Source organism: Platalea leucorodia (assembly GCF_965183815.1).
Source record: "Platalea leucorodia genome assembly, chromosome: 10".
NCBI lineage: Eukaryota > Metazoa > Chordata > Aves > Pelecaniformes > Threskiornithidae > Platalea > Platalea leucorodia.
The window spans coordinates 8,524,488-8,595,922 of record NC_138832.1 but is presented as its reverse complement, the minus strand read 5'-3'; the positions used below and the strand labels follow the sequence as shown (position 1 = coordinate 8,595,922).

Below are 71,435 nucleotides of genomic sequence, written 5' to 3'. Positions count from 1 at the left end.
AATGTTACTGATATGGTAGCCTTGTTTGTGTATTATATTTGTAGCTACACCTGTAAGGCCATTATAAAGGCCACATCACTTGAAATACCAGAAGTGCTGAGTCTCAAGATCAAACAGCTGTTGAATGACACTTATGAAGAGGGACCGTTATCCTTATACGTGAAACCTGAAAATGTGGCTGTCAAGCCAATAGGTAATACTTCATTAAAACCTCATTGGAAATCACATGCTTTGTAATTCTGGCTACAAGTGTTTTATCAAATTTAAATTTTGTGGAGAGGTTAGGCTAGAAAACATCCTTACAAGTAGCTGACTGACCTCATCTGATGCACAGGCTGTAGAACATTGTGCAATGACAGCAAGATCAAAAACTTGGGTTCCAGACAAACAGAGGTAAGCTAAAACTTGAATCCTGGTGCCAAGGCAGGTCTGAGCACCTTTGCAATGAAGGGAAGGTCAGGCTGATGCAGCTCCAAACCCAGGAGCTCCGGAGCCAAACGCTGAAACCAAACCCACTGCAGACATTGTCTTAATGACGGTGCATATTGGATCACATCTCAAATTGCAAATAATCTCTTTGTTGGTTTGGTCACAATTGCTATTGCTCCTTAAAAGACAGGAGTAAGCCAGAGATAAGAGCTAACAGACTGTACCTGGAATTCAGAAACACATTTTATACCAAAGACCTACAAAAGATCAGCTGCAGATAATAAAACTACAAGCCTGGAGGAAAGACATTGATGGGATAACGAGGGGCAGTGTGAAAGCACCTTCAGATAGATTAGAGAAGCCTGCAGGATGTACTGTCATTAAATAGGGTTTGTGATCCTGGGAAAGTAACACTTTACCTGAGAACTGACCTTGTCAAACAAAAGAGAAGAAGGTCATAGAAGAACAGGTGAAATATTCAAGCAAAATGTTTTCTTGCAGCCAATAAACTTGTAAAATACTTCTATCCAGTCTGCAAATTACAGCTTAGTCCCATCAGGAAAGGAGGTCTAGAGAACAGCTGGCTATCGGGGGCCAGGGGGGTCGTCTTTTTGACTATTACATTTTTTTAAGGAGCTTTTACGTATTTCTTCCTCAGCACTAATGGATTGTCCAGAAAGCTTTTCACACACAACCTACAAGGGGAATTATTCCTGGCCACTAACAAGCCCAGCTACCAAAGCAGAGGTCAGCTGCAGGAAAAACCCTCTGCAGTCTGCTCGAAGGAGTTGGTGAGCGCTGAGATCTTCTCATTTTGGTTCTTGCATGGGAAACAGGAGGGAGCGCAGGCTTTGCCTGATGGGAAACCAGAGGGTAGTCTGTCATGGCCCACAGCAGTGCCGTGCCGAGGAAGATGAAGAGTATACAGGGCCAGTCCAGCAAGGGCTGCGGGGAAGGGGAGCGTTGCATCATTTCCATCACCTGCAGCAAGTGCAAGCCAGCACGGTAGGAAGCTGACTTTCTGCTTGTGAAGGGAGGGGAAACAGATGCATCGTAGCATTTTGTGCCATCCATTCATGGCTCTCTGCCCTCCAATACCTCCAGATGCATTTCAGATTGCTCCGGCATTTGGACTCTGCTCCCACTCTGCTAAATGAGTGCTAAGTCAGAACTGACTTGCAAGTCAGTTTTCAAAATTGGGCCAATTAATTACGTTCTTAGCTACTTGAATGGGAAATATGAGGAACATCAATTATAGATTTTTTTCTTGTAACAACGTACACTCTTTTCATTTTTCAGTGCAATTAATATTGAACTTGAGCAAGCTTTCTGGAAGAAACCAAATATGACTGAATGTAAATTACTGGAAGAACTTCCAAATAGTATTTTAGACCTCCACAATATCACGATAACAGAAGGTAAGGCACCGGATACTTCAATGACACAGTGAATCAAAGTAAAAATAGTTATATACTCAGATAACGCTTATGTTGTTATCTGAAGAACTGAAGCGATAAGGTTGTTTTATGTGCATCCTACTCACCTGGTCATCTTAAAGTGTTTTTAATGTAGATGAATTTTGCAGGTGCTTCAAAATTCTCTAGCTAGGACTTTGAAGACTTGTCTCAAACCCTACAGTTAGACTTAGAACTAAGTAAATAACCAATGAACAATGTGACAGGTTTTGCCTGTCTATGCTCTTTCTGTTACAACATCAAAGTAGCTCATCGTATCTCATACAAAGAAGCACAAATCAGTGTAGGGAACTGAAAAGTTTGTGCTGTAATTCACGTAAGCTATGAGCTGACCTTTACCACCTGATTATATCTTTTTTAAGCTATGCCAAACAGTGCAAGTTGTTTGAATAGTGAACAAAGGCAATACCATAGCTTATCCACCTACTCAGCAGTGGCATCAAATAAGAGACCATTGAAAGATCTCTGCAGTCGCATACAGTCTGTCTGACTCCCAGGGTGTAAAACTCTGCTTCTATAAAAAAAAATACAGAAGGATGATGAGATGATGAATGGCAAATACAACTTTTCAAACTATACCATTCAGAATTTGCTTTTGCTGCTATACCGGTTCAGCAGCATTTGGGGAGAGGGGCGGATCTTGTGTAATTTTGAACTCACGAATGCTTGTAAATGTGACCAAAGTTAAAACTAAATATTATTTACAGATAATCTTTATAATCCAAAAGCAGGTGATAATGTTCTTATGAAAAGTACATTGTTTTCTTCCTTTAAAATACAACCTGAGATATCCAGATTTTGCTTTGAAGTTTTTGCCAGTTTCATTGACGTGCTGAGGGCTTATTGACTTATTCTTAGGACATAATTTTGTAATAGATCAGAAGCATTATGGCCATATAGAAAGAGAGGAGAAGCAGACCAACTTCTTGCTTTAACATAGGGATATGTAGCTGTATAGCTAGGCATATAGCTAGGCCACATAAATCATCTGTACTTTCTCTTTTTTCAGAGAATGCACAAGATGTTGTACAGCACATTTTATACCTCTTGCCAGATGCAACACTGCATATGGAAGAATTGGAAATCATTGCAAGTAAAATTTCTGATATCGTAAGGCTTGCAGATATGAGCATGACACTTGCAGAGACTATATTGTCTATACTAAACTATATTTTGCTGCAAGAAATAGAAGATCAGAACATCAGAAAAATGACCAATGAGTAAGTAAGATAATTTGCCCAGGAGTGGCTTCCTAAGCTCAAATGGCACTACGGAGTAATTCATTCGGTCTACTAAAATATCACCACAAGAGTTAGCAATTTCTGTACTTGGATCTTAAACGTGTTTGTGGTTCTTAGCAGTAGAGATTGGTTATTGTGTTGTCAAAGGTGCTTTTACCAGAACCAGTTCTGCAGAAGTCACCACCACAGAGCTGTTCTCTATGGGCATCTCAGCCCGGAGGCAGATCGGGGAGACCGCCTGCCTGCCATCTCGTCTCAGAGGGGAGCTTTGCAGCTCAGCAGTGAGGTCTGTTGGCAGGTCAGCCTGGAGACACTCAGCAGTGAGGTCTGTTGGCAGGTCAGCCTGGAGACACTCAGCAGTGAGGTCTGTTGGCAGGTCAGCCTGGAGACACTCAGCAGTGAGGTCTGTTGGCAGGTCAGCCTGGAGACACGGGTCTGTTCCACCAGCGCACCAGACTGGAGCGCTGTACCTGTGCTGATGAAGATTTTTCAAGCACAGGTATTCAATGTTAGACTTCAAAATCTACGTTTTGGATCCTACGTTCATTATGTGATTCTCACACATGCTAAAATCGAGGCTGCTAGATAACTTTAAAAACATCTCTCTCCTTCGAGGTCTTAAAGGTAACTCAGCTACCTGTTTTGAAATGTCTGGCTTCTGTGGCTGAGCAGAGCGCTGTTCAGAAAACTACTGCCAGCCTTTACAAAGGCAAATGCAAGTACATAGTTACCCATTTCTGATTTGGGCAAGACAGCTTGCCCATTTCTCACTGCACAGCCTCAGGCTCCAAATAGGAAAGATTATTCTACTTCGCACTGGCCGATCCAGCACTAACCAACAGTGTAAGAGATGCAGTATTCATCACATTAAAAAGTCTTTCAGCATCTCTCATTTTAAAGACTATGTTTATCTGCAATTTTCTGTTTCACTTAATGTAAAACAATATTTTAATAAGAAATACAAGAAATATTAAACTAAGAAATAATAAAAGCAAGAAAAGTGAACTTTCCACTTAAGTTCCAGGTGGGGCATAGACTACGCAATGGCCCAGTTGTTTGCACTGGACAACTACGTGTTGCCTTTTCAAACTCGGGAGTCTGCAAGGAGGAGTAGCCAAAAATAGCTTGGAAAATCTGCCAGAGAGAAAGCATTGAGTAGCATCATGATCCTTTTGGCTGTGTGCTCTCTCTTCAAAGTCTACCGCACTGCAGTGTGTGGAGTGGGGGCTGTGACAGCTGCCAGCACTCAACACCTCTGCTTTCTCAAATAGGCTGTGGGGTTTTTTAAGTGAAATATCTATTACTTTCAATTCTCCTCCTGTGCAATGTAAGGTTTTGGGGACAGGGATGATATTCTAATAGGCCCTGGATTCCTGATCCTTAATGGAGATAGAGTTGGTATGTACAAGTTGTAATAACAATGTCTTTACAATTTTTGTGGACAGGAGAATCTTAGGTATTTTAATTTTTGCATAAATCAGACCTCAAAAGAGCATGACCACTGTGATACCTGCCAAGTGCTGGCATGATATCCTCACAAGAGCTATTATGCTCCTTCTTTCAGGCCTCAGTAGAAACTCTGGGTCCCAGATATTTTGAGGCAGTTGAACTCCAGACTTTGCAGCTCTAGGGCAGCTGTGGCTGAAAGGATCCCACGGGGGTCCTTGTGCGTCTGGGACCGACGATGCATGAAGACAACCCCAGACCAAAGAAGGACAGGAAGGTTCTCCTTTAGTCTGTCAGCGCCAGCTGTCATACACATTTTCAATAGAGTATTATCCTTTCTTGCATACTGCTGAATAGCCTTAAGGGAGGCCAAACAAGACGTGGAGCTGTCTCTGACTCTTAATACCCATGAGCATTAAACAACCCTAATTTCCTGCTTCCTTTGGATTCCACCCTCTTCTTTCTACATAGGAAAAAAACCCAACACTGACAGCAGGGCCCAGAAAGCCTGTGAAATCTCTTCCTCAGAGATGTTCAGAGCTTTACTGGACAAGATCCTGAGCAAGCTGACCTACCTTTAAAGTATGCACTGCCTGGGGGAAGTGGGGAGTTGAATGACAGAGCTCCACAGCTCCCTTGCAGAATAAATTATTCTGGCTCCAACATTTTACCTGAGGGTACAGTTAGATGATTGCAAATAATCAAATTAGCAGGTTTTATAAGTTACTGTCTTCCAGATGAAAGGGAGTATTTGACTGGGTGTGAATTTTGACTCAGGTCTTCCCTGAACCACCTCATGTTGCCCCTGTGGGAGGGTATCTTCTACCTGCCAGGGCTTTGGCTTACTCAAACATTCTTGCCATCACCTGACCCTGTGCCATCTACCCCAAAATGGACCCATTCTGCTCTAGCGATTGCTCCTTGTGATCATAAATCAGAGCAGTTTTTAGCTGATTGTTTCCTGACTGCATATTATGAAGCCAGGAGAACGTTTCAAGAGATGTATCTTTTTTGTGTGTGGTTTTTTTGGTTTTTTTGTTTTTTTTTTTCCCCTCTTGCTGTTGCTCTTGGTAAAGTATCCTGAAGACAACTGAGGAGATCGGCTATAAGGTGACTTACACAGAAAGACATACGTCGGTCATAACCACTTCCTTGGCTTTGTTGGTGATGCGTCCAGATCCCAGCGTATTTGAAGGACTGGCCTTTGGCGTTACCTCCTACGACAGAGGGGTGGGCCTCAAGGTGAGAGCAAAGTATCACCTCAGGGACCACTGATTAAACCAGACAATCCTGCTGCTATTTTGTACCGTTGTGTAGTTGACCTGAGGAAGGCAGCTCTGAGCATGTCATCTCTCTCCTGCAGATCAATGTTCAGGAAAACCCTTTCAAAAAGGCCTTGGCCTCGGTGTTTTTGCCAAAATCACTGAAGAAATTCCTAGGGATCGAGCACGCTGACCCAGACAAGCATTCGAAGATCCAGTTTAAGTTTTTTGGCACTATTTCACTCTTTGCGGTAACTACAACTCCTAACAAATGCTAACACGGCAGTCATCGGTTCAGCTGTTCTTAGCGTGTACAAAAGAAAAATCCCAATAGCGTCATCTGTTCTGGGCACATTCAGCATCAGACTGATGGAGCATGAAGAAATGTGCAGGGAAAATGCACCCAGGCAGCAAAGCCTTCGCTGTAGCAATGATGCTCCGAGAAGTGTCTGTAGATCTCAGACTTTCTGTTCATTTTCTGTAGATGATGTTATTCCAATTCTGCTCTTCTGTAGGAAAATAACATACTCTAATCTTCCTCTGATAGTAAGCTCTTGCTTAAGGATTGTGCATAGTACATGACAAATGCCATGAAAATAACTTCAAGATTTATATTTCCATTAAAATAATAGCAGCACTGGTATGCAGCATTTAGGACTATTCTAGTATTTGCTGTGTTTTCCTAACTCGGGGGGGGGGTGGGTGAGTGTAATTAAAAAGGGAGACATTTCTTTTGGTATGATGGAGCATACAGCGTGCTAAGCAATGCTTTTTGCACAGAAGAAGCATTCACAATTGTGTCTACTGTCTAATGAGCTTAATGATGTACAACTGGATGTTTTGATGCACTGAAATGATTATACAGCTTTCTCAATCCAGCTGATGCATCTGAAACTCTGTTCTGCTTCAGCTGACGTGGAGACTGTCCCTGAATTTGCAGCTAACTACATTTTCTAATGAAGTAGCAAGTAGCTAAATTACATCAGGCCTGGTGTTTAGCTGATCACCATTTCTGAGAAATACAATTTAAAAAAATGGAAGCAGGGAAGAGCTTAGATTTTTTTTTTTTTTTTAATGTGTATATTTTTCCACTGCAGGATGACAGTTTAACGAAGGAGAGGTTGAATACTTACGTCGTGAGTGCCAGCATTGAAAACGCATCAATTCAGAACCTTAACGAGCCTGTGACTATTACTCTTCAGCACATAGACCAAAATACGGTAGGATGCATTCTTTTCATCAGAGACGTGGTGAAGTACAGCCTGTTTCACTTAGCCTTACAATAAACTGGCAATAGGACAAATAAGCTTAAAACATTTTGCTACCTGACCTCTCCATGATACATCAACCAAAACATTGACAGACCACACAGATCTCAGTGTTTAATTCCTGCAGGTTAGTAAAGCTGCTGTCTCCACTCTAAATCCATGCTTAGCAGCAAGGGACGTTTTCATTGTTTCCTTGTTTTGATCTGGACAATTTTTTTCAAGGAATAGTTTATTTGCTAAAAAATGGCAGGTTTAGGATTTGACTGAAATGATTTGTAGCTCCTCCGAATTCAGCAAATTGTTTTAGTCACAGAAAGAGGTAAATTTCAAAAAAAATCAAAACATTGCATAGATGTTTTCAAAATTAATTTGCTTTGTTATGTTTCAAAATGATGTTTCAACACTAAAATCGATCTTAAATTATTTCGAAATGGGCATGGGTCAAACTTATTGACTGAGTTCCACCTTAGCATTTTTGAGTTGCCAATGTTTATGACCCAGCCTCCACATGAATATATTGCAAGCCCAGGGCAGAACAAAATTATTCAATAAGATGAATTTGATTACAGTGCAAGTTAATGAGAGCTTGAAAATGCTGCTTTTATGGCAATATGCTCTTTCCACTCCGTTCTAGCAAATAATATCCACCCAGAAATTTTATCTAGATATCCCCTTTCTTCCGTCATTTTCACTGCACCAGGCCATCTGGCACCTCTCAGATTTTTTTTCCTCGACCTTTTAAAAGTATCCTAATTAAATATTTAATGAGATATCATCCAAACCTACATCTTTGGCTGTCTGCCTAATTATATTTGACAGTCTACAGATCACACAACAGCTTATCTGTTAGGGTGGCTTCCTGTAAACTCTGTGCTTTATTAAACTTTATTAGTAATAAAAGAAAATGAATCTGTGCCTTGGGAAAGTTTGCTGCAGCATTATGAGTAATAAACTAGAACATCCCCAAGAGAAAACATTGCATTGAATACCCATTTAAATCTGTTCAGCTGTTTGCAATATGCAGGCAAGCTTTATTTTCTCCTAGGTGTCTTCCCTGCCTGGTTTCAGAGAGAGAGAGAGGAAAGACTGAAATTCTAAAATATACGTTTTCTTGTGTGGACAGGGTTTTTTTTATTATTGTTGTATAAAATCTCAGGTTGTTATTCTAGGTCTTAGTCATAACTTCTGAATTTCACCAGTAATGCGGTATGACATCTCAGATACCACGTGAAGCCAATGAGATCAGACATAGGAATAGAGCTAAGCTGGACAATTTGTCAGATTTTCTGCTGTCCTTAAAAGACTACGTGATACAGAAAGACCAGTAAAACTGGGAAAATCACTGACTCCCAGGACTTCCCTTGGTGAAGGGGAAGGTGAAAATTGGGACCCTCTGCTGGTTTTCAGTGCCATGGATGAGATGGCCGATATCCCAGCTGGTTCCCAATGACCGAGTGTCCACCTGCCCCTGAATTGCTGGCATCTCCAGTGACCTACAGACCCTATGCAGCACCACCATGCAAATCATCGCAGAGATCGGTGGGCTTTCTGGCTGAGCAGTAGAGAGGAAATCAAATCAAACTGCCTTAGTTATAAACGCTGATTACAGGCAAGATGCACCGTCTGCAAGTGCAGGCGGTGTACAGACGTACTGAATAAATGTCACAGCCTCCTTTTTCTCTGCTTTCAGGGTAATGCAGCAGTGCACTGCGTCTTTTGGGACTTTCAGAAGAACAGTAAGTGTTATTTACAGAGCTGCCAGGCTTGCTCTGTCACCAGCCTTGCAGAGCCTTTGGCTCCTGACATTGCAGCTTGAAGCTTTGAGGCCGTCCTCTTGAGTCTGTTGCTGGTTTCCACTGACGTTGATACCTCAGTAATCAGTGTTACTACTAGGGGATACGTCTGGCGTTGTACGATGGTGCATCTACATGAATAAGAAGACTTAGTCTAAGAAAAAAGCAGAGATGCAATGAAACCTCAGATGACTTCTCAGTTACTTCAGGGAAGTCAGTGGGGGCTTTGCTGCGGTCAAGTCTTGAATATGGCTCAGATAGTCAACAGACACAGAAAGAGAAGCGTGTATTGGGTTAACTCGGAACACGTGGGAGAGGTTCTTCTCTGCAATTATTGCTGTTAGAATATATATATTTTTTAAATCAGAAGCTTAGCTTCTGAATACGTCATACACGCCACATAAATAGGTTCATAAATTTAATCTTACCAGGGAAGATCTGGCTCTTTCAATGCTACACTCTGCCTAAACAAATCCTCTGCCCTGTAAATATTTCTTGCCTTCTGTGTTTCCACACCCTGCAGCATAATCTAGCCCAGCGCACTTTTCCTTACCTTCTTGCTTTCTCTGTGTGCAGGCATGTAAATGACTTCAAATATTTCTTCTCACCAAAGGCTTTCATCCAAGTTTTGAGGCTCTCAGGCAACTATATAAGATGTGTTCCTGTGTGAAATCTCACTTGTGTGCTGCTAAATGACCCTGCAATCTGTACTAACTTGAGCTCATATTCACACATTCTGTGTGCTGCAGAACTATAAATGACTGAGCATGACTAACTCTGCTTAAAAATCCCTTTTTCTCTATTACACAGATGGACTGGGTGGTTGGAATACATCGGGGTGTGAAATGGAATATACAGATATGAATTACACAATCTGTTTTTGTAACCATCTTACCCATTTTGGAGTCCTACTGGTAAGTACTCTGTGAATCATCTCCAAAAAAGTCCCCTGGCACTAAACAAAGTCATCGCTAGTTTTGGGGAGAGATGGGAGATTCATATCTATACAGTCTGTTAGATATCTGCAGTTTTGCCAAAATCAGTAATAACAAACAAAACAGTTATAATAATTTTTATGGTATAAAGTCCTCTAAATGTCACTTGCTTCAAGGCAAATTCATTTTACAGATGTAGTTTGTATTTCTTTGCAATGTAACTTAATCAACGTTAATGTGTTATTTGCTGCATTGGAAATACTGCGTTAAATTTATTACCTGCCAGTGGCAACTAATGACATTATGTCTTTCTGAAAGTTTTATCTATGCTCCATCAGAAAGGGAAGTTTAATATAAATATGGGATATGTCATTAACTATCGCGTCTTATTTCTCTGCAATAGAGAGAAAGCCTCCTCTAAAAGCTGAATGTCAAAAAATGAGATGACTGCCTGCGAATGGGCTGCAACAAATGCAAAGTGTTAGGCAAGTTCAGAGCAAACTGAGCAGATTAAAGTTGTCTAATCCCAGTAGGATGCATCCTACAGGATGGGGGAAGGCCATGCCTTTGCCTTCCCATGCTTGCCCAGCTTCCCCTAGAGGTCAGCATTACCCTGCTCCAGGAGAGCCCTCCCTGGCAGTCAAAATGTGACTGCTCCAGGAAGGAATTTCGATGCTACAGATTTCAGACAACTTGCTAAAGTTTCCATTCAAGCAAAGAGAATTCAGTCTGATGTTAAGATCACACCTCTTCTGCACTGCCACTTTAGTAATCAGCACAGTGACAAGCACTTAACAGCACCGTCGATGGTACCTCAGAGATGTGGGTTACTAGTCCGAGGCTCGAAGTTTCACCAAATAGAAGAGAAACTGTGGCAGGGAACAACAAAATCCTCTCAATATTACTCCTGGCAGCAGCCGTGGAGAAGCAGGGCCCAGCCTCCCGGCTGATTTTTGCAGAGGGATGGTTTCTGGCCATGGCGGAGCCTCCCACGCTCCAAGACATTTAGCAGGTTTGCACAGATCCCAAGCGTGGCAGCTGCCACTGAAACAAAGTAGAGTTTCTCCTACAAAGTGAGCTCCCAGTGGAATAATTTTGGCAAGATCCCGGAATCCTTGTTGAATTTGAGGTTTCTGAAATACAGCTTTTCTAGCTTCACAACGTATTACTGGATACTTTAAATACTGTGTATTTTTACTAGTTTGGATGTTCTGTAGGACTATACAATAAGAAACACATAAAGATATTAATGGAAACCCTCCAAAAGTAGCAGTAAGCAGAACAGAAATGGATTTCTTTATCAATGTGAACATGTGGAAAGCAATTTTCTTTATCTGTTATGGCAAACAACTGTAATTCTTTATCTTGTAACATAGGACTTGTCCCGGACAGAGATAGATATCACACATGATCGTATATTAACTCTGATAAGCTATGCAGGATGTGGTGCTTCTTCCCTTTTTTTGGGTATAACACTGGTGACATATCTAGCCCTTGAGTAAGTCTGATCCTTTTTCTTGTATCGCTTTTAATATTTTAGCAATAATGAATTTGCCGTAACTATCAGAATGTTTGGTAATATTTGATGCCATGATGCATCGAAGGGAAGACTGAGAGCTGACAGTATAAATATTGCTTTATTTTGACCTGTGACTGTGGCGAAATAAGAGGGATTCAAATACTCATGCTTCAATACAAGCACTAGTCTGAACAGTTCAGCAACTTCTATGTTCCTAAATTTCTGTAATTTCATAAATTTATATATATATATATTTATATATATTTATAATATAGACTGTACATCGGATGATATCAACAGTAAAATAGGGAAACTTTTCTCTTCTCTTGCTCTTGGTCTTTCTTGTGTTTTGTCCTTTTGGATAGGTTTCGTTTTATACAGTATGTGCCAGTAGCTCCTGGTACGATGGGGCCCTAGATTTAGGTAACTGTGGGTGCTTTCATAATCCAATAATGTTGCAATAACAATAATATCTGATGCAGTACTAAAAAGATTATGTTAAGTCTGCCTCTTCTCTACCAAGTGTGAAAAACCTAGCAGTTCTCCCTGTATATAGAAGCTCTGATTTTTCAGGCTGGGAGATCTGCTTCAAAAACACACCAGTAATTTGATATAAAACACTAACGTAGACACAACTTACATGACAGAAAGCCAATTTATCATATGCTGAATACCCATTCGTGCTATTTTGCGTTAGTGAATGTACCCAGCACAACTCATGCAATGACAACCTTGTGGACTTTCTCCTTCTTTTAGAAAGCTGCGGAGAGACAACCCTTCAAAAATCCTTCTCAATCTTTGCGCCGCGCTGCTGATGCTCAACATGGTCTTTCTCATCAACTCCTGGCTGTCCTCGTTCAACCAGCCGGGCCTCTGTATCACCGTGGCTGTGCTCCTTCACTACTTCTTGCTTGCAGCTTTCACATGGATGTGCCTGGAGTCTGTTCACTTTTACTTGGCTCTTGTCAAAGTTTTCAATGTTTATGTCCCAAAGTACATCCTAAAATGCTGTATTGCTGGCTGGGGTAAGTAAGTGGATTTCTTCCCCACTTCTGTGCTTGATAACTTCTCTAGGATAGGGGCATATTTGCAGAAGTGAGTTAGGACACTGAGCTAGTAGAAATGTGGTGCGCACCCTAAGGATGTATTTCTTCCCCCAGGCAGGTTCAGCTGAAGTTTCTTCTGCCCAGGGAGGCATTAGCAGAAAGTGCCCGTTGCTCCCTGCACAGAGTCATATGCAAAGAGAGGTGTAAGTGGGCCTAAGAACTGCTTTCCCCACCCCTCCTGCTCTTCACAGGCATGATTTACCACGGTACCTCACGCCAGCGGGTGTGCCTGAGGATGTACGAGCTGCCCACAGCCTTCACCCCTGCCTTGGTGATGCTCAGAGGGGATTTTGGTCTTCTCCAGGCCTCCTGTCCTCAGCTGCTGTTCTATGCGTGCTTCCCCTGCGGGGGGTGGATTTGGCTTTCATTTATAGCTGTCCTGAGGACTTCACTGATTCACCTTTCCTCCAAGCACTGAGCATCAGGGACTTGTTTGGGAGAAACATAACGAAAAGGACCCAAAATGCTGGCTCAGCTGTTAGAAAAGGTGTTATCAGAGGCACTGACCCAGGCAGAATTTGGTCTGTATTTTTTGAGTTGCCATTAGATGCTGTTTTAAAGGGGTTTTTAGGCTTTTGAATAGTATGCAATGTATCATCATCTCTATCCTTAGATTTAATGTCGCACATAATTGTTCTCAGGGGCAGCCATCCACAAGGGCGTTGTTGGCAGCAGTCACTCTCAACAGAAAAGCCTGAACTGAAAGAAATATGGAAAACGAGTGGAAGGGGAGACTGATAAAACACTGTCTGGAAAATGTCTGTCTCTGTCGGATCTTAACGCAAAATGCTGTGGTCTGCTTATCTTTTGACACTCTGCTTTTTGTAATAATCAGTTGGTTTTATTTTACCAGATTGGATCCCTTCTGGAGATGTTTGAACACTCACAAACATTTTGCAAACACAGATATTTTTATGCCTACTCATCTGTAATTTACATAAATAAGGAGATTAAACACATATAATTACACTCATGTCAGAAGGAGCTTTAGGGGTAGAGTTTGATCCCAAGATGTACGTCTGCTGTAGTTACTCATCAGAGATTATCTGACATCCTTCCATATTCTCCATTTTATCTTTTTTTATCTAAATATCTCTTTTTCTTTTGCCTTCCATATTAGGAATACCAGCTGTTGTAATTACTGTTGTGCTCATTATAAATAAAGACTTCTATGGCAATGGATCACATTCTGAGAGCAATCCATTCAGCAATTTGTAAGTGTCATCTCTTAAGCTTTTCGATGGTCACCAGAGTATCTTAAAGGTAGAAGAAATAACCAGAGGGCAACAACTTCTCTCTTGCTTTTGTCTTTCCTCCCCCATCTTAACTCTCTCCTTTTAGTGGTTCTGGTTCAGTGGATCACTTTGGATGTATGGCTACTACATGGAGTAACTCTCATGTCAGTGGACTGGGCTTGAGGACAGGGAGGGCTTCTGCCGGTCAACTCCATTTTTACTTTCTGGACAATCTCTTTCTTTACATGACATAAACTCAGTCTGATGGGACATTTGTATGTGCTCCTGCATGTTTTAGATTTCTGGTAAAACCAAAAGGCAGAATAATTGCTCTAGTATTTTGCACATTTGCTTCTGTTTTTTTAATGTCAATTCACATCACTGTCTCTTCATCATTTCAAATTCTTTTATTAAATCATCTCAACCTCCTCTCTTTTCCAGTGGGAAAACACTGCATTCTTTCATCCTTTTTTAAAAGGGTTTTATAACAAAGAATGCTTACATTTTCCCCCCTGCTTTCCATTTAGCACAATCTGATGGCTTGTTGGTGAAGATAACCTGGAATACATGAATCCTATCCCATCAGAGAGGCAACACACACCCATGACACCTTGGAGGGAAAACTGCTACCCATCGTTAGCAAAAAGGCAGCAAAACTCGCTAATTGCTGTCTGAGAAAAAGCGAACCAGTGCTCATCTTTGTACTCTACTATTATTTAGACTCCTAATTAAGTCACCTTTAGCTCGGTTTTCCTAAGGCAGTGTCTCTTTGTGTATATACATTATTAAGTTGTGAAACAATTGTCAGGTTTATCTGAATTTGGCAGAAATATTAAAGCCTCAAAGTTATTGAATTTCTATAACATCCATAAAAAAGGCAAGTGGATAGATACTACGAATGTCTTTACTGAGGGAAAGTAATGGGCATTAGGGAATGCCCCTCACTAGGTATTGGAGCACCATACGGGAGACTTATTTTGGACAGCAGGCTTCATTAGTTTCCCTGCTCACAAAACTCCTTATTAAATACACACTTCCCTTTCTTGCAGTTGCTGGATTCAAGAGAACACAGTGTTTTACATCTCCGTTGTGGCCTATGTCGTCTTAATATTTTTGACGAATACAGCCATGTTCATCACCGTTCTTCTTCAAATCCACTCCGTGAAATCAAGGGCACAAAGGAGATCCAGATTCTGGAAACGGGGTTTTCTCCAAGACCTCAAAAGTGCTTTCAGCTTGATGTTCCTTTTGGGCTTAACTTGGGGCTTTGTCTTTTTTGCCTGGGGAGCCGTGAGGATATTTTTCTTGTATCTCTTCAGCATTTTTAACACATTGCAAGGTAATTTCTGAATGGAGTACTGCTATAAATACAACGGTTTAGGACCATGGAATAGAAATAAATTTGTAACATCATGTAATTCAAGCATGGGGGAAGAGGAGTGCTCATGTAGCTTTTGTGTTACACGGTTCAGCTATTTTAACAGGAAAGCTCTGTTGCAGTGGGATGATAGTGTTGTTTAGGTAGAATTGCTGCGATAGATATACTATTAAAGACACGAATTTGTCCCTTTGAAATATGGGTCCAAATAAACGCAGCTTTTCAGGAGCTGGCATGATCCTTTTCATCTGGGCATAAAAAATGGTTGATAGAATCTCCAGTGACTTGCAGATTATTCTTGTACCAAATCTGCAGCAAGCTCTTCCCATTACCCTTTCACATGCACCTTTAAAGGAGTCAGTGCAATTCTGGGCCAACATGATGCTGGCCCAGGGACCACCTCTCTGCCCATACAGAACGTACTGGTAACTGAGTGGCATAGAAAAAGTTTAGAAAAGGGAGAGCAAGTTGGAGAATCCACCTGAAAACCTGTGAATTTCTCTTCTTACTTCTTTAGGGTTCTTTATCTTTGTGTTTCACTGCCTAATGAAGGAAGAAGTAGTGAAGCAGTGCCGAGTACACTTTTGCTGGGGAAGATTTCGTCTGAGTAATTATTCTGGTAAGCATTAAGGGGTTTTGTTTAGCTTGACTCATAAGTCTTTGCCTGCTACTGGTGTCACATTTGTTCTACATTAAGAAATAAGGCTCCCCTCAATAGCCTTTCTGCACTGCATTGGATAATTGTTCTTTAATAGGTCTTTATCCTCTTCCATTAACTACTTATGATATGATGATGGGGTGACAGCATGCAGTAAAAACCGTAGGTTTCCAAGAAAGATTTCAGCTTGGTCTCTAATTCTGTTCTCACGTGCCATTCAGCATTCCTTTCCATGAGCTATGTTTTTGGTGGCCTTTCAGTCTTCGTAAAGCTGAATTCAGAAACTTATGCAGGATATTGGCCATACTAGTAGCTATTTTTTACGCGCAGGAGCTGGGTTTGCTCAGCTGGGGAAGAAGGGAGATGTAATTGCTGTAGCTGTCTATCTGAGGGGTGGTTATAGAGAAGAGACAGGCTCTTCTCAGAGGTGCGCAGCAAGAAGACAAGAGGCAATGGACACAAGTCACAGCTAGGGAAATTCCCATCAAATATGAGTAAAAACATTGTTCCCAATGAGGGTAGTTACACAGTGGCCCAGAGAGGCAGTGGAGAGAGTTTCTCTCCTTGGAGAGTCAAAATTCATCTGGGCAGGTGCTTGAGCACCCAGATCCAACTCTGGGCAGGAGTCTGGAGTGAAAACCCCCAAAGGTCCCTTCCAACCTAAATTATTCTAAGACTCTGCTATCTACCAGCTCAGCAAGAAATAACATGTGCTGTGGCTTATTCTGAGCTATCAGTGATGTTGATTTTTCACAGAAATCTGGAAGAACTGAATAACTGCAGGACCTCTGTGTGTCTATTAAAATTAGTTGACAAAAAGAATGGGTATAACCAAGGAGAAGCTAACTCAGTTTAGTCTTATCAGGAAGCCAGCCTGAAAATCCCGTATGAACGCGTATGTAACATACACAGTAGTCCTGTGCATTGTGTGCTGCCGAGGAATATGTAGCTTTCCGTTTCCAGAGGGGGAATTCAGCTCTAAGTAGGAGATAGAGTATTCCCCCTTGAGCACGTGCCAGCTCGATGCTGTACGATACAATAAGGGTAAGGCTGCCATTCCTCTCCTTTGTGTACCTCCCATCTTCTTCAGTATGGCCTCATCCAAATTAGTATTACAAGATTGGGTCCCTAAAGGAGAAATAGAAGACTGAATTGCTGGTATCCAGCCCCACCTGCACAAGCGTGACAGAGCCAGGGTAAAAATTAACAGTGGGAATTGTGCATTGTGCTGCACAGCTTCAGGGCAGGCACAAGGATGGCACAAGAAGCAAGCACAGACCCTTCTCCTCCCTGATCTCTAGCAGTTTGAGATATGACACACGTGCAGAATTTTATTCCTGTGCCTTCCACTCTCTGATTTCAGACTGGAGTGGGTCAGGTGCAACTGCTGGATCTATACCAAGGCATTTAAACCACAAATCACCGTCCCAGGCTTCGTGGAGTCTAAATTCTAAAGGAACAAGCTCAGCTTTCAATGGTTCAGGTTTTCTCCCCAGGACTTCTCTGGATATAAATTTTAGAATCGGTAAGAACAACAGTGTGCACTGCATAGAATAAAATGCAATAGGTTCCATACGGTGACTGTCAAATCCCAACTAATAGAAACACACAGGAAAACTTTCACTGTTTTTGTCTATGCCAGACCCAATCTGGGAGTTAATGGTTGTGCTACAGATGTCTTTTGCTGTTCTAAGGAAAGTAAAAAACCCCTTAAGATCCTGGTATGGCTCTTCTCCAAAAGGAAGGAGCTCAGCCTCCGCCTTAGGCGCCTAAGAGCTGCTGTGCCCTGGGCCAGCTGGCTGTCACTCTCACGGGACCCACTTCCAGTTAGGGAGCACTATGGCCTATCTCATCTCACGCATTCCCAAAAGAGCAAAGATCTTGGGGATTACAGAGAGCTGAACAGGACCTGCTGACAGCCTGCTTAGTCCACAAGAATCCTAGCAGGAGATTTTGCCTTCCAAGATGGAGAAATTGTTGCAGACCTGTATTCTGAAAAAAGTATGGCTTTATAGGAATTCTGACCTAAGCACCAAATTCCTGGTTGTTTTTGGAAACACACGGATTTCTCTTATTTCTCCAAAGACGTTAAATCAGTGAGTTGTGCATAGACAGGTTTCTTTCTAAATAAACTAAACCAAATTATAATCACGGAAACTTTTCCCTAATTCTTTTCCATAGCTGAAGTTCATTACAACCCGAGTACCTCCAGAAGATGGTGAGACCAAACGTCCTTGCTCAGGAAGAATACCACCCGTGGATACAGGGCTGCACTACCCACAGAAAGCAAGATTTTTTCATTGATACTGAATTTGTTTCCTTCTGATTATCTAATGATGATTCTCTTTTGTGGCACGTAGAAATAAACATTGATCTAAATAATTACTTTTAGTGTACAGTTATCGCTCTGAGCACACTTATAGAGGTAAAACGTCCCATGATTCAACTCTCTAGGCTTTAGTGGAGGAACAGTACTGACCACACAAGGATTTGGTCCCCCTGTGTTTCCAGGGTTAGCCCTCATGTTAAACAGAGACTGGAAACATTCTCTTCCTCATCATTAGCCCTTCTCATAGTCTGTCCTCTTTTTTTTTCTCTTTACACCCTCCTGCCATCCCTCATCTCCCTTCTTCATCTGATACTTATCCTCAGAATCTAATATCCATAATATTGAGTTTCAAGTAATATTTTTGAGCCTGTTAGCTGACTGTCTCAGGCATGGACGTCTGGGCTCCTCAATCAGTATCTTTCCTTACTTTTTCTGAAACAGACTTTATGGACTTTATGTCCAGATGACAACTTATACATTAAGAAATTGGACTCAGCTTTCCAAGATGTTCCTTTCAGTTGTATGTTTTTATTTTCAGATGTGCTGGCACTGCTGACTTGCATTTAGATCTCTAAAGAGACGTAGATGTGTGTTTAAATGTTTGAAAATGTTGCCCAGTACCTTCAAATGGAATGTGGAAACAAGAAAAACTGAAATTCCCACCTCCGATGGGTATCCATGTGTCCAATAAAGGTTTCAGATCACCTGGCCTGCAAAAGAACAGGCCAACAGCAGATAAAATCCTAACATCTTTGGAGGTGGTGATTAAGAAGTTCACCCTTTAGTAATACTTTGCTGTGAATACAGCAGGAGGTAAACTCCATTTCATAACATCGCAAGAGAGACTTAACTTCCCTCTCCTACTGAAGAGGGGCTTTCTTTCAACAAATGTGTTTGAATCGGTAACTCAACCGAATCCTTATTTCAGTTTTGAATGCCTTTTTCTGTATCATTCAAGTAAAGATTTTTGATGATTGCTAATAAGGTAAAATACTAACCTGTACCGATGACAGAGAAGTAAAAAAAAAAAATAATGGAGCGATGTGTTAGAGCTGGGATGTACGATAGCAAATACAAAAGGTTCTTTCATTTTGTGAATAACTCCCACACAGCAATTAGTGGAAAAAGATGAGTATTTCAATGTGCAGTAGCTACAGCCAGCCTACTTGAAATCAGACAGATCACCTTCAGTGCCTTGGCTTTCTGGGAGAAATGTTAGCATTAAAAACACGCAAACAAGTTCCACCTCATACCCTCTTGTTTGTAACTTGAAATTGCTTTCAGTGAGAAAGAAAGAAATTTAATATAAAATACAGTTAGATATGTTGGACCCTTGAACTATCATTCTCTGCTTGTATGCTTTATTTTCATTAGCAAACTTTGTTCCACAATCTGCTGCTGAATACAAGTTTTCCCTGCTTTGCAACGAGAAGCAGGACACGCTCTGCCGTGGTGCTGCGGGCCAAAGCTGTGCCCGGCCCCCCCGCACCCCTCATCTGGCTGCGGCACACCCCGGCAGGGTCCCGCCAGGGTCAGCAGGGAGGCTGCCGAGGTCTTCGGAGAAACTGGAGCTTTTAGTCCTCCCCTGAGTCCCTTTTACATCAGTTTGTCTCTGCTATGATATCGGTAAGTCTGGGTGGACGGATAGTCTGACCCTGTTTCATTCTCTACCACCCTCGGACCCGCACCGTCCTCCTTTGTGTAGTAATTCTTTCTGCACACTTGATAGGACAGAAGGTAATAGGCTTAAATATAGACTAGACATTAGGTAACGATTTCTAATTTTAAGGAATAAGTGGTCTGGAGTGCACATGAAGTGCCGTCATTGCAGGTCTTAAAAAACACTCATAGTGATAAGACAAATATCTGCCAGAATTGGTATAAAAGTAAAGTTGATTTTGCCTCGGGCAAAGGATGGACTGGAAGGCCTGTTGAAAGTCCTCCCAACTCTATTTTCTATTACTCTAATTTAAAATAAAAAGGCAGCAGAAGAGGATCAATATGAGAGCAACGTGGACTGGCCTTGTCTCCTGCATACCGTAATCGTTTTATTTAATTCCTGATAAAAGATGAAATGTACCTTGATTTTCTAAAGCTTTTGCTAAACGGCCTCATAACATTATTAAATGATTAGGAACAACACAGATTTGGATAAAAGCTGGACAAGCAGTGAGAAAAGCACTGGAATACTTAAGACTTCTCAGGCCGCGGAGAAACGGCTGGAAATGCCATTTCTTGGGCAGATCCGCCAGCGTGTTTCCTGCTTCGGGGGAGTTACGTTGGGAAGAAGAGCAAGCTGCACGGCGTGGAGCCATGTCAGTTCTCCATTCTTGCTATTATTTTTTTTTTTCTATTCGAAAAGCAAAAGCTGGAAGTAAATTTTTAAAAACCTGTCAACTTGCTTATGTAAAATGCAAAGCGCTATTTGTTCTGGGAAGGCGGTTAGCTCACTTCCACTCTCCATGATATGCCTAATGGCTTTTCCAGCTAAACAGTGTATCATTTATGTTTCAAGCATGGCATTGTTTAGGTTGTCAGCCGGAATGAAGATGTGTAATTTTCTTTGGGCTGAAATAATGTCTTCCGCACCGGCACCGTTACATTTGCTCTTCTCCAACATATCTACGCTGACATTCTGTCACAGAATTGTGCGTTGATGGTTTTCACAGGGAGAGGACATGCACAAAGACATATCTAATAAAAAATTGCTATGCGCTTGTGATTCACATCCTAATAATTTGAAGCGATGGGAACAGCTTCCGCAGCTCCGGCTTGAACGTGACCTGACGGGCAGCGGTGCGTTGCCGATCCAAACGCATCCTCCTCCCCGCGGCTCCGATCCCATCAGTTGACTCTGCTTGCTCTCTGAGAAAGCAGCAATCTAAAAGCTCCTTTGATTTCTAAGCCATTCTCATTTACTCCTAGATTGCTTATTTTTAGCGATACATACACCAGGAAATGCGTGCTCTATTTTAAACCAGCGAAAGAAGGATTTCTGAAAGTATATTTATCTATGAAGACAATTGTTTGATGTCAGATCTCAGTGGGTTGTTAACAATCGGTTAGACGATGCAAAAGAAACAAAAAACGATAGTAAAAATCACGGCAGCAGCTGTGGAGACTCAGGCAAAACCCTCCCCACTCCCGTCCCGCTATTTAGACTGGCACAAAACTCCACCACCCTTCGTACCAACTAAGGCAGCGGACGCAGACCCGAGGTCTAGGCAGCTCGCTCAGGGGGCCCTGAGACGTTTTAGGCCTCCGCATGGACAAGTGGCTAAAGCTGCCTCCCAGCTCAAAGTATGCACAGCGCTTTGACAACCGTGTGATAGATAAACATGACGTAGGATGACAGTTAAAGGTCAGTACAGCTTGTTTAAGTTTTCTTCTGACAGTTTATGAATGCACAGCAGTGGTTAGCAATACAGGTATATACTACCAGCCAAGATGTAGAATTCTTTCTAAATTTAGCAGGCAGTTATTATTGGGACAACGAAAGAAATGTCATTATGAGAAATGATTTGAGATTAAAAATCAAAATACTGGGAAGATAATTACCTATTGTGTAAGATGATTGTTAAGTCTTAATGCACAATACTCTGTGCTTCTAGGTATCAGAAAGTATTTAGCATGTAATGGCACTCTAATGGTTCTAAATTAAATGTATCATTGAGAGTTTCAAGGATGCCCAAAAGAATTATGCTTGCTTTGTTATTTCATTGCCCGATTGTTCCTGTAATGGAAGAAATTCAGGGATACGTTCCAGGGTTTATTTTTCTCTCTTTTCTCAGAAATGAAACCAGTATTTCACCGGCCATTCCCATGCTGAAAGTGGCTGAGGAAACTCTTGGAAAAGGAGGCTGGAAGGGATAGAAGAATGGAGAAACAAGATAAAAGGTAATTAGAGCCATTGATTAATGAGAGCATTTGAGATCCCGTCACAGGCAGACTGAGTCCCACTAACTGCAGTCTGCATTTAGACATCGTAACAAAATCAGAAGTTGCTTTCTTAGATTTTAACCAAGAAGATATCTGTCTTGTTGCTATATCACTGAATGCTGCTCCTGACAGCTCATCCGAACTGGCTTTCCATCTCACCTTCATGACACTGAGGGCTGGGATGGCGTTATTTTTGCTCCTAGACATGCTGATAAGTCTTGTGGTGTTTGAAAGGGTAACTGGATAGCTCCTCTTCAGTTCCAAAAACCACGGACACAGTTCCAATCAAACATTGCTGCAGGATTTGATGCCCTGAGTGCACAGCTCCCTCTGCCCTTGGTGTAGAATCAGCTCCACACAGGCGACAGGGAGATAAACCCCGTAATGAACCAATGTATTTTTCTCCTAAATGATTAATTTTTGACAATGAATGGTTATGCTCTGCAATGGATGTGACGCAGCCAAGTAAATTGTCACTAAAGTGTCCTAAAAAGATATTTTCCTTTTTAATAGCTCAGTAGTTGTTTTGTTTCCAAGTGCTGAGGACACTGGGCAATAGTACAAAAATCAAAACACGGGATAGAGAAGATGTTTCCATTTAGTGATGAAAATATCAGATTGACAGACACTGAAACCCAGCTCTTGTGCTCATAGGTGAAGAAATCCATCACGGGCAGTGCCTTACGCAACCTCCCTCCCCATTGCCTGAGACTGGTAGCCCCGAAACGGATGCCTGGCGAGATGGGGAGGTGACGTTCTCTCTGCTTAGGGAGGGACTCAGCTGCAGCGCGTGGAAATGACTCATTCCCGTTCTCGCAGTAGGACAAAGCAGAACTGGAAACAGCCCTGGATGCGTTAGTAATTTGCTCTAAACACGGACCGCTGTCTCTGACATCGACGGTCACTCCAGGTGTGCATTCAGGCTTTCCCATTTAATACCTGCCTGCCTGAACGCTGGAAAACGGATTGGGAACGGTCACGCAAGTCGTACAGCCCATCAAATGACTGTCAGATAAAAGCTTCACCTTACTATTGATGTGGGTTACGATACTCTTCGTCCCCTCATCTTGCCAGTATTTGTCATGCTATCGGCAATTTCAATTTAAAGAGAAGACACTGACGCTGCAACACAGATGCAAGTCAGAAATAAGGCAATTACGCACGCGCATCCCTGAGAGACTGCTGTCTCTAGAGCAGCGACTCCTCTTCCCAACACAAAGGTGGCAAAGCCAGTTCAGAAAACACTAGGAAGAAAAAGACATTTCAGATAACATAATTCTAGTTATAACTGGAGAGCCTAGCAGAGACTCCCGGTTAGGCCTTCTTGATGGAGGAGCAAAAAGTCTTCCTTCGCCTTTATGTCAAAAGGAGATGACCTAAAAGAAAGGCTATTGAGATTTGCTGGAAAGGAAAGATTGACATTGATACAGGCAGATGGCTAGGCTTCAAATCAGTTTTCTCCCTCCAGGGAGGAGTAAGAGGAATGTGGTTTTTTTAAGAATTCTCGACTCAACAGCAGAATCCTGCTCCGTGCTGAAGAGCCTGGGCACATGGACAGCAGTATCAGGCTCGTCTGTAGAAGAGATCTTAATCTGAGAAAAGCCTTTTATATGAGAGGATGCCACGACAGAGTCTACCAAAATTCAGGACTAGGATAGACAAGCTGTTCGGTATCTCTCTGCCGTTAACACCCGAAGAACATAAACGTCAGTTTGCTCAGCGGAGAGACAGAGAGATACATCAGCCAGCAATAAACAGATGGCGAAATTGCTGGGAGAGACAATTAAAGCAAGGGTCGAAAATGAGTTTGAGACATAAAAGAAGAATTAAGACAACTAAATAGTTGTATGCAGAAATGATACAAATAATAACCTAAGAAAGTGATTACAATAATCCTAAAAAAACCCAGGCTAGCTCATATAGCTGTAGTTCACTGTGTATCGGTTTTGTGTTCCTACCGCTCTAGCTACAAATGATTTTGACATATTTGTATAAATAAAGATCAACTCTGCATGACCAATGTATACTGAAATAATAAAAATGCGCTACGCAAAATAATTACAATTTTGGAAAATCAATTTCTTTAATGGGAGTTAAGATTTTGGCTGTTTTCTCCAGGTTTTGGCTTGGTGCAGAGCAAATGGTTCTGAAAGAGATTTTTCTGAGTGGGTGACACTACGCAGCACATGGAAATGACTGAAGTCAGCAGTCACACTGCATTAAAACAGAAAATTTGCATTAAAAATACAGCTAAATGATATACTCTTGAGTATTTTACTTGGTTTTTTTTTTCAGCATGGAGTTCAAAAGGAACATTCATTTTCTGTGAAAGTTTTATGTGTTTTCTGGTATTTTAAACAATAGCCAGAATTACCCAAATTGCTTTTCTCTTCACCAGAAGACAGAGCTCTAAAATAACGCCTTAGAGTTGTTTACTGTTTGGAATAATGAAGCCATTCTCTTCCTTTTCAGCTGGATTCGCACAACCGAAAGCTATTGCAATCTGTGTTAAAAACGTGGTGTGTTTTCTCCTGCCCGGTTTCTACCCATGACACCAATGAAGGGCACACAAAACTGATGAACAGAAACACTGAAATTCTACCATCATAAACAAATTGCGTGTTTGATGTTTACTATCTGTCCTTCAGTCTTCTTGAATTTCCTTGGGTCCAGAGAATGTTATTTTGTGTGCTTTTTCAAAATAACATTTTTCTTCTCCTAACGATCAACCAAGACAGCATCTTATGCTCTATAAAGAGAGAACCTGTCCGACGAGCTAAAACCGGCAGTAATACAGGGACTGTAGGAAGAATTGTGAGAAATGAAGGAGCTTCCTTCTGCCAGATTCCCCCAAGGAGGCAGAAAGCTGAGAAAAACACAATCTCTCAGTAGAAAGAGAAAACCGAGTAGAATTTAATGTTGCTGTGAGCTGGGTTAGATGGATATACTGTGGTCTGTCAGAGAGAGAGCACAAAAAATGTGTCTGTGTTTCCAGGTAATGCGGGCTTCTGAAGTGTGAAGCATCAGGCTGAGCATTCAGGTTCAGATACATGAATTCAGGTCCAGTTTGGAATAAAGAGCACATGAAGTACCCGGAGTAAACAGAATTGTAAGCCCTTGCCGCTTTCCGGGGTTGCTTTCCTCTGTGGCACATGTTGGTGTCCTCAAGAGGTTTAAATATGGGTTGGGAGGTCTCTCACCTTTCCCTTCACACCTGACTCATCCCCCAAACCAACTGTTGGGAGCATCTCATAGCTCAGAAGTCTCCAGCCCTCTGGATTCTCTCTGACACAGAGGGATATCAGTTCAGGTCCTCTATCTTGCCACAGAAAATGACTGAGTGGCAGAATAAATGGAGCCTCGGATTTCACATCACAGCCCTCATCTCTTGAATGGCTCTGCAAGCTCTAGGACTGTAAGAGGATGGGATCTATGCTGCTAGCTGAACTTTGGTGCATCAACCAACCTCTAGTGCAATTCAAGGCAAGTAACAACTTTCTTTCAGCTAAATTTATTACAGCTAAACACCTGATGTTTCATTCAGATGCCACCCTTGAGTATTCAACACTTGGTGGAGAGCAATTAGTTCCCAGTGTTTGGTGATAACCTACTTCTCCTATATGGGAAATCTAAACATTTTATGTAACTATCTGACATTAAGCTGTCACAATCTGCTACCATTGCTGAACTCTATATTAAATATAATGCACAGTACTACGCCAGTGTGGGTGGACAACATAATCGGGCATCCTCAAAGGCACCTAAATCTGTGAGCAACCTACATACTGTGCCTGCGTAAAAGGATATATTATGGTTGATCGTGACAAGAACTCCGCTTCTAGAAAAACTTTCAAAAAACCTAACTGGAATTTTTAACCCATGCATCCTTTTTTTGTATCAGTTACTCCTTCTTCCACCTGGCCACAGCATTGGTCTTCCATCTGATCTACCATCTACCATCTGGTCTATCACCACCTGATACCTATGGCATAGCTGTGTTTGCAAGGATTGGGACTGGGAGAGGGAGAATTAAGGCTTTTCATGAGTAGTACTTAGAGGAGGTTTTTTTGAGTAAATGAAACAAACTTGGTTTTGTGTGTCTGTGTGCGTGCAGCTAAAGATAAAGGGACTTGGCTATGAGATTGGTTTTGTGACTTGAGCAGGGTACCTTCTCCACTCGAATGTCACAGCTGAAGAACAATCTGGAGGAAAAAATATTCCGGCTACTGATCTTCATTTTCAAGGCATAAAGCTCAGTCCTTTGGTATCTTTTCCACTTCCACTATTTAGAAATTAGATCTTGGCTTTCTTAATTTCAGGAGATTTTTTCTTAATTTCAGGACTTTCAGGCTTTCTTAATTTCAGGACTCAATAGGTCACATTCCTTGTACCTTAGTTTACTTAAAAGTTAATCAGGAGTTCATCACAGAGCAGAGCACAAGATTTAACTGTTGACTAATCTAAAGATAAGAAAACCCACAATACTAACATGTTTGATTGAGATAGCACCATGAAAAGTTATTTTTCTCCCGGAAGATTTGAATCATCAGTTGTACCATCCAAAGCCAATAAATACAGGGATTATTGCAAGATAACAGGCTTCTGTGCAGCAACTCTCTATAAACCTGTTCAAACTTCAGCATAAGCTGTGGTTTTGATGGCAATGGGACTGTTTCAAGGGACAAACCTAAGCTTTAATATAAGTGTTAGCAGGATTATGGCCATAAAATTCGATCTTATATTGCCTTTTGGAAGGTCACTGCATTTTTGTGCTAGAAAGATTAATCAAAGCATAGACAAGCATAGGCTGTTTCTATGGCTTTTTCAGCAAATACTATCTATATTGTGAGATATTTTATTTGCCATTAAGGTATACTGTAGAGTTTTGTGTTAAATTAGTATATTCTATGTTACCTGTACTATTGATAAAACTATTTCAGGTTTTCATTTTATTTCCTTTTTAGAATATTTTGAAAAATACTAACAAGCATTTGCTAGATAATATACAAACCCAAATGCTACAGTAATTACAATACCATATTTACTTGCCAGATACCTCCAAGAAAAAAAAAATCATTTCAGCTAATATCTTTAAAGAAACCCCTTTTCTCTTTTTTTCTCCTCCCTCTCTGTTCCACTAGCTGAAAAGCCAATAAAAAAATTCTCCACCTCCTACACAGTTCAGAACAAGATCTGTGTGCATTTCTCCTAGGCATGTTTTGAGACCCAGAAGGGGATGAAAGTAGTTAATGTGCAACGGGAATCTTAATTTCCAAGATAAACCTGTACCTTTCTATTGACCTTGCTGATATGCTGCAAGCTACATATTAAACCATTTTTTGATCCATTTAAGTCCAGCCTGGGGAGAAGAAACAGTTAAAGAAATGTCTCAAGTATACTTGCATTCAGCTAATCAGACTTTGTGTGCATCTACAAATGGTACAGAACTGAAATCAATCATTGATAATGAAACCACAAATGAAAAATGGACCGAAGACTCCTTTCCAGGATTAGAAATACTGTGCACAATTTATGTTACATATGCTGTGATCATTTCAGTGGGTCTCCTTGGAAATGCTATACTCATCAAAGTCTTTTTCAAGATTAAATCAATGCAGACGGTTCCAAACATCTTCATCACCAGCCTGGCATTTGGAGACCTACTGCTTTTATTAACTTGTGTGCCTGTAGATGCAACACGTTATATTGTGGATACCTGGCTCTTCGGAAGAATTGGGTGCAAGCTGCTGTCTTTTATCCAGTTAACCTCAGTTGGAGTATCAGTGTTTACCCTGACTGTTCTCAGTGCTGACAGGTGGGTCTGATGCGACTGATTTGCCAGGAGATACTGCAGGTGTGAAGGTAGAGATGAATAGAAGAGCAGAAATGATCATTTTGCACAATATTAAATGGTACATTGTAATAGACGAAAAAAAAACCAACCACTCTCCCATTTAATTTTGAAATGCGTGTTAGAAAAATTGGAGCTGTTCTTTTTAATGGAGTGAAGTGAGAAAGACTCTTTAAGTCTTTTGACCTTTTATTAGCTTGAAGCACAGTACAGGTTTTTTTCTCAATTGCACAGAAAAGGGAAATTGCTTAAGGCAGGGAAAAGGCAGTATATTGGTGCTATCTAGTGGTGCACTAAAGTACTCAGGGAAGATGAAAAAGAAAACTGTGAAAATGACTGAGTGGAAATCCTTTGTCCTATGCACTCAGTGAGGCTCTAAAATCCTAGAAGGTAAAAGATTGGCATGTGGGGTAAAAAGCCAGAAGAAAACATGGAACGGACTGGGGGACAAATGAATGACTCTCATGATTTGATGGTTACTGCAATACTATAGTAATTTTCAGCTTGAGAAGTGCTTAGTGTAACATGACACAATTTGAATATTTTTTCTTACAGTTCTTATATCTTCTCCAGAGATATTTTAGCCCAGAGGTCCTGAAATTGAACTCAGGTTACAATGACAGCACCGTTAGGAGGGGTCAGGGCTCCCACCTGACTGCTGCCAGGAGCTGCTCCACAATCAGTTCTCCATGCGCTTCTTTTCTGAAGGAATAAAACCAAGATGAGATTTCAGCTCAATCAGCATGAGCATGTCAAGGAGCTGAAAAACTCAAAATGAGTTTTAGTATAAAGAGAGAAAAAGATTTTCATCTTGTGTGCCAGCAATTGCGGATTGCATGTAATAGCAAGTAGTTCATGTGTCCAGAATTTAAGCAATGCTACTGTTACTGTACTCAAAATAAAAAAAAAAACAAACAGCCAACACAGGAATGACCACACTGGGTCAGATCAAGGGTCCATGCAGGCCAATACCAGCTTCCAGCAGTGGTAGTATAAGGACAAGAAAAGGCACACAGGAAGAATAAAACCCACTATCCAACACTACACTTATACCCTAAGCCTTCAGATGTCCTTCTGAGCAGATGTGGTTTCTGTCTATTTAATAACCTCAGTGGATTTCTCTTCTAGATCCTTTTTCAGCCTCTTCTTGAACTTGTTTAGCAATGACTTTCACTGCCTGTTGCTTTGCACATGGCTTCGTTTGATGGCCCTGGCTCTTGTGCCAGAAGAGACAGCAATCCCTATCCATCTCTCCAGGCTATTCATGTTATATTCCATCCTTAGTATGGGGTTTTTTTGAGTTAAGGTGTGCAGAGCAGCACGTGGTGTTCAAGAACTGCATGAACCAGATATATAGATAATTGCACAATAGTCCCTTTTGCCCTCCATTGTTTTCCTAATAATTTCTAACATTTTGCTTTTTTTGGTTTGTTTTTTTTTTTTTTTTTTTTTTGTTTGTGGGTTTTTTTAGGGTTTGTGTGTTTTTTTCACTACTGCTGAATATTAAGCTGATGTTTTCACTGAACCATCTATCATAGCTCCAAGGTCTTGGTCCTGTATGACGTCAATGCAGAATCCATCATGGACCAGATGACCCTTAAAGGTCCCTTCCAACCCCAACTATTCTATGATTCTATGATTTAGACACTTGCTTCTGTATTTAATTCTTCATGGTAGCTCTTGCGTAAATACTCCATGCTACATTTTCACAGCGTAACTATATGGTAAACTTAGTGAGAAAGCTCCGAACACCAGTCATGTGCGCAACGCCAGACTATTATGTTCCAGTATGCTAGAAGAACTTGAAGTCAATAAAAATGGTATTTATTTGATAAACAGAAGTCCAGCTTGCAGTTTTCTATTTAAATTTGCCTAGAGGAGAAAAAGACCAGATCCTCAGGTTGTGCAAAATGGTACAACTAAGTTGTCTTATCCTCTGGGTCCTTTTTCACTGCCTTTCTTTTCATGCCAGTCTTGTGCCTCTCTGGAGGGGTCTCTTCCCCAATACCTTGGGAGCAGGGTATATTGTTTTCTGTGCTTCACCCATCTTCGTGGCAGTTGGTCCTTTTTCCATGTCCCGTTTCCACACAGATTTTCACACATCCATAGATTTACCCAGATTTTTCTCAAGTGTCTGTCACGGATCCTGATTTAGAATCCTGCCGACTACACCAATTTGTCGCAGATGAGTGGAATGCCCCTTGCTCAAAAGAGAGAAGCGGCAATATGTTTTATTGAGGTAAAATAATAATTTGACAGAGTTCAGTAAATTCAATGGAATTTAACAAAGTTTGACAGTGGTTTACTAAGGTTCAATAAGTTTGATGGCAAGGTTCACCTTATTAATTACTGCATGGAAAAAACATACAAAGGAAAATTGAGTTAGCAAAACTTAAAGTTTAACAATGGCATATTTCTTTTGCATCATGATGAACAGTCATCAGGGTTCTTTGCCCATTTTCTTGAACTTGCTTCAGCAATCAGTAGAGATCACCATGCTGTAATAGCTTTCTCACCAATGTGAGATTCATTCAAATAGGGGCAGGCAATAAATCTTGATACAACGTAGAGTCAGATTGTAGCAATTGGTGAGCTGTGACAGGAGCTGAATAGTTAAAGTCGCATCCCATAATTTTGGTAAAATTACAAACGGGGATATTTGAGTGATTATACGTCTCTACAGTGCTGTTGTCTATAAATATAGAATCACAAAGGGTTCTCATACAAACAAGCCCATTTCGAACATACATAAGTACAGTTTCAGGGGTTTCATCAGAATGTATTTCAAAATGACAAACATTTTGTTCAATGTCAAGACAAACGTCTTGGGCCTTAATGGTGTTACTCTCACAAATAAATCCCTGGTGTTCCCGTACAACACATGCATCAACATCAACAGTTCGCCATTGATTCCCATTTTGCTGGGCCCATCCTCTATGTTCTAACGGACAGAGGACAGTTCCGTTGTGATTTAATCCCGGTGCAACGATTGGGTATATGGTGTGTACCAAAGCGCTGTGTATTAAAACAAAAGCTGTGGCTTTACTGTCGGTGGGGTCAGAAGTGATATCAACTGGGCACCACCAGGACTGGAATTCCCTTTCAAATTCAGTTGCATTATCCCAGACCACCTTTCAAATTTCAGTGGGTAAAGTGCCCTCTTCACCTTCTCTTACAATCGCTGCCACAGTAGATTGTACCCACAGTTGCCGCACCTGGTGCATTCACAATTAGTTTGTGGTCCTTTTCATTAATTCTTTCCCATTGGGGTAACATATCAGATAGGAGCCATTGGTTAGTTCCCAATGCCGATAGAGGAGACTGCAATGGATGCTCTAATTTGTATAAATTACTTGTTGCCGAGTTTATTTTGTTTGCTAAAACTTCGGTGTCCATGCTGTTTAATACTCCTAATCCGGTTCCTAAGATACCAGTCACATCTCTTGATCGTTTTGAAGAGGTGAGGATTCATCCATGGAACCACGCTAACCGCCCTGCATAGGACGTACTTAGGGATGGCGAGCGAGTAGGTTTAATTGCAGAGATATTGATCTGCATTGATAGTTCCACTTGTTTGAGGGACCATGAGGGGTTAAACAACACTCGCTGTTGGCCTGTGCATTTAATAGCATAAGGTGCAATTTCAGAAATTTCAGAACCTCTGTTGGGACAGAGTTTTCTGTTACAATCAGGGCGCATGTTAAGTGAGGAGTGGTGGGTGTTATTGTGCTAGGCTCAGCAACGTCTATTTTGAAGTGAAATGATAGTCCCATGTCCCTGCGATTCCAGATGCAGATTATGAAAACAGGTTGTACTAAGGTAATATTGTACCAACAGTCCAATCTTCCAGAAGCGCAACGTTTTATATCTTTCGTTATTGCGTTTTATGTAATGTTGTACACAGAAATCTCATGCGCCTTCTCATGGGTAGGCCCATTGATCATCCGACATCCTATTTTCATTTCTTCCCCTGCTGTTCCCCAAAGCAGGGGAACTTTGCCATAAGCTTCATCTTTATACCAGCTCCACTCATTTTCTAAGTATGCTTCAGTTCCGTGTATGACCACGGTGGAAAGCTTTAAATTTCTCCTGTTAGCGTGTGTTCCCATACTCCCCATGTACTCAATATGAGCTTGAGACCATGGCCATTCTAGGGTTCTTTGGCCATAGGTTAGGAGGAGCAGCACTGTCAGGGTTTGGACTAACATGAACACAGCATTTCTGTCTGCCATCCTGCAGGGTGCCGTAAGAGAGAATAAACGCTTGTTTTGGTGGGGAGAGTCCAAACAGGTTACCCCATTAAAAAGAAGGAAAAATCCACTGTGCACTGATTCTGTGTTTTGTACCATTGCTATCGGTAGCTTCCCAGGCCAGCGGGCCATGAGGTTTAGTTAGAATCGTAGATAGAATTCCAATTTGTGGTAAATTTACCATGACAGGTTGTCCTGTCTGTAACGCTATCAGATATTCTGTTTTTCCCGTAGGTGGAGTGCTAAGCTCAGTTTTTGCAAAGAATTCTGGTCTCAGAGGGCTCCCAGTGGGCCCACACCGATTATTCAGTGGATGAAGTACTTTGGAATCTTGAGTATCCCACTGGGCCTCGTGTGGTTTAAGGCTCTTTTTTGATAAGCCATTAGCTCTTTCTACCATCCCATTTGATTGAGGAGAGCAGGGGGTATGAAACACCCATTGAATTTCTTCCTGCTTTGCCCATTCTTGCACTTCCTTGCTGGAAAAATGTGAGCCATTGTCACTTGGGATGACATCGGGGGTTGGTAGGCCTGAAAACCAAGAGGATAATCCTCTAATGGTGCTCTGACCATTAGCCTCCTGACATTCAGTTGCCATAATTAGGCCTGAAATGACCTCTGCTCCTGTGAGGATGTATCGATATCCCGAGGAGGGTTTAAAGGGTCCAACATAATCAATTTGCCATGTTGACCATAGGGTTTTTCCTTTATTAATGTGTAGGGGTGCTGTTTTAGCAGGGGGGGTGTCCATGTACCATTTCAATTTACATTGGGAGCATTCTGTAAGGATGGTTTCACATGTTTTCCTGTTTAGAGGCCAACCTTGGCTTTGGGCTGCAAAATAAAGTGACTGTTTCTAGCAAATTAAATGTCCCTCTAGTCTGAACAGGTTGCCCTTGTTGTATTTTCTCAACTTGTTTAACTGCTCAGACTAAAGACCAAAGTCCCTTTTCCCATTCGGAATATCTCTGTTCTGTCTCTGTAAATGCAGTCGAACTAAACATGAAAGGTCTTTTTGGCCTGCTCAGCCAGTCTCGAATAGATTGCAATAAGTACCATGCTCTGCAAAACCCCATTCTGCTGTAGTAGGATTGCGGGGGTGTACTGGCCCCAGTGACTGATATGATTTTTTAATTCCTGTATTAGGATTTTGACTGCCTCTTCATGTTCTGGGTTCCATTTCCATGGTTTTTCTTTTCATAAAAGTGAGTACAGTGGGCGAGCAATGATAGGGAAGCCAGGTACACGTTTCTTCCAGTACCCGAAGGTACCCATGAGTTGCTGTAATTCCTTCCTAGATTGGGGCATCTGCATTTGTTCTATTTTACTTAGGGTGTCTGGTGGAATTGCTGCACTACCTGCAATCCACCAAAAACCTAAATATTTTACTTCTCTACTTGGTCCCTGACATTTTTCAGGTGGAACTTCAACTTCTGCTTTATACAGCGCCTGCCACACCGCTGCTGCCGCCACTTCTCCCACTTTTTCACAGGAGGTCCCTCCGATGAGAATATCACCTATATATTGGTACAGCTTCACATCTTGAGGGAGCGAGATTGTATCCAGCAAGCGCAGCATGAGCAATCATGGGTGAATGTTTATGCCCCTGTGGGAGTCTGTTAAAGGTGTATTGTATACCTTCCCAAGTAAAACCAAATTTCTTTTTATCTTCCTCCTGTAAGGGGACCGTGGAGAACATAGCTCTGACATCTAGCACTGCCATCCATGGGTGTGCGGCTGCTTGTGGTGTGGCTGTTACAGCTGCAATATTAGGGACCGCAGCCGTCAGTGGGGCTGTGTGGGCATTTAGGCACTGATAGCCAATTGTCAGACACCATCTCCCATCTGGCTTTCGGACTGGCCAGAGTGGTGAATTATACAGGGAGTGGGTTCTGGAAAGAATGTGCCATTTTTTCCATATCTGTTATTATTTCAGAAATTCCAGTTTGTGCCGCAGTGAATATCAGGTATTGAGGTACATTAGTAGTTTTTGAATCAGGGCGTGCAGGGGCTGCGCGGAGCACACGCACCGGAGCCTCCCGATTTCTCTCAGGGTCAGGGTTGACATTTGAATCAAAGGACCACGCACTGCCGTCCGGCAGGCACTAGGTTCGACCGTTCAAAACATCGAAACCCAAAATATTTTCATTGTGATCTTTAACTGCAAAGCAAGTAGACAACATACACTTCTCGCCCAGGAGCCATAAATTAACTTTTGTGGTTTGGCAAATAACACTTGCTCCGTTTACTCCGGTGACTTTAACTCTCTGCTGTCCGGGTCACACACCCAGCTTTTCTGCATCCTGTTGTGTTAGTATTGAAATTTGTGCTCCCGTGTTTATTAGCAATTTTATCCGTTGTTCTTGAGGGCCAACTGGAATTAAAATGTAAGGGCTTCCTTCATTTAGCCATTGGTAGGCTGCCACTCGCCGGATGGACAGGCCCAATTGCTGTCCTGGAGCTATTCATTTTTTGATCTCAAGGTTTGCGATTCATCCCTAAGGGAGAGGAAAGGGTTATCGCTCTTTCTTGGAGCTGGCGATGGCGACGGAGCATTTGGAGTACGCTCTCTCTCCTTTCGCCATCATCGCGTTTCTGGAAATGCTTGAATTAGGCTCAGGATAACGCTAGTAGACTGTCCCTTAATCGCGGCTCTAGGAATGCCTAGTGGCAATGCTTTCCTCCACAGTTCACTTCTCCACTCCCAAGATGCTGCTCATGGGTCTTTAGGCCTGTTTTCCCTTGGTCTGGTTCCTGTTCCCTCTGGGGGTGTCTGTTTTACTCAGCCCCCACGCTGCAGAATCACAGCCATGAATCAACAGCAGCGTCAGCTCCTGCTTTATAAATATGAATGAATACCGGAGCATTAGTTTGAGTCAGATCACTGCACTCAGCTGGGATCTTAAGCACATGGAAGAAAGGAGGGGTGTACAAGCTTGGTTTCATGTATTTATAAAATAGTTAACCTGTTTCATACCTTTACCAGTTTTGCGTACTAATTCCCTCATTTACCTTTCAGGCAGCGCCATAAAAACCGGAGAGATGATTGCCCTTACTGATCCTAATCCAAACAGTAGAAGTCATCTTTACTCAGGAAGGCTTTAATGACAAGTCTTGCCAGCCAATTCATTAAAATACATGCTTAAAATTAACTTCTACATTTCCATCTTAATTGCTAAGGTTTTCATTTCCAAGATGATTCTACCACCCTTTGTTTAGCAAGAACAGAGACGGATTTATCCTCAAGCAGTTTGCATTGCCAGTGCTCGCATTATTTCTGTATTTATTCTGACAATGATGTTGGTTGGTTTTAGGTACAGAGCCATCGTCAAGCCCTTGGAACTGCAGACTTCGGATGCACTCCTGAAGACCTGCTGTAAAGCTGGCTGTGTTTGGATCATCTCCATGATATTTGCTATCCCAGAGGCTGTTTTTTCAGATCTGTATTCTTTCAGCAGTCCCGAGAAAAATGTAACTTTTGAGGCATGTGCCCCCTATCCTGTATCTGAGAAGATCCTGCAGGAAGCTCACTCCCTGGTTTGCTTCTTAGTGTTCTATATTGTACCCCTAGCTGTCATTTCTGTCTACTATTTTCTTATTGCCAGAACTTTATATAAAAGCACATCCAACATGCCAGCAGAAGAACATGGTCATGCCCGTAAGCAGGTAAGCTATGATCAAGCACTGAAGTGTCCAATTTTCCAAAATCCATCATGCTGATAAAGTCTGAATTCACGAGTGCCAAACCTTTACCTGATAATACGAGTAAAAAGCTCCATAACCTCAGCCCATATTAGCAATCCAAATTCAGCTATGCACTTAAGCACATGCTCATGACTCATTAACTTAATTGTGAGTGTGCACGCTTTCCTAAAGAGGGATGGGGTTTGTTTTGCTTTATTATGACCCTATTAAACTCAGGAGTTACAACGCAGAACTGTGAACACTGAGACCTCATCCATGTGAGCTGACACATTAACTATTGCACTTTTAAATCCTAGTCTAGATGAGATTGCCATGTGGTTTATAATGGAAAGGGAATGTGCTCTGCACTGGAAATACTTTGTTAAAAAAATTATGAAATAGATTTATTTTTCTGTTGGTTTCTTGTTTTTTTTTTCCCCATTTTGCTTTTTTGGTCACTAATGCATTTAGACTTTTAGACCCCTTTGAAAATCAGCACCAACTACATAAACGTGTTACTAATTGCTATTAATACCAGATATGCATTATTTTCTTGTAGATTGAATCCCGCAAGAGAGTTGCAAAAACAGTGCTGGTGCTTGTTGCTTTGTTTGCCTTTTGCTGGCTGCCTAACCACATCCTCTACCTATACCGCTCTTTTACATACCATGCTTCTGTAGATGCTTCCACCTTTCATCTGATAGCTACTATTTTCTCCCGTGCCTTGGCCTTCAGCAATTCCTGCGTCAATCCTTTTGCTCTTTATTGGCTGAGTAAAAGTTTCCGGCAACATTTTAAAAAGCAAGTCTCGTGCTGCAAGGCAAAATTTCGTACAAAGCCTCCGAGTGCTACCCACAGCAATACGCCCACCAGAGCCCTGTCAGTCACGGGCAGCACGCATGGCTCAGAAATCAGTGTTACGCTGCTAACAGATTATAGTATCACGAAAGAAGAGGAAAGCGTGTAGTCCGCCTGGGATGAAGAAGGACAGAAACTGAGCCTTTGCGATCAAGTCACTGCTACTGGGATCCTGGAAAGAGGTGGCATGCCTTGCCCTGTCTGTGGAAGAGTTTTCATCAGGAGTTTCTCATTTTTTTAAATATATAATAAAGAAATCAAACTGTGTGGGAGAAGAAGCTGCAACAGCTGAACTTTCCAGCATAAGCTCAAAGGGATTGTTCATGTTCCCAAGCACGAACACGGATCCCTAGCTGGAATTCCTGGACTGGGCAGGGCAGGAGTCAGCAGAGTTGGTGCGACAATTGGCTGCGAGGATGGTTTTGTTCTTGGTGACTTGTTCTTTGACTTGTGACTGAGAGCTCCCTCTGTCAAGTACTTGCATCTAGAGCAAGCAAGCAAACCCCCACATCTTCATAACGTGATCAAACAGGGAGATTTTTGATTTCTTTCTTTTCTTGTCCTGAATGTTAAAAATTGGTAAACACATCAGAAAGCGTGCTAAAATGAAAGAAAGCCAAGGTTTGTGGTATGGTGTAGTAAAAAAAGAAAAAGCATTATAGGCCAGATCCATAGTAGCCTTGCTCAGTCAGTGACTTACTTTGAAACTCCGGGTAAGAGCTGACTGCTGTATAAAGAGACGCCCGCCTCAGTTCCTAACGAAGTCAAGGGAACCAGCAGGTGATCATCTCTCTTAAAAAGCTATCATCATCTTTAACCACACTTGTAAAATTCTTTGTGATCTATGGGTAAAACATCTCAACAGCGCAGAGTTCTTTATTGTTATAGTGATTTAACATCAAGAAATCGGGGCGGATCTGTATTAAGAGTTCTAGTTTGGATTTACAGCACACTTTTGAAGCGAAGTGCTCAAACGTCCCCTCCTGCCTTACTTTGCTCTGTCTCCCAGAGTGGTCTTGAGTGCACAATGCAGATTTCTCTGATGAAACTGTGCGTCCAGTCCACGGAACCAGACTAGAGCGAGTTTGAGGTAAAGCCCCCAAAAGTGTACGGCGTGGGGGGTCAGACTAACCATTTGCCTCCACAGATCCCCTCCTGCTGTAGTGTACGTGGTCATACCGAAGCGGTCTGCACATTTTCAAGCATGCTGGGAGAGCTGGGTTTTTCTATTGTACTCATTTTCTCTTCTTCCAGTTATTCAAGTAGGATCCCTTTTTAACATTAGGACAGACTGTCTTTATGAGATAGGCATTCTAATCTCAAATCCACTGATTTTATGACTCTGCATGCAGAGGCAAGTCGGTGCCAGCCCATCCCGGGCAGCCCGCGCATCCCTACACGCTCAGCAGCGCTGCTGGCAGGGACTGTCTTCCCGTCAGGAAATACAGGAGGCGAGTCTTCCTACCCCACGTTACAAACATGTTGAATGACACTTATTTTTATGAATTTTGTGTACCCTAAACCAAAATTTTGTTCTGTGGGAGTTGGTGATGATAGGAAACACAATAGATTTTCCATTGCTTAAACTAAGAGACTTCCATCTCAAAAAAGAATTTGCGCGTTAAAGTATAGAAGAGAGGTTGCAACATATGAATTAAACGAAATAGAGCTGTCAGTCACAGAAGTTTCAATTTTAACTAACCCTTGAAGATATAACACCCCTCCGGCTGCACAGAGCCCCTAACGACACATGGCTGGAAACCCATCCATCCATGCACCGTTATTTGAGCTCGTTATAAGATGAGAAAATCTATTTGCAGTCTCTGTCTATTGACCGCCCTAATCAGAATAATAAAACCAAACTATAAATCCCAAGGGCATTGGAATACAATCTCTGTCGTCATCTTAAACCAGTTTAATGAGAGTCCATTTTAATCCCATCAGGCCTGGCCTTATTTTACTACACTCTTCATGTTACAAGCTGCAAGGCTATAAGCACTAATTTTCAAATGGATTCTCCCTTTTCTTGTACCAATTGTACACCAGGATAGCACCACTGAAATAAATGGAAATATAACAGCACAGAAATACAATTTATGGCAAAGCAGACTCCAGAGACCTTATTTTACTCTCTCTGTCTTAATATAACACATTCCCTGGTAGTGAGCTATGTACAAACATAACAAACATATTGCACTGGTATTTTCTCCTTCTCTTTTTTCTCGATGGAGCCGCGAGGTGAGACTGAGATAAGTAAATCAGCCTACACACTTATGAGCCTGCTTTTATCTTGCTGGATCTTACTATAGGGAATTCTAAACAAAAGAAAAATCAACGAATATTACAGTTCCTTACATCATTCTTTATTCTAGCTTATGAAAGCCTTCGGAAAACAAATCTGCCACGTGGTTCTGGACTTCGCAATTTGTCTCTGTTGGAGACCAAGTTTCCCACTGCAAAATCCTTGGCTGCACCTCAGAGTAGCCCTTAAACCCCACAGTTTCCTAAGTCACCATTTTCCTTGCTTTGCATGCAGCTACTTTTTGCTTGTGTAACTACTCCTCGAACTGGATGGTCTCTCTATTGCTAATATATCCTGTTACAAAATTGATGTTTTTGCTATATGCTGCACATGTTTTGGGTAAAGACTGGCAATATTTCAAGCCATGATTTAACTATTCTGTGTACTTTATGCTTTTAGAATTCTGTACTTTCAAATCTTCATGTCATGTTGTATTGGAGTGATATATTGGTCAACATTTATTTTTATCTAAACAATCTCATATTATTCATTCCATCTATTCCCCCAATATTATTAACCATAAAATGTCTCCACATTACCATATCTGGATTTAGGGGAAAAGGCTTGTTTCCTTTGCAATCTTTTCTCAGTGTTCCAAAAACCAGTTCTTTCACCCCTAAGTAACACAAGTGTAATTCTATCACAGCATATGGGAATAATGTCTATTCACAGAAATATTGAGTGTTATTTAGTAAAGAACTGGCGTGAATAATTAGGGGCTTACTATTTATATCCACAATGAAGGAATAGGAAAAAAGGCACAAAATACTAAAAGGCAAGACTCCATCAAATGGCTTGTTCATATGGAGTCTTATTGAGTAAGTAAATACGATTTCTAGGATGTACCTTTTTTACAGTTTGTTTTGTGAATGAGCTGTACACATTAACAGCTTTAATACATATAAATGTAACAATGTTCGTGTTAGCATCAGGTTTAGTATCAGTACTGTAATTTGTGCTGTCACTACGAGATGCTGGTTTAGTTTAAAAAAAAAACTAAAAAAAAATGAACAAAACCATGTCAAAGCATGGATACGGTGTAACAGACTGCATCTCCAGCAAATGGCACAGAGCATTAAAGTCAGTTATGAAATTATAGCCATTTTAAAGCTCACCCTCCTCTTTTCATAGAAAGTATTGTTGTATTTTATATAGTTAAATACGGGCTGCCCACTGACACTCGTGTGTTTCTGCTAAGAATATTACAATTACAGAATAAGCTAAAGTTACACAGAGCTACAGCACTTACACATTTCAGTCAGTGGTACTTATAATTAAAAAAAAATACAGGCTCTAATCAGCACTTAGTTACGGGCTGTGCCACAGATGGTCCCCTCAGTGCAAGGTGGACTGCTTTGTGGAATTTCCTTTGTCAGCACAGGAAAGGGTACTGAATTTGTAGCACATCTGGATCGGGTCCTGTCATTTTTTGTGCAGTGAAGACTCCTCTTCACTCTCACTGGTCTGTGTAACAGCTACAGGCTCCAGCCCCACGGAAAGCCCAAAGAGGAGTAACCTCTCTCTACTTGAATCACTAGTTCCTGCCTCCTTGATTTAACATAACAAAGCATCTTAAGAAGAGAGTGATAACTCTTTCCCTAATTAAGTATTAGCTAGGGAATTGCTGGTTTCCCTCTAATAGACAGCAAAACATCACTTCACGAAAACAAAGATTTTGTTACTTTTAGTAGGTGGTATCTCTAGAGCAACCATCAGCTCTGATGAACCAAGATTGCCTTTTATCACACAGAAGAGTCAGACACAGATACAAACCCATCATGCTAATGCCTCCTTTTAGTATTTACTTTGAGACATGTTGTCAGGATTTAAAACGCCATTTCTTGACAGCTTAGACTGATCTGAGCTGTGTAACACTCAAGCTCTTCACACCATCCCCAGACGATGCAGCTTGCAGCAGCAGTGCTTGTGCAGCCACGAATTAGATCGTTTCAAGGATGTGATTGAGAGGAAAGCTGTCTTGACCCCCAAAAACGAGGAGTTTCCAGCCGAATCAGCTCCCTGAGCTGGCTCGCTGTGCTGTCTTTACTAAAGAGGACGAGAACAGATGGTGGCGACACGGTAAGAAGCCGCTCCACGGTAGGTGCCGTCACGCATGCCATTATCTGCGGAAAGTGTGAGGGAATTTGAGGTAGTTTGTCCTCATAGCTACATTGAAGCGTGCAGATCAGATTTGCCATGCACTAAACCTGCGTGCTCTCACTTCCATCGGATTGAGATTAAATCCGGATCTCCTACTCCCCAGGACAGTGCCCCAGCGGCTCGCTGTAGGCAGATCTGCACACTAGGGCAATCTGTGCTGTGCGGGCACAGACTTCCCCACATTTGCTCAGGTTATGAAAACTCTGCCAAAATCAAAGAAGCAGGTGAAGACTTAAATTGTACCGCTCTTACAATGTTTAAGGCTATGATTATCTTACTTCCAAACATATATCCAATTCCAATTTTTATAAGTAAGCACAGTTTACGTTAGGCCTCTCATGCTCCTCACCAAAATCCAATACCTATTTGAGTGCTAATACAAATGTGTCTTAAGCTGTCAGTTGATAAATGATAACAAAACAATCTTTGGACAACTACCGTAATAGCCCTGCCAAGAGAAAATTCCTGAAGCATGAAAGATGTCGTTAACTAGGCTGGATGTTCCTTGTGTAACAGCCAAAGGTTACAAGAAGTCTATATTTATACCCTCTGCAATTTCATCTGACGGTCTGTTGACCAGCCAGTTAGCTGATGTCGGTCTCTCCCTACAGAGCTTCACAAGCTCAGGACTGTGTCTTTGATTTTATTATCATTCCAGTCTGTATGACAGTAAAGATATATTTGTTCCTGGAATACTCATTTCCAGAAAACTTCTGTACTGAATACCATTTTCATTTCTGACTGGAAAGATTGCTTTGCCACTGGCAACCAGCCACTGCCAGCTTCAACGGGGCTGTTCAGCTAAATTTTCATTTAAAACATGTGCACTGTTTTAATTTGTGGGGTTTATAGCTCTAGGCTAAATTTTGCAAAACAAAACCTAACCAGTGTGCTGCTTCATCCTCTCAATAAAAAGAAACACTTTTAAATACATAGTTCAGCAATCAAATTTGGTTTTGATGCAATGCTATCTGGATTACACTGTGAAAACCACTAGATGGCACTGAATGAAAGTCTTTTAAAAGGACTGATTCTAATAAGAAAATTTTATTTAAAATATTTAAGTATTCGCAGGTAGAGTACTACACCGATGAATAACTAATTGAAGGCTTCATTAATGCAAACCAGTTCAAAATTTTGAAGGCAAGCCTCATCCCTGGCACTGTACCAACGTACCAACCCTTTTGGAGGGGAGTGTAGCTGGACGCCCTTGGTCTCTCACATCTCTGTTCTGCGGAAAGCGGACACTCGTGGCACCCGGCGAGACCCAAGCAGCGGCTCCGTCTCCCCAGGAGGCTGAACTGGTCAAACCATTTGCACCAGCAACCTGTGTCAACGGTGGAGCAAGAACTAACGTGATATTTTGATATTTAGCATGCCATTTTTGTGTCATCTGCCTCTTTTTGTCTTTGCCTCTAGTACGATACGAAAGCCTTTCAGTCTCAGTGACAAGATGACGGCCAGCTAGCTGCACAGCACCTCAACTGACAGCATCAACTTGACTGCTCAGTGTTGTCCAAGGTACAATAGGCAAAAGTATTGAGGAGAAAGCACTTTCAGTGCTTCATGTCCCTTAGCGGGCTTTTATTTTATCATGTAAGTAAAACTTCAACAGCCTCTATACAAGGTCCATCTGGACATGGCTCTGGACCCACAGCAGGCCCAGAAGGGTCTTCAGGCCCAGGGCCTCAGGGCCAGCCACCCTCATGCCTGCAGAAACAGAGCTGCAGCCTAGGGTAAAGGAGCGAGGCCCGTCTGGAGCAGCGAGGAGGCCGACTGCCTTTGTCCCGGCCCCGCCCGGGCCTCTCCGGCCGGCAGCGCCCGGGGAAGCTGCGCCATCGCCGCAGGCCTCGGCCCGCCCAGAGGCGGGAAGGCAAGCCCCGCCCCCCGCTCGCCTCCCAGCGTCCCGCCCTCCTCCCCATTGGCTGCGCCGCCCCCACGTGATCAGCCAGCCCACGGCTCAGTGGCTGCGGCGCGGAGGAAGGGGAAAAAAAAAAAAATCCCGCGAGCGGGGCGGGCGCGGGGGCGGCTTCCGCTCCTGCGCGCGGCGGGCACGGTCACCGGCCGCGTGAGGCGGGGAGGCTCCGCGCGCCTGCCCGCGCGCTCCCCGGCCCCGCCGCCGAGAGGGGAGGAGGGAGGCGGGAGGCGGGGCGCGGGGCGAGCGGGCGCCTCCGGCGGCGGCGGCGGCGGCGGCGGCGGCCCGGGTGCCCAGGCCCGGTGCAGCTGCTTTCGCCGCACCCCATTCCCCCCCGCCGAGGCCCGCCGGAGGGGCCAGGATGAGCGGTGAGGACGGGAACGAGGAGTTCTACCGGCAGCTGCAGCTCCAGCAGCAGTACGAGGCCGAACCCGGCGGCGAGGGCGAGGCCGACCCCTTCACCTACGTGGACCCGGCCGATGGGGCCGCCTACGAGTGGGACCGGGAGAAGAAGGCCTGGTTCCCCAAGGTGGGTGCGGGGGGAGCCTCAGCCCTGCCTGGCCCGCCCGGTGCCCCCCCTCCCGCCTCCCCGGTGCGAGGAGCGGCCTCCTCGCCCGGCTGCGGCCCTCGGCGGGGGGGGGGGGGGGGGGGGGCTGGGGGGGCGCCGCTGCCTCCGCCCGCGGCTCCTTCCCCGTGGCCCGCCGAAGTTTCCCCGGGGAAGGGCGAGAAGGAAGAACAGTTGCTGTTGGGTCTCGTCAGCACGGAGCTGTCTCGCCTGTCTGCATTCAGGCAAATAGGCGTCTGCTGCAAAGTCTCTGTAGCGCTGAAACGCTCTTCTTTTACAGGCAAAACCGCGGCAGCTGGCGGCGTCTCCGTCTGTAACCTAACCGGCTGCTTTCTGCTCTTTTGTTGTGAAGAGCTGTAGGTTGGCTTTTCTCCTTGGCTGTGAATCTGTAGAATTGCTCAGGCCTGGCATGAAGTCACAGTTATATTTGTGGATCTTAACGAATCGGTGCTGCCTTCGACGTGTTTAGTTTTTTTTGTCACACAAGCTGTGATGATCTTTGTCTTTCTGTTGGCAGTGAACAACTAGTCTGTTCAGAGGTCTAGGCGAAAATGGACTAGTATATCCCTTTTTTATTATTACCTGAAAACCATGCGTGTGTAAAGATGTCTTGTTCCCTCAGATCTTGGAAATGCACTTGAAAATTAAGCGTATTTGGCTGGGAGGCATTCCACAGAATGGAAACATGCTACAGTTTTTCATCTTTTTTTTTTTTTAATTAAATATTTTAAGTATAAAAAATGAACTTCCTGTAACAACATGGCTCTTCAAGGTGAGAGGGAACACAGATTTAATGTGTTGAGCCAATCTGCTGATCTGCAAGTGAAATAATAATTTTGTTACTGTGTAACAATGAATGAGGGCAATTACTTAATTTACAAATATTAAGACATTTTATAGCATATACTTGATAAATGTGATGTGCCAGTTCTTACTTGTGACTGTGAATTCTCTTCAATTCAGAGAATCTGAGTGAGGATGAAGCCTGTAGTGCTTATATGTGTGTAAACCTAGTAAGGTGTCCATGCAGCAGATGGCTTACGGAGGGGTAAAAACATGAAAGATCCAGACTCAGAAAGTGGAGCAGTGGAGAACTGAGTATCCCTGGCTCCCTGGGGAGTGCTATATCCAGTAACCACAGTAATGTTTAAAAGGGTTCTTTTTTATTATTATTTTTTTGTTTATCTCTTCTTCTCAGGAGCATTGGTCTTTCCCAAATGCCTTTCTTATCTCACATTGCCGGAGGAGACAACATTAAGGGTTGGACAGATCATATAGGAACAGCAATGTTCATTAGTAAATATGATGTACAGTAGAAATTGGTAAAGAATCATTGTGAAGCACTATGTGTTATACTTGGGTCACTGAGCTAGATACCATAGTATCTCAGGTTACTTCATGTTGCTGATGATTATTCAACAGCGTGTTTTATCAAAATAGGTTCAAGAAACCGCAGGAGCCAGAAATTGTAGTTCTTTCTCTACTCCATGAACAGTAATAAAACTCCCTATCTCTGTTCTCTGACAAACGATTAAAATATTCTGACTGGTCTAAGTAATCATCATGTACAGACTAGTATTGCGCTGCTACTCTACTTTGGGAATAGAATATCTGCTGAACTTCTACTAAAGCATATTTCAAAGCAGCGGAAAAAGTTAAGGATATTAACTGTCAACATTCCTCAGAAAAATTTTGAGACAGTCAAGTATTTAATAACAGCGATTGCAGCTTTGCGTATTATTTAATGATTTTTCTTTCAATGGTACTATATTGATGGATACCAACTTTTTACAGTCCTTCACGGACATAGTGCAAAAATTGCATGTTGAATTAATCTGCCTGCCTTCATCACTTGCTATGAAAAAACAGGCGTTGGATGTCTTCTGTAAGCGTAGGGTGTCTGTTCTTCATTTGGTTAATCTATTCCTTTCCATTCCAGTGTGACCAGCAGTTAATTACATGCTAGCGTGTCCTGTAGTATTGTATTTCTTTTCCTATAAGCTTAATTGCCCCGAACTGTACAACTGTGCGGTATGGGGGTAGAACTGATCTCTTTCTGTGATGTGCTCCACCAGAACTGGGTTGAAGCCCCAAGTAAGAAATTCTGTGAGTGCTTGTTTTCCATGCAGGCATGGTAAGCCATAAAACAATAGAAGCCTTTATACCTGTAGAAATTCCTTTATGCTTGCAAAAATGCATTTTAAAATTAAGTAGTTGTAATGGTATATATGGTAGGATGATAGCATATTATGGAAAAAAAAAATCTTTGTTATTGACTGGCAAAATTTGACAGTCCATGGTAGGTAATTTGCTAAGAATAAATTTAGCTTTACATGAGAATGTGGTTCCCCCTGAAGTTGAAAAATAATACTGCTGCAGGAAGGTGGCTAGTTGTTGCAGGTTTAATCACTAATTCATCAGTAGGTTCTGTAATGAAAATGAATGGTATTGTTCACCAGAAAGTTTAAAAGCTTAATTCTCTGGATTTCAACTGTGAAACTCAGGATTTGCTAAGACTGCTAGTGTCAAATATAATTAACCTTATTAGAACACGGAGTATTCTTTTCTTCACTGAAGGTGGTTGTACTCTTCCTCTCTCTTGACATTGTGTTATGTCATTTCTGTAAGAGCAGCCACTTACATTCCTGATTGAGGTGTGTTGTGAATCTTGTTTAGCGTAGGAGCTATTCATGCTAAACTTTTAAGTTATATGGGGCTCCGCAGCATCTTGCGTTATTCATGACAAGCCTGTTACTGTCAGTTCTGCATTTTTGATTTGTCATAATACAAGCTTAGAGTTGAAACATCAAGCTTCGAATCACTACAGAATAGGTGAGATTGCATTGTTACCGTTGACACTACTGTTCGTTGTGCCACTCTTACAATAGCTTAATGACATTATGTTTTGTTCCTTTTTGAATACAGATGAAGCAAGTGCAGCACAGGTCAGAGTCAGATAAAATTTTCAAAGGTTAAGGCTCAGCTTTGGGAATTAATCATTTCAGAGTGTGCAACTTCAGAAAGTACTTCATAGTGCAGTGATGCTAGCAAAATTAGCTATGGTGTATTATCTCTTTGCATGTTATTGCTAGAGGCTAGTATTAAAATTTACCTGGCTGGAAATACTGGGTGTAATTTGTAGGGTTTTTTGTTTTGTTCTCTAAAAGATAGACATTAGCCAATCTTATATTTTATCCAAATATAGTCTCTCTGTAGAAAAGAATGAGCTAATTATTTATCTATTGGTAGGATATAAAGTAGAGTATACGGCCTTAAACAGAGTGTTAAGATACGTTTTCATTTAAGTGCAATATTTATTGTCTATCACCACAAATATATGTTGTCTCTGAAAATGTTTCTGTGAAAAGGCAGATGCCTACAAATGTCAGTCATTCATAATCTGTGGATGAGTTGGTGGCTTACCTTCAGTGTCACTTTATCTCTTCAACATGGTCAGGAGCGCTTGGTTTCCGTCCTTCAGGCAAATCCAGTTTATGTTGAAAGCAGAACGCTTTGCTTGAAAAAAGGCAGAACTTGTGAAATACTTATTTAAAAACTTCATGTGCTCTATGGATTTTGTATGTTAGTCTAGTTCAGGTAACGTCTGAACTGATTGTTTTTGTTGTGCGTATGACTTTACAAAGGTGATTTAAAAACAGTTTTAAAATACTGTTCTTTTCTGTGTTTAGATTAGAAAATGGCCATCATCAATGCACTAACATTAAAACACTTACAAACCTGAATTTGTAGTTCTTTGAAATCTTGGATTAATTTTCGTAATTTCTTTTCAGATAACAGAAGATTTCCTGGCAACGTATCATGCCAACTATGGCTTCCATGCAGAAGATACAGACAGTTCATCTGCTTCCGGCACAGCAACTGAAAGTAAGCAACCAGTAAGTTCTAAGACATCAGGAGCACAACCATCAGCAAATGAGAAAGGACCACAACAAACAGATCCAAAACAAAAAGGAGAAAAACGGAAGCTTGAGCCAGGTAAGCGACGAAGGGTTTCCCTCCGTGTAGGCTGCAACCTGTATAGTCCTGAGTGGGAACTGGCAATTGTTCAGTGTTTGCATGTACAGCAAAGATATGGGTTGTTGTGAAAATTTCCGGAATGGTTTTAAAATTGTATGGTACTTCATAGGTATCCTCCGAAGTCCATGTACAAGGTGGGAAAAAAGCAAATTAAGGCGTGTTCAGAGCTTTTCCTGGGGGCAAGCAAAAATTCTTTGACATCTGATGGAATGTGAACATTAATGTATGCTCCCATGTTTAATAAATTGGCATAACTGAATTAAAACTCTGTTTTTAGGATGGTTTCATGTTGAAGAAGACAGAAACACAAATGTTTATGTGACTGGTAAGTAATAGCGTTCGTTTATCTACTTTGAGCTGAAGATGGTAGAGGCTCATGTCTGCCTCACTGACTTCTAATATTGCCCATTCAGTCTGCCACTTGCAAGCTACTTAACATTATGTTCCTGACTGCATAATGTCTTTGTGACCTTTAATTGCAGATGTGGGAAAGTAATATGAGACATATTCTATGCTTTTATCTTTTAAATGTGATTTTCTGTGAGCTACGACAGCCAAATCACTAATTATTTTTAAGCTACAGCCAACAAAAACAATCTTTGCGAACTCCTAAGGAATGAGAACAGGTTGTAATAAGATTGCATTGACTATGCATGTCACTTAATGTTTTAATCTTTCATTTTTCTTTGATTTTATAAATACATAATTTAATTATTAGATAAGAAGGAGGAAACAGTAAGTATAAAAAAAAAAGCTGGAAATAGAATGAGCAAGTAGCAGGGAAGCTCAAATGAAATTATCTGTGCGTTTATTATGGTATTTCTCTACCTGTTTTGGATGTCGGGGTGCTATTTTTAGGTGCATACACAAAGGTACCTTCCGTGGTTCTGAGCAGTCACAGAAATGCACACACCTGAATTCTCAAAAATCTTCATCCAGGCCAAACTAGCATGAAACATTCACATAACTTTCTCCTCCATTTTCTTTTTTTTTTTTTCTCGTCCTCAAGTCAAAGTTCAGACTTTGAAAACTCCATACATTATCAGTTGCTTTTTTTGTTGAATTTGTGGGTGGAGAAAGCAGTCATCTGTTTATAGGTTGGGGGTTTTTTTGTCTCCAATCCCTAGAGGTGCAGTGGAACTTAAAACTTGGGCAGGATAGTTACGTTCACATAGGCCATTGTGTCCACTGCAATGTCTGTATCGTGTAGCACTAAAGCTCTAGGTCTGCACATTAGGGAGCACAAAGACATTGCTGTATGTTACACCTATTAAAAAGTAAAAGGCTTTTCAAAATACTGGTATGAAGTAATGCTTAAAAGGTAATAGCAAAAATATTGGTCCCAAGGGCAGTGGTTTCTTACTGCGTATGTCAAATTTCATCCTTAAGTTTGATATCTTTCATTTAAAGAAACACTGTGGGGTTTTTGTTCTAATGAGGTTTTTAAAAAAAATTTAACATACTCAAGCCTTCTGTTTTAATTTATTTTGCAGGTTTACCTCCAGACATTACAAAAGATGAATTTGTACAAGTCATGTCAAAGTGTGGTATCATTATGCGAGATCCTCAGACAGAAGAACACAAAATCAAACTTTACAAAGATAAGGAAGGAAATCTTAAAGGAGATGGCCTCTGTTGCTATCTAAAGGTCAGTGGTGCACTGAAATGCAGTTCTCCTTCCCGCTGAAGATACTTGTGGCCACTGTTTCAGAATCACATTCAGAAGATTCTTGAAATATCTGAAGTATAACTTAAAATTTAGGTGTCGTCTTTTAAAGATTCATTCCAGAACCACGGGCTTACCTGCTTGTGCACCTCATTTGTTTCCTCTTATCCACCCCCACCCTCCCCCTGATAATGTCCATAATACCTGATGAACGTGTCTCTACATGTTCCTGTCTTGGGTGCCAGTGATTATGGGGTGAAACTCTTCACCTTTTACTTCTATGTGGCCAAGAATACAGAAATAACGAGACAGGAAGGAACATAGTGTAGTCCTGTAGTTACAGCTTTTAGTTGAGAACTGGTTAGATTCAGAACTGTTCTTGCGTTCTATATTAGCCTATAAAAGTTTAGGCTGCAGTACTATTTCTTTCATGTGTTTCACTTGTGAATCATTTGGAAAGTTAGTGCTTGCGAGTGCAATTTGCTTTAATTCTGCAAGAAGCACCAGACAGTACTAAATGAACTGCCTTGTAGCTATACTAGTTTTGCAATTTTAGTAGTTAGGGCTGTTCAGTGCGCACGTATAAAGACAGTCTGTGCTCTAGAGGACTTTAAGGAAAATGTTAAAAATTGCTTAAGCACCTTAATGTCTGCTGTTCTTGGAAAAGTGATACAAGCTTTATAGAAAATCAGCCCCTTGAAATTTCTTTTATTCTCGCTTTTAAGTACATCAGCTTGCATGACCATTGCAGATTAGTTTTTATGGCATATTTGAATGAAATGTATGCAGTTGTTTTTGGGAGCATTAATCTGCTACAAGAGTGGTGAAGAAATACTGTGTTTTGATAAAGAAAGCATTGCCAACTGTGTGTCAAGAGACTTGGAAGAGATATGGCATTGTGGTTTTCAGTGACAGGGAATTGATTCTTAGCACAATATTCTTAATTAAATGTTACTGGGATAACTTGACTGTGCCACGTGCTCTAAAGCTTGTGTTCTGTTTTATCTTCAAATAGAGAGAATCAGTACAGCTTGCATTGAGACTTCTGGATGAGGCAGAAATTAGAGGCTATAAATTGCATGTTGAAGTTGCGAAGTTTCAACTGAAGGGGGAGTACGATGCAAGCAAAAAGAAGAAGAAATGTAAAGACTACAAGAAGAAGTTGTCTCAACAGCAGAAGTTTGTATTTTTTATTTCAGTAAAACATTGCTTGACTTCTAAGTGCTATTAGTAAAGTGCTGCTTTCTTTCAAATACCATGCTAAGAGTTATGCAAAAATTGAAGTCTTATCTGACAGCAAAATAGCTTAAATAATACACATTTGGAGGGGAGGAACTCCTAAATTAAATCTTGACATAATGATCTTCTTCATGATTGACGCGTTAAAATAATACATAGATTCTTTCAGTTACAGAAGAAAATATTAAAACTCTGGGGAGATAAAAGACTTTTTTTTTCCCCTCAGTGTGTGAAAGTATGCAAGTCTTGTCACCATATTTTAGGCTTACTTTTTTAAGGTAAACCACTCTGGCTGTCCACATATTGTCTGTACCATACTTTACTTGTTGCAGAGAGCAAGAGATGCTAGCTTCCGTAGGAGCAAATACTAAAACATCTCTGTGGATTCCCCCAGACCTCTCTCTCTGGTATAAGATATGCTAGTTTTTAATTGTACCTAGATTAATTGCTTTTGTCACTTAAAAGTTGTTTTTCTGCCTTTCGGAACCAAGATGATGTGGATTAAAGAAGAAAAAAGTTGAAGTATATAGGACTGTTAATATTTTAATGAAAGCAGCATTCCACTAAACATTTTAAATAGAAATGTAAAAGTATTTTGCCATAGTTAAAGGGAACAAAGTCTACTTGACATCTTATCGATTAAAAATTGAACCACGACAAGCAGCTTGAAATGTAACTGCCTCAGAGATACATTGGCAGTTCTTGTTATAAGATGTCTCCGGTGTGGAGAGAGAAGTGTGAAAATAATGAACTTGCGTTTGACAGCAATTTGCATGAATAAACTGACTTCAGTTGATGTTCCTTTTGAGTTGAAGGGCATAATTTACTTGCTACTACCTTCACTGGAAATCCAAGTTTTCTTCAGCTGAAGTAGCAGATACAAGAAGGAACTTAAACAAGATTTCCCCCCCCCCCCCCCCCCCCAAATACAAGATTTTGAGATTTAGAAGTGTAAGTGAATGTGTCCTTTTTTGTAATAGGATATGAAGTAGGCATTTCTACCAGAAGTAACGTTCTTCGTGAGAAGACACAGTCATAGAACAGATGCCCTGAGTTACATTGCTAGTTTGTGGCAGTGGCTCTGTACACTGTGGAACAAAATACATCTTGCAGCAATGCCTGTGTAAGACTCAAGGTGTTCTTGCATGTTTGTTTAAATAAAAGCAGTTAAATTTTACCAAAGGGAATACTAGATCTCCTTTTTTACAAAATAAGCCAGGAGCAAATGATAAAGGGTTGACATTTTTATTGTACTTGGCAGCAGCTGGTTCCTGTATCTGAGCTGATATTAAGAAGGAATTAAAAGTTGAAGATTATTTTTTTCAACCTTTAAGAAAATGCTTTGATTGTTAAGATAATTTATAGTTCCCCTATGAGCATTTAAGTACCTTAAAAACTGAATTGCTTTGTAGGAGGAGTGGTAAAACTTGATGGTTATTGCATTGTTTAGAAGAGTAACTTAACTCTTTGTGTCGAAATACATGTTTTAGTTGATGTATTGCAAGAAATGCCAAATTAATAATTTTTTTTCAACAAATACTTGTAGAAACTGAAGAGAGCCGCAACAATATCTTCTTACTGTTGCTTCATTTCATTAGACAGCTGGATTGGAGGCCTGAGAAGAAAGACGGCGCAACTCGAATGCGACATGAACGCATCATTATTATCAGGAATATGTTTCACCCAAAGGACTTTGAGGTAGGGAGATGCAGTTTGCTGCTGTAGATTGTGCTGTTCTAATTAACATTGTCTGAACTTTCTGCCATAAAATTTTAGCGGACTTCTAGGCAGATGAGAACAAAATTAAACTTATTGTTTGGGCAGGTTTTTTTTTTTTCCCCCCTATGCCAAGAATCTGTTTAAAATTCATTTGTCTATTTCCAAAAAGCAAGGCAAAGATACATATTTTTCAAATCGGCCTTTTTCACTGTGTGTATCCTGACAACATTCCTTTTTGGGATGGAAAGAGGAGTAGATAGTAAGTGTGTTAGAATGGAGAAGCCAGCACAAAAGCCTTATTAATAAAAAAGTAGCATTTATTAAATTCAAATAAGGGCTGTCTGCCAGCTCCCGAGTGGCTTTGAAAATGCAGCGTAACAACACTTCATTTATGAACTTTTAATAGATTGGCAGATGGGTTCCATTGGTGATTGAGCAAAAATAAAGCGAAGAAGTAAGTGCTTCTGTTTCATCTAACCTGTGCGATTGCATTGCAGGAGGATCCGTTAGTGCTAAATGAGATCAGAGAAGATCTGCGGACAGAGTGTGAAAAGTTTGGTCAAGTAAAGAAGGTTCTCATATTTGATGTAGGTATTTTTTTATAGGTTGTGTTAGCAGAATTATGTAACGTGTAAATGTGCAAAGCGTTTAGGATTCTTTAAATATGAGTGGAGCCTTTATTTGGTTTTGTGTGTTTACTTCATGGAAATGTGACCTAATCTCCCACTATTTAAAATGAGCTGTTTTGGAAATTAATTTATAAACACCTATCTACTTCAGCCTATGTGAAGGCAAACTCTAACTTTTTCCAATAACTTGGATACATGTCAGAAGTTTGAGTGTTTATAAATACATTTATTTGTAGCTAAACTAGCTGAAACGTTTGTTTTCTGTGTTCAGAAAGTCTGTTCTATGTACCAATAGAACAAAACGTGTAAACTTGCAAATTGAGTTTTTCAAACACGGTTCTGTATGATCAGGATGGAGCTATATCCTGATGGATTTTTTCTAAGACAATCTAAAAGATCTTGGAATAAATACACTATTTAGAAAACTATTAAATGAAAGTTGTCTCTCCTTATAGCGACACCCTGATGGCGTGGCTTCTGTGTCATTTAAAGAAGCAACAGAAGCTGATCTGTGCAAGCTAACTCTAAATGGAAGGTGGTTTGGTGGCCGTCAGCTCATTGCTGAAACATGGGATGGTGTCACGGATTATCAGGTAGCCTTTCGTGCTCTTATTTCATCAAATATTTCTTCCAAACTGAAAATCTGTTCTAATTTGAGATGTGCTTGGTGTTCCCATCCGCGCATACCCTTCCCACCCCTGCCCCATCTTGCTTCTTGTCAAAAACTGCTAGGATGTCTCAAAAAAAAAAATCATCTTTAATTATTCGGTTTAGCAAAATTTAAAGGACCTGTTTGGTGTTAAAAATTGTGTGTTGGAGATGTCAACTTAGAGGATTAGCCACTGGATGTACAGATCAGTAGTTCACAGTCAACAGGGCCTGTTGAAGTCTTGAGATATTATTGCAAAATAGATGTTTGTATAATTTTATCTGTGTAAATACTCATTTTTAAAAGTATGACTTTGTGATGATTTGCATAAACATATCTTTAATAGGTGGAGGAGACTGCAAGAGAAAGGGAAGAAAGGCTCAAGGTGTGGGGATCATTTTTAGAGGATCCTGATGCAAAGGAGCAGCAACCTACGTCTGATTCAGATTCCGCAACAAGTAGCGTTAAACTGCCTGAAGGCAGACAACCGTCAGAAGTTAATGACACATCTAAGGATGTAAATGATGAAGCCCATAAGAGGGAGAATAATGGCGAGGGCATGAACGAAGATGGTGCTCCATCTACAGACAGCAGCCTTGCAGGCAGTGATGTTGAAGCAGATACATAACATCTTTAATGCTTTATGAAAGCATGGTTTTTAGGGTGATGTTTGAGTTTATCCCTTTCTTCAGGGTGGCTGCAGACAATGTTCATATGAATATATCCATATTAGAATGTCATCAACTGTGTGCTTTGAAGTTTTCATTAAAAGCAGTATTTAATGAGATTCTAAAAGTTTGTATTAATTGGCTGTTCAGGTAAAGTAACTCAAGTTGCCAAGAATGCAGTAAAACTCATCAGGCTTCTTTTGTTCTAACTATGCTTGTCAGTGTTTCATTATGTAAGTGTGAAATACGTTCCAACCCTTAAGTTCATGTAACTGTATGTAACTCTTAAGTAACGCAAAGCTACTACTGGATTTGTGGATTTTACTGTTAATTTTCCTGTACCGCTTGGAACTCGGTATCTCATCCTTAAAAATGATTCTTGCTGTGAGTACTTTGGATCCTTTTATGGAACAGGTGCTGTGATACGTATAGGTTGAATGCATTGGGTATGTTGCTATGCATTAAGTAGCAAACGATAAGAGTAGTACCAAGTTGCAAACTTAAAAGGAAGTGGATAACAAACAAGGTTGCCATAGCCAACACAAGGCAAACTGAGTGAAGGTAGATTATTAAATCGCAGCATTCAGTAAAGTATTTTTTTCTTCCCCTGTTTAGCTCTTCTGTTGATGCTTAGATCTTCTGTTGAGGCTGGAGTTATGTCAAGGAGACTAGAAATGCACGAGCCCACATTCTAGGCCATAATGAAATAAGACTGATTTAAACTCATGGTCTGCATGCCGTAGGTTTGCGAAATAGGCTTTTGATCGATGTGTTGGCTTTGATTAGTTTTTGCTTTAATATTAAAGGGTTTTGTTTAACTCTGTCAGATGAGGAGTGTGAGTTCTCGTCAACATTTTAGTTTAGCCTTACGCGCGCTTCAAAGTGGGGAGGATCTCCCATATTTCATAAAATTTAAAGGCTTTTGGCAACTTGAACTACAGTTTGTTGTGCAAAAGTTAGAATACTTGAAAATACGCTTTCAAATAATATTATTTTATATGGAAAAAGCAAATGCTAGCCCTCTTAGAAATATTTCCAAAAGCAAGGATTTAGAAGACATTCTAACTTTAGATATCTTAATAAGTGGCAGGCTTTCAAAGATAACTTTAGGGGAGCCATTTTGGGCATAGTCATTCTTAATTTAGAATCTCGTTGTTTTGATACCTAAGGATAGAAGAGGATGGATTTAGGCACTAAACAATTAAAATATTGGTGCTAAATTCATAGCATGCTGTTCATATGAATGGTTACTAGTGCACATTTGTAAGGAGGATCTTTTGAGTTGTTTTAATTCATATTGGATTACAAGAAACCATAGATGCTAATTCTTATATTTCCATCCTGAAGTAATCAGAATACTCTGAAAATTGATATTTTCAAACTTTGTGCTCTGTGATTACCATTTTTATTTTTTCCGGAAGTCTATGGTACTCTTAAGTTTGGTTGTTTTGGGTTTTTTAATATGTAATTGATATGTATGGGTAGCTATGCCAACCAGAGCATCTAAAGTAACACTTGCCACTGTGGTCATAAGTGGTATCTTTTTGGGACAAAATATCTGGTCTTACAACAGAGGTGATATTTGAATTCAGGGTTTAAAAGTCTGGGGGCTTGTTACAAGCTGGCATGACAAATTTCCAATTCTGAGTTGCATTGTGAAGAAGAGCGGTAACTCTGGCCAGCTGAGAAGGGCCTTTTTCTCATCTTTACAACTGTGCAAATTGTACGTTTCAGCAAAACAGGTGTTTGAATATTTGAGGGAATCTGAAATCCTGCCTGGTGTGTAGCTGCACGTAGTGGCATATTCGGATTACATCTCTGGGTTGTGTTGGTTCTGCCTTTATTTTTATTGGTAATAAGCACCGCAGACCTTTGAGGGCTGAAGGTTTTGGCATATGAAGAGTGTAATTTAGTGTGGTAGGTATTGCTTTCAGTGCTCCTTTTTTTTCTTCCAGCTTCTAGACTCCAGGCTTTAGATCTGTTGGACTATTGGTTTTTGTTAGCTTTTTTTGTTTGAGAGCCTAGACATATAACACTCTGCACAGTTAAATCACCTGTCTTACAGTGGAATTGCAACTGATATAGGGAAACTATTGACAAATGTATAAATATTGTACAGTTCTATGAAGCCTTATCATGATATCAGATATAAAAACTAAGGTTAGTGTTAGTGTTTGATAAAAGACTTCGAAAAATAAAGAATCGTTATATGTGCAGTAACCTTCCTCTCTCCAATTGATGTACAAATTTGATTGGCTTGCTTCAAAAGTCAAACGCGATGTTAGTCTTTTCACCTTTTCCTCTAGACTTCACACTGAAGTAGAGCACCGACAAAGACTGAGACCAAATGCTTTCCTGGCTTTCCTATTAACTAGGATTCTTAAGAAAATAAAAGCTGTTTTTCCATGAAAATACGTTGTTCTGAAGTGCGGCATTACACTCAAACTGCTATTTTCCTTTTGTCTACCTCTGTTATTCCCCAGTAAAATGTAAAAATATATTTTTATAAAGTATTCATTGAGTTATTGAGGCATTTAATAGTCTATGGAGAGGTTAATGCAGCTGTGACTTTCTTTTCAGCAGATTTTCATTGAGACCGAATTCTTTTGATGTTTTCCTTTTTCAAATGATGCAAATTTTTATAAATTAATCTGAACAGAAATTAAGATTTTTCACAAAAGTTAAAATTACTATTTTGAAGTATGATTATGAAAATCTTGTAGTATAGAGCAGTAATGTTTAATACCAAATTTTAACAAATCTGAAGCTGAACAAGCTGAGTTGCTTTTTAAACTTACATTTTTTTCTGACTGAGCATCATCATAAATTGGTAAGAAGTTAAAACCCCGATGCAATTTTCACTATATTTGTTCTTCAATTAAAAGTGCTTTCTAATGACTTGCCTTGCTCATTAGAAGTGACAAAAATCAACCTTTTTGCTCAGTTTCTGATTTTCCTTAGGTTCCGCTCCAGTGTCGCAGTATACTGCGTGTTCCTTCATCCCCAGGCTTTTGGTGAGAGGTTCATTTTCAGAAAAGCTGTCTCCTTCCCTCTGTATATTACGAAAACAATAACTAGCAGCAGGTTGAAACAATTTGTGGATAATCATTGTTGCTCAGTTTTGAACTAGAGAAATAGCTGTTTCTGCTAATTCGCACAGTGTGACAAAATGGATGTGAAACCACTTAAATATAGCAGCAGGGAACGAGTATTAACTAACTGGCACTTCAGCATAAGTTGGCATAGATAATCAGTTTCTTAAGCATGCAATACAAAATCAGTTGCTTAGCTTCAAGATATATTGGTAGTTCGCTTTACAATCAAACGTGTTTAGTGGTTTGCTGGCAAGGTAATTGTATGGCGTTACAAGTATTCATCCGAGATTACGTGGTTTGAGGAGCGTGGCCAAGGTAGACATCTGGAAACAAAAAGCCCCAAAAGAAAAGGCACATAAGTTGTAGCAGGTTCTCGAATGTTCATATACAGCTGTAAAGAGAGAATTAGTTTCATTTTGCATCAAAATGTTTATCTGTTTCTCCTGCTGACTTTTTTTAATTACTTTTTTTAATTGAATTTCAGTCCCTCGTACAACTTATATTTTGTATAAGGATTGCAATTCACTTAAAATCATTAGTATGTTAAATGCAGTGCATTTTAGCTAAAACATGTCCTAGACATTACTCAGTTAAGGTTAATCTATTTACAATTACAAATACTTAGCTTAAGTCACTTAAGAAAACTTAAAGGTATTGGATGCTTCATAGAAACCCAAACTTGCCTTTAAATTTTCCAGTAAAATCGATATCCATGCCCTGAATTCTTGAACTGTATAACCTAATCAAATGCATTAAAAAAAAAAAGAAATCCCCCATATCTATAGATTTTAATTGGATTTTAAATTCTTATTTTTACTTCTGAATTTGAGGAAACATACTGCAGTATGATAAATGAATTATGTAAGTTGTGCACTTGTGTTGATTTGACTTGTGTGTACTTTAGTGCTCATTATACAAGGCTTGAAGTCTTACTGTCAGGATACTCCGAAAGTTCTGTAAAATATTTATAGAATTATGAAATCTTTTGCAGCAAATTGTTTTTTGCTTATTCTGTAATATGAAAGTATATTGGTAGATTAAACTTTTCAGTAAGTTGTCTTGGAATTTTTCTGACAGGTTATTTTCTTTCAATAAGTTAAATCGATCGTTTTCATTTATCCTTTAGAAAACCAACGTTTTAAAAAAAATTATTTGAATAATATCTAGACCTGTGACCGCGTCTGAGAATCCCTTGATTTGTCTTCAATTTTGTTTCTTAAAGGGGTTGTGTTTTATACTACCTTTTTAATAAACAAACTCCTGAACAAAACAAGTCTTTTCTGATGAGTTTTGAGAGAATGTAATTGTCTTCCTTTTTTCCTCAGTAAAAGATACCGGGACTTCAGTTTGTAAAGCGTATGTGTGTTAATACGCCAGAGCTTTCCGACGGAGCCCGGCAGACGTGTCGCTGGAGCTGTAAGTGCTTACAGGGGGACACGGGATTTGTGCCCTCTTTGTGGGCTCTGTCTCGGACCGCGTCCCGGTGCGGTAGCGGACCCTGCACGAAGATAAGAGGAGGAATGAGTGCAGACACCGTAGTTATAACTGAGACTGTGTGTGCGGGGTCGGTTTGTTAAGGACAAGCAGAATCTCAATTTTTATTCTCGGAAATGAAGATTTTTTTTTTAAGAAATTTTTGCTGTTGTTCAAAGCTTAACATTTTGAATACTTAAAAAGCACTGGAAATCGCTTGTTTCAATTCATAAACTACAAAGGAATAGGGAAGGTAATCCCGTTTTTACCCTGTAGTTCTTTGGGGTGTTCACCTAGGAGCTTTAAACTGATGCCATCTAACAACCTTACGACTGCTTTAACTGCCGGCCTAAGAGGAAATCCTTGAATCAGGTCTTGAAAAGCTTTAGCAGAGAAATCTCCGCTATATGAAACAGCATAGAAAAGGGGACCAAAGAACAAATGATTGAGATATTGAGGGCGCTTGCCCTGGTGATCGACTGGAATCCAGTCTGCCTCACAGTGCAAATGTGTTTATGCACAGAGTGTGTTGTCAATAAAACACTAAGCACCGTCCCGGGAAATGGCACAGCCTGGTAGTTAAGTTGTTCTGGGAGATGGCAGAGGGCGGATTCATCCGTATTTAGGCGGAGGGAATTGGATGGTGCTCCCCTCCTTTTTGGGTGAGTAAGCAAACTGTTAGGTTACTGCATAAAAGACATCATGTCACCAATTTGGTGACTCGAGTTCCCCGGTGTATTTTTGCAGCTGAGACTGGCAAATTTGACCCCAATTCATCATTTCTGGAATGGCTGCGATTTGGTAATTTTGGTAAACTACCTACAAAAACCCCAGGCTACCTGTTTCTTGCTACAGCCCTTACAGAACAAGAATGGTATTTTTATTTTCTGAAGATTTCTGTAGTCATCTAAACAGATCCAGCAAAGGAGAGAGAGAAATTTGGTTATCCAGCCTATCTGGCGTGGAGACAGGTGATCTTTTCCTTCTTGCAGATGTTTGTAGTTACACACTTAATGCTGAATATGCTATAACCTGGCATAAAAGTCCTTTCTGACCCTGGCCAAGTTTGGTTCTCTGCCACAACTTGCTTATCATCTCTAAACTCTTCCGAAGTCCAGACGCTGTTGTCTTTATTGTGTACACATTGTCATAAAAAAAAAAAAAAAACACTACTTACAATCCTATTTTCCTCATTCCTGAAACCTCCTAACCCGGTTGACTTGTTGGAGTGCATTTCATGCATTCTTAGCAGATAGGCTGAAGGAAACGCCTAGTTCACTCGCAGCTAGAGGCTAGAAAGCATGTAGGGAGTTGATGAACGTTGCTTGTCTCCTGTAGTCACTGCAGAGCGCGCCCAGCCTGCCGGGGGAAGGATCCCAAACTGCTGGACACAGCATGACCGTCCTGCGTCTGGAGAACCTGACTGGTGTGACGCCGCTCGCGACAGTGAGTTAAGGTAGGAGAATTCAATGATAATTTCAAAGTACATTCACTGACTTTCTCAAGTGTTCCCTTATTTGAAAGATACTTGATGGAAGAGAACGCCTGCTTGTTAAATTATTGCTTAATACTTGGGAAGGGGAAATTTTTTTGTTTTATTTATTTTTAAAACTGGTTTGGGCTGCATGAAATAGAGAACAGAGAGTTCCCTGTCTGACACTACAGTGATGGGAGATTAGTAGTACTAGCAAAGGTGGGGAATGTGAAAAAATATTGTGAAGTATTGTCACTTGCAGTGAGCAGACAACAACCATGTCTCTTAAGCCTGCGTTGACCACGCATCCTTGTCCACCTGAAGGACAAATAACTTGCACAATTACATGCACTATTTTGCCATAATTAACCCATTCTGAGAGTAGCGTGGGGTTAGCAGAGTCCATTTCATCCTGAGTTCCACTTCTAGATTTTGACAGCAGTTCGTGGCAGATACAAATCAGGATTTCCGCCTTTTTTGCAGACTTCCTGCTGGAAGACGGAAGAATGGGGAGTTCAGGTAATGAAGACCACAGTGCACCACATCTACGTCCTGACTCTTGGGACGTTGGATTCCTCACGTGCATATGATCACTGAGAGGACTGAGATATAACCTAGGTTACATCCAGCCTTCTTATGGCTACTTGTTGGAAAGCACGAGAGGTTTTTAAGGGAAATGAGGAAAAAAAAAATAGATAAATGACCATTCTTTCTTTTAAAAAATGTATTGCTTTTCTAGCATTGTAACTGCTGTGGTCACAATTCACACAAGCATGACAGCTGCTACGCACCAATAAACGGTGCTAAAAGAGCTTACAATTAACGTCACCAGCAAGTTAAGCATGTTAATAAAGAGGTACAAGGATGCAATGGCTGGCTTGCACTGAGTGAGGAATAGGAAAAAACAGACCTCTGGGCCAGAGCTAATGCTTTTTAAATTGTATGTTGATGTGTAGTGGTGGAGCAGTGTAGGAACTGCTGGTTTGCTGCTTGCTGTCGAGATGGCCTGATGTAGTCCTTTCTCAGGCCATATGGTCGCTGATGACTTTGCCAAGCTTTCACCGCTTGGGTTGGAATTTTCCATGGCAAGCGTTGGCCTCCAGCTGAGCAACCAGAAAGTTTCTTAACCTAAACAGTGGGTTCCTTTCTAAAACAAGACTGGGAAAAAAATAGTGTCTCTTCCTGTGCTTGAAGTTCTTCCAGTTGTGTGGCTGGGTTGTACTAGTTCCTGCTCCCCTCGTGTGCCTTGGGAAGGTGCCTGTAAACTGGGAGGAAGGTTTTTCAGTTTAAGTTTCTGTGTTTGGGAAAGTTTGATCAGTTTTAAAGTTCTGAAAGATGGTCTTCTGTATCAGAGGACTGTTAGAGTATCCCCTTGCATTTCCTAACTGATGGCCAACCTGTATGTGTCCCATCCCCGCCCCTGCATTCAGGTTTGGAGCTGAAGAAAGGATGCAGGAAAGGCAAAGTAATAGAAATCCAAAAATGAGGACTGAGAAACTCTTGAGTTTGAACATAATTTGGTAGTCGATGACAGGGGATTGGGGATGGCTGAGCAAGGGATCATGAAGAGGGGAGAACTGAACCGGGAATACGGGGAAGGTAGAGGTAACAAGCAAAACTAGACAGAAGAAATTATAAACACAGACAAGAAGTTTGTAGATGAAGGCTTAAGCATAAAAAGGGGAGTGGATTATGGCTGGATAACCTTAATCCTCTTATTTCTTAATGTCTCAATACTTGGTTTTGCAGCCTGAACAGTCTTTTCATGTGTAAGAAACGTCGAGAGACCATTTGGAGGCAGCCTTTGCAGATACTTCAGAATACTCTTCGAGACACAGATGAGTGCAATGTTTATTACGAAGCTTCTCAGGATTGGGGGGTTATGATTAGAAAAAAAATCAGATACATGTATTGGAATAGGTTAAGCAGTGCTGCGTATTGCAGGGTTAGTTGGATGGAAACACAAATCTAATGATTCCTTAAGTTTTGTGTCGTACAACTGGCTATCAGCCGAAGGTTTCCCTGGTCTCTGAAAAATAACAGCCTTTTTTTTTGCTACCAAGGTAAATCAATTATGCTATGCAGTGTGATGAGCTGACAATGAGACTGGAAAATTGAATAGAAACAGCAGGCAGTTCTCGCTGCATTCATAGCCTGAGCATTGCTAAATATGATTTTGATTACAGCAGAACGTATGAGCTCTGGTTGTAGAACTAGCTCCCCTGCGGCCAGAAACTGCACAAATGCATAAAAACGATGCTTCTCCAGGGCAAGCAGTGACGTTCCTTGTCCTACTCTTACCATATCTGGCAGCAGAGATTTTTAAGGAGAACAAAAAGGAGTCTTATAGTCTTCTGTTGACTTCCTGCAAACTATTTGAGAGTAATTCCTGCCTTAAATCCATAACTTCTGGTTGAGCTACAGTGTATGTTTTAGCAGTCTTGCTACCAAAGTTTTAAGCAACTGGCAGACCCACCACATTCCTAGGTAAGTTGTTTCAAACAAAAAAGGTTTTTTGTTTGCCTTTCTTTTACTTGAATTTGCCATAATTTGAATTTCCAATAATCTGAGTGTCTTTTTCTAACAGGTGAAGCAACTAGTTATTCTCAGAAGTCTTTTCCTTGTGGGGGTGTGTGCTGAGAGTGATCAAGGTACTTCGAACTTTACCTTATCTAAAGTTGATATTATTTTAAGCTCCAATTAGTATTTTTTCTTCTTTAGTTCTTTTTTCATTTTGTCAATGTGTTTTTTGAACAATTCAAAAACCAGAACTGGCCAAAGCGTTTTGATAAGTTCACCCAGAGCTTCATCTAGGGCTAATGGCACCTCTATATTTTCTGAATTATTTGTCTAAGTGCTTCAGTTCGTTCAGCACACTTCCATCCTCAGGGTATGTTTGCACAGTGCTAGGTCCTAAACCCGGGGTTATAAAGATGGATGAAGGCAGGGGTGAGAAATGACAGCTGGTGGATAGGTGTGCCCATTTATTCTTCAATAGAGCTGATGCTGTGGCATTGACAGGTAACTCATACAAGGTTGGTATCCATCAGGCCCTCTGCATCTCCGAGCCATTCGCTTTTTTTCAGGATGCAGTAGCCCTTACTAAGGTTGCATATTGAACAGTTACATCAAACTTAGAGCTCACCAGCAAAAAATACTGCATTGAACAAGTTAAAGACTAATTGGATTCAACTTGTCTGACTGGGAAAAATGTGCTCCCATCACAATTCTGAAAAATGTAGTACATATTTATTGAAAGGTTTCTCCTTTTGTTTTATGCTTAAAGTATTTCATATTAGAAGTATATAACATGGAAATTAGTACAGAAAAGGTGTGTGGAAGAAGCAGAAACCCAGATAAAGAATCTGATCTTATTCCTAATAGTTGTTCTGGCCCTACCAGTTTCAGGAGGAAGATAGGCTCACCACTGAATGTGCACTTCAAGTTGAATAGTATTTCTTTGACCGGTCTGGGTTTTTTTGGCAGGGGCTGCTGGTTATTGAAAATGGAAGAAACAAGGAAGCTCTCTCCAAAGCCGTGTAAAAGCAAAGAACCCGTGAAAACAGAATGGGGGTCTCAGAGTGTTGTATTTACGTATTTCCAAGGGGATATTAACAGTGTCGTAGATGAACATTTTTCTAGAGCTCTAAGCAATGCCAAGAACCCACAAGACCTGAGCACAAAGCACAAGGGCAAGACTGTTGTCCTGAAGAACGGTGAGCCGCTTTCCATGCGTGAGCGTGGTGTTAGATGGGGGGTGACTAGCTTTCACTAAGGAATTTAAGATGCAGCGTGCTTAAATTTGGAACTGTGAGCAAACAGAAAGCAAGAAAATCATGCTTGCAAAGCCCTGGATTATGTAGCTGGGACTTCTGGGTAAATCCCTGTGCTTGCTGGGGTGCTTCTCAAGCCCTCCATGGGCCTGTTGGCAGGACCGGGTCCTCATTTTCCAGCCAAGAGTCTCCATCACTGTCAGATGCATTAAGTGCGTTATGACTTAATTTGTTGTCTTAGCAAAAATATATTTATCTAAGCTTGCAATTGTTAAAAACCTGCCTATGCTAGTGGCCTGTAAGAAAACACATGTAATATTTGTTTGAAAGTATTGGTGGTGGTGGTGTTTTAGTCTTCTTTTAGTAAGAATTTATCGTTGATTTTTAAGATAAGCAGCACTAAAGTGAATATATATTTCTGCAAAAATGAATATGCAATCTGGTAGCATTCCCTTAGAAGTACATTGGAATTTTCCTTGGAAAAAAGTAAGAATTGCTGAGACTTCAGATGCTTTCTTTCTCTTTTTAAGTAGATAGCGTGTCTCCCCATCAGTGGAATTTCTCTTCACATTGCTCCAAACCATATCCGTCGTCATCTGCAACAAGCATGTCAAATTCTGGCCTGAATTTTTCTGCTGCTGGTATGGCAGGCCAATACCAGCCATCAGCTCTGCGGAGTCATCCAACTCAACCTGCAGATTTATGGCCCTTCCCTTCGATCGGGACTCCTAGTCTTACCAGTTCGGTGTATCATCATGCCTTGCCTGACCTGCACACGGTAGATGAACCGATCTCTGACAGGAAATACGGTTCTCTTCTTGGTCTTCTGCAACAGGAAAGGTGCCTAACATCCATGCAAGAATGTAGCATGAAGCAACACTCAAGTTCTGCTTGTGTGACTGGACCAGCTAGGTTACAAGATATAAGTCAAAGTTCAGTTCCTGGGGGAGGTAAGGAAATACTTACTATCACTTTATTCTTTGATGGCATCTTATGTAAAGAGACAAAATAATGCGGTCTGTTCCTGAGGTTCTCAAATTGGAGCCATCTTCAGCCCAGCTCATAGAAGTTTTTTTTCAATAGATAACCCATGATGTGTACTCTGGTACTTGGGATTGATTAGCTACATAGTATGGCTTAATCAAAAAATATGCATTGCCCACTTGCACAATATTTTACCTTCTGGCTTACATTAGGGAGGTATTTTAAGTGAATATAAACATTATTCACAGTGCTATCTGGATCTCTACCTTATAGGCAGCAGGTATGGTGTGTACCAGGTGCTCCTGTATTATGACCAGCAAGGGGTGGGCAGGTAAGAGCCCTGAGCAACCTGTCTTACTGTGTAGGGCATTAATGATATTCTGAATAGAGGACGTGAAACTGCAGCCCTTACCAGAAAGGTCAAGGATTTCTCTCCTTCCCCAGTCTCTGTCTGTAGCTGGAAGGACTGGGGTAAAGGGGCTGGTGGGCCGGCCTTGCCTCGTCTCCCAGCTAATTACTGCCTGCCATGAAGCGCTGCTCCCCTGCGTGTCAAAGGCTGCGATTGCTCTCTGCAGTGGATTTCCCAGAGCTAATGCAATTCATGCAGGAGCGATGATTGTTGCTTATTTATTATTAACAATTAGTAGGAATCCCAGTCCTATGTACGCAGAAGAAAGATGGCTGGTGACTGAAGTCTGTTTCCCGGGAGCTTATGTCCCTACAGCATCTAGGACTGCTGGATAAAATTGCTCCCCTGTGCGTAATTTCTGCCTTTGCGAAGCTCTCTGGGATGAGGCTTCCTGGCCAGAGCCTTGGTGCCCTGTTCGGGTACGCCTGCCTTGCTGTTCCTGGGCGTTACCCGGACAGTCAGCTTGGCACTGGTCTCCAAGAAAAAGGATTGTGAAATTGTGTAGGGAATCTGCTAGAAAAATACAGCACTTCCTACCTGGTGCTTCTAGATAACAAGGACCAGGCATGTGAAGAAGTGATCCTGAGTCTTAGGTTTTGAAAAATAACCAGCTGTGAAATACCTACGGGTTACCCAGTTTCTAATCTGCATCAGCAGGAATTTGGCAGAACATAGGCTAAAAGTACCGTTTATATCTGCGGGCAGTCTTACCCGCAGTTTCTCTTTTGAGGCTGTACTGAAGCGATGTCGTTATGAGGACCCCAACTGCGGGTGTTTTGCTAACTCATTCCTGCCGGAGTGCCCGATGCCTCTCTGTGTCTGTGTGTGGAAAAGGGAGAGTGTGCACGTCTTCAGCTGGAATACAAGTTTCCTGCTCGTGATACGTAGTTAGATAGATTTAGCTGAGGCTGTATATACGTGTTGCACCGGCATGCAGCCTAGACTTTTTGCAGGTGGTAAATGACGGTCTAATTACTTTGAAGACACTGTCTGGACTTTTAGGATTTAACTAAAGAACAAGGTTAGGTGCCCTCTTCCCCCAAGGGGGCAATGTGAGCCTATCAGGGCTTGGGAGCCCGAGGAACCGACTCCTCCAAAAAAGGAGATGTTTCATGAAACTGGTTTTGGAATCGAAAAAGGGAAGCAGTGCTAACAACAGTGGACTTTTGTTCAAAATTTCAGGAAGAAAATGAGTGGGGAAAAATTGAAAAGGAAATTAAACAGCTCGATGTTCCCCAACCATTGCCAATGAAAGCCTTTTCTTTCAGGATGTTTACAGGGCCTTTCTGAATATTCGGGGAGCCTCATAACACCACATGTGTAACGCCGTACATGTGCTTATCAAGCAACCCAAAGAGACCAGATAAGAAATGGCTGGCCCATGTTCACAGGGAGTCTTTGGCAAGTCCTTAGGATGTGTGCATCTAGTCTGGCTGTGGGAGTCCCTGTTTCTTGGCTCTATCTGTTAAATATACTTCTCCTTGCGCTGTGTCATGTTTAAGAACAGCTGATATTTATATTTATGGAAGTGTATGTTGCTGTGCCAGACAGCACAGAGCTCTCCAGCACCTGTGCTATAGGCTGGGCTGCAAAAGCACAAGGTTTCTTTAGGAACTACTGCCTACTTTTAGCTCTGTGTTGAATCTCTGCTCATCTCCAGTATTTTATTTTTTTTTCAGAGAGGAAAGCAAGCTCTTACCAAGGTTCAGAAAATCCCAGTATAAGCCATGCCACTGCAGGTGAGTAATGAAACCAGCAGGCTTGGAACAAATTAATACTCACCTATGAAGGATAGCTGCCTTGCTTATGCACACAGAATTAAAGATGCTTCCAGACTGTATTTTAAAAGCTTGCTTTTCCCCCAGATATACACACCACCTCCCATAACTACATTAGCAGAGAAGAGGGAAACATTCTATTAAAATCAGATATATGATTTTCTAACTCCATCTACCTTAGTTTCTGTGGTTATACCATCAGCCTGCTACTTCACAACGCCTGTTTTGCACTGGCTGTCCAAGCTTCAGATCCCAGAAAGATAAGACACCCCTTGCTGTGCATCTCGAGCGCCCGGATTCAGGCTGAGGTCCCTGTTGGACCTGTGTGCTAGCATTGCTGCAGTTTTCACCAACAAACCCACCACACTGCTAGCAGAGTTGTTCTAAGAAATTATTCCCAAAGCGTTCAGGCTTCCATGTTTTTTATTAGTCTCAAGAGACTGTGTCATACCCTGATGTTGGTTCTTTGATGTGCAATATTTTGGGGATACTTTGCATGGGTCATTCTGGTTATTCTAGTAAGGGCCCTCTTGCATCAGACCTAAAGGTGCAATTTTGTTTGCACAACATCCCAAGAGATTGCGTGGACTATGCTGTTTGACTGTCCTGATACTGCTGTGTCTTTCAGGTATTCAGATTCATGACAGAAGACAAGATTTGTACTTCTAGCAACTGGATGTTTCTACTTCATTCTGAAAGAGAAAGTTCTTGCTGTGAACTTTTATTATTTGCAACTGTGAATGAAGAAGAAATGAACCGCAGCTATTTTGTGCTTTTTCTCTCAGTTGGAAGAATACGTGTACTATTTACTATTTGGGGAATGAAAAATCATCTTTTTCTATTCAGTAAATAACGTCTAATAGCTGTGGTATTAAACCTGATGGTATGTTTGTTGTGAAGAAATATCGTCTACTTAAGGCTTTTCGTGTAGCCCTCTCCAAAAGGACTCTTAGCACTTTTTAATCTTTCTGTGTTTATTCATTTACCATCTCTTGATAAGAAGCACAATTCTTACCAAAATGCAGTTAATAACTGATAACTGCAGGGATGCAGTTAGCATAAATTCAGTGCCACAGCTTCTTATCTTGATTTGATATCTCCGTATGGTTTAAAATAGTCTTAGACCATGGGCAAGAGACTTCAAGACAGCCACAGATCAGCAAAGCACATTATCATGTTTATGTTTTGGAAGCACCGTAATTTGTAACCTTACTTGCAATTCACAGGGACATTCTTCAGAAACTCTATAATACGCATATACCCAAAGGCTCTGTTTTGCCTTCTCATAATGTGTAATCATTCTCTAGAAAACAGTGAATTAACACCAGATCTGGGAGGAAATCTGGGTCTTCACTGGATGCGATTAAAATACCACTGAGCAAAAAGCTGGAGGTGGGAATGGTCTGTTTTCCCAGGCTCTCTGCAGGTGTAAAAGGTTCTTTTTCTAAATAAACCCTGCGTGGTTGAATTTTAAATTATTGAGCTTGAAGGGCTCTGTCACCAGAACAAGCAAAAATCCCTCCGTTCACGGTAACTGCATCCCACTGACCTCCGAAGGGCCGACTGCCGCGTGGTCTCGATGCTCCTCCGTGCAGCAGAAGTGGCAGCCATGAACCGTGCGTCGATCCTGCACGTTGAGGTCCCCGCCTTGCTTCACCACCCGCCCTTGGCAAATATGTTTGTTGAAGCTACTGTGAGTAAAACCTCATGTGACTGATGTTTAGGTTTGTGTATGTAATCCCTGCAGTAAGAGAGACTGCTTAGCCTTTATTGTAAATGCTAAAGATTTGGGTTTATTTTTTCCTTCTTCATTAGCTATACATTAATGTAATATAAAAGAGCACAACTAACTTTATATGGCAGCTCTACGCAGTTGCTTAAGGAAAGTTAACCTTTGAGATCCTAGAGCTGGCGATTTATAGGACAAATCCTTAGCTGGTGTAAGTGTGGCTCTGTTTACACCAAGTATCTACGCTGCCACTGGTCTGCTTCAGTTATAACACCTTGTGTAATTTTATAAATAATTGGAGTTCAGCAACTTTAAATGTTTATGGTACTGATTTAAAAAGAAAAATTTTTGAAATCCCAGTTTGTATGACACAAACTTGCTGTAGCATGTACATGAGCTAGACCAACCTGAGATCACATGCAAGAGGAACTGTTTTAACTGAATTAATAAAAGGTAGAGCAACATCTTCCTATAGATAAGCACTGGAAAATCACTCATTTTTAATATTTCTACAAAATTACCTTTCTTCTCTTTTAAGGTTAGGAATAACTCTTCAATGAGTTTTCTTTCATCATCCACAAACCAATTCATTCTCTGATTTTTAAGGCTATGTGGTGATATAATCTGACCTCTTCTATGGGCCGAAGCAAAGATTTCCAAGCTGTACTCTGTACATCTGTCTTACTAGCGTGTGTTGTAATTCCAGTGAAGTTACTGCTTCAAATTACTGGAAAATTATTTTCATCTCCCTCTGCCATACCTCCTAAAAGAAAATGCTTAAATAATTTAGCTCTAAGGTCCGAAAAGACATATAACAGTATATCTAAATGCTCTTAAAACGTAGTGCTTCTTGGAACAGTTTGGTCCTGTGCGTGTCACAGCTGCGAATATTCAAGGTGACTTATAAAGCCTGTGTTTCTGGTGAACCAGCCAAGTGGGGTTGGACAGCGAGGGGGGAAAAAAACCCTTGTTTTTAAATGCATGTCACTTATTGCAAGGACACAAGGCATCACTGATTCTGCCTTGGCGTGGGGACACTTTGAGCCATTGCTGCAAGGTTTGGCAAGGCCGTGTCCTGGCCATCCGGCTGTGTGGCAAGGAAAAGGCAAGGAAAGGGCGCAAGTGCCCGGGCAGCCCCAGGGCCGGCATCTTATCCAGGACCCCATCTCGCCAGCGCTGTGAGCCGTGGTGCTGGGCTCCGCGCTGGCTGCGCGGGCGCTTGCTCTCTTCCCCGGCTGTGAGAAGAATGATGACCTTGGGGTAGAGGGCTGGGGGCAGAGGCTCTGCTGCTCCGGCGTTTTGTCTTCCGCCACCGCAGCGACATGCACGACAGCGTGCCTGCGTTCGTAGGCATCTTACTTTTCTTCTGCAATAAACACAGTTAACCCATCAGTGCAATTTGCCTTTAATGATTTAGTATGAATAGAGGTTTGAACATTTCACAGCAGTTCCCTGCATTACATAGGCTTTTATGTATACATGTCTATAATATATATATAAAAAAATACATATATATTCCTCTGAACAAACAATATTGCAGAGTGGGGTGTTTCTTGCGTTTCCTCCCAGGCTAGCGCTGCGCTCCCCATGCTGCCATACTGCCGTCATGCTCCAGTGCCGGTGTCTTCATTCCCATTCAGTACGTGCGCTCTTTTGCTCCGAAGCACTTGGCAGACGGCACGCTGCATTCAGCAGCTGCCATCTGGTACTTCCCACGGTTATTTTCAGTTCCTCCTCTGAATGCAGCAATCATGGTGGCGACGGGAGGAGAAGGGATGGGGGATGTAGCCGTTTAAACAGCTTCCGACTCCTCGAACGCTAGGGCATCTCTACAGAGACTGCCTGGAAGGACAAACGTGGGCTGGGTGTTACATTTTCTGGTAATTCACTGGCCCTGTGGGACACCGCTATTTGCCTTCCTTTGGGTACCATTGCTGAAGCTCTAGTCCAGACTTAACTTCTTTGCACAGGTGGTTTTTCTCCTCTCTTTTTCCAATGGGCAGATGAGATGCAAACTACACACTGTGAGCCCTGTTCAGAGATTAATGCAGAGAAAAACACTCCGGTGTGTGACATGCCTGCCCTGCGAGGAGTCTGGGGCTTTTCTTAATAAGCCGCAGGAACTGTTGTACGTTTTTTCACCATGCGTGTCCCAGGACACAGCCATTTTCTTCTGCCCGTGTCACGTTTGCAGGCGCCTTGCTCTGCCTTCTGGTGCGGGATGGCCCTGGTCCAGCTCCTCCTCTGATGGTCAGATAAACCTTGTGGGTGGCTGGGAGCAGCGTAGCTGGCTTAGCTACTCCACCCCATTTTAGTCACTCATTAGCAGTGTTAAAAATAGTCCTGGACTGCAATGACAAACAAGAGAGATTCTTTTGCTATTAAAGAAAAACCTAAAGGTTAAAAAAAAAACAAACACAGGAGCATTCCTGCCCTAACTTGGCCACAGTTTATGTGGCCTCTTCTGGGCGTTCGTTGCCTCTCTTCCCCATCAGCCTAGCTTTTTGCTTGAAG

At 41.3% G+C, this 71,435-nt stretch overlaps 3 protein-coding genes across 4 annotated transcripts; all 3 read left to right on the top strand.

The window, feature by feature from the left end:
• Positions 1 to 27,397: 27,397 nt before the first annotated feature.
• Positions 27,398 to 36,765, top strand: BRS3 (bombesin receptor subtype 3; the record flags this gene model as incomplete). The annotated part of the gene is made up of 3 exons (XM_082322997.1): positions 27,398 to 27,828; positions 35,429 to 35,780; positions 36,358 to 36,765. 3 exons carry the CDS (start codon positions 27,398 to 27,400, stop codon positions 36,763 to 36,765), a joined length of 1,191 nt encoding a protein of 396 aa, XP_082179123.1.
• A 6,505-nt stretch (positions 36,766 to 43,270) lies between these two features.
• HTATSF1 (HIV-1 Tat specific factor 1) lies at positions 43,271 to 57,717 on the top strand. Its single transcript, XM_082323133.1, has 9 exons — positions 43,271 to 43,562; positions 47,390 to 47,594; positions 47,914 to 47,961; positions 49,130 to 49,284; positions 50,318 to 50,481; positions 52,140 to 52,239; positions 52,758 to 52,847; positions 53,345 to 53,482; positions 53,885 to 57,717. Exons 1-9 carry the CDS (start codon positions 43,395 to 43,397, stop codon positions 54,164 to 54,166), a joined length of 1,350 nt encoding a protein of 449 aa, XP_082179259.1. The 5' UTR covers positions 43,271 to 43,394; the 3' UTR covers positions 54,167 to 57,717.
• Positions 57,718 to 58,589: 872 nt separating this feature from the next.
• Positions 58,590 to 70,102, top strand: VGLL1 (vestigial like family member 1). Of its 2 annotated transcripts, none has more exons than XM_082323135.1 (8): positions 58,590 to 58,717; positions 60,113 to 60,230; positions 60,732 to 60,767; positions 61,998 to 62,899; positions 63,735 to 63,964; positions 64,555 to 64,971; positions 67,094 to 67,153; positions 67,821 to 70,102. In XM_082323135.1, exons 5-8 carry the CDS (start codon positions 63,754 to 63,756, stop codon positions 67,859 to 67,861), a joined length of 729 nt encoding a protein of 242 aa, XP_082179261.1. In that variant the 5' UTR covers positions 58,590 to 58,717; positions 60,113 to 60,230; positions 60,732 to 60,767; positions 61,998 to 62,899; positions 63,735 to 63,753; the 3' UTR covers positions 67,862 to 70,102. The 2 variants fall into 2 exon arrangements, with proteins under 2 accessions (XP_082179261.1, XP_082179260.1); XM_082323134.1 differs by having other exon boundaries at positions 64,552 to 64,971.
• The last annotated feature ends 1,333 nt before the right edge of the window (positions 70,103 to 71,435 follow it).

Bases quoted from the DNA above. Each gene is read 5' to 3' on its own strand.
- HTATSF1 (XM_082323133.1), top strand. From the start codon at position 43,395: ATGAGCGGTGAGGACGGGAACGAGGAGTTCTACCGGCAGCTGCAGCTC. The intron at 52,848-53,344 runs GTAGGTATTTTT...CTCTCCTTATAG, and splicing joins AGAAGGTTCTCATATTTGAT to CGACACCCTGATGGCGTGGC. The intron at 53,483-53,884 runs GTAGCCTTTCGT...TATCTTTAATAG, and splicing joins ATGGTGTCACGGATTATCAG to GTGGAGGAGACTGCAAGAGA.
- VGLL1 (XM_082323134.1), top strand. From the start codon at position 63,754: ATGGAAGAAACAAGGAAGCTCTCTCCAAAGCCGTGTAAAAGCAAAGAA. The intron at 64,972-67,093 runs GTAAGGAAATAC...TTTTTTTTTCAG, and splicing joins AAGTTCAGTTCCTGGGGGAG to AGAGGAAAGCAAGCTCTTAC. The intron at 67,154-67,820 runs GTGAGTAATGAA...TGTGTCTTTCAG, and splicing joins TATAAGCCATGCCACTGCAG to GTATTCAGATTCATGACAGA.